The sequence below is a fragment of the Amphiura filiformis genome, chromosome 7 (genome assembly GCF_039555335.1).
Source record: "Amphiura filiformis chromosome 7, Afil_fr2py, whole genome shotgun sequence".
NCBI lineage: Eukaryota > Metazoa > Echinodermata > Ophiuroidea > Amphilepidida > Amphiuridae > Amphiura > Amphiura filiformis.
In genome coordinates this window covers 4,675,062-4,747,150 of record NC_092634.1, presented here as the reverse complement: position 1 = coordinate 4,747,150, position 72,089 = coordinate 4,675,062, and the positions used below count along the sequence as shown (strand labels likewise).

General features: G+C 36.0%; 3 protein-coding genes across 3 annotated transcripts in view; 2 read left to right on the top strand and 1 right to left on the bottom strand.

Moving 5' to 3' along the window:
• Nucleotides 1–991: 991 nt before the first annotated feature.
• On the top strand, nt 992–2,098 carry LOC140156575 (histamine H4 receptor-like). The gene has a single exon (XM_072179514.1). It carries the CDS (start codon nt 992–994, stop codon nt 2,096–2,098), a length of 1,107 nt encoding a protein of 368 aa, XP_072035615.1.
• An 11,816-nt stretch (nt 2,099–13,914) lies between these two features.
• Nucleotides 13,915–46,249, top strand: LOC140156657 (alkaline phosphatase-like). The gene is made up of 9 exons (XM_072179594.1): nt 13,915–14,196; nt 32,682–32,905; nt 33,831–34,005; nt 34,451–34,626; nt 35,550–35,754; nt 37,199–37,339; nt 38,730–38,921; nt 39,359–39,496; nt 43,016–46,249. Exons 1-9 carry the CDS (start codon nt 14,091–14,093, stop codon nt 43,324–43,326), a joined length of 1,668 nt encoding a protein of 555 aa, XP_072035695.1. The 5' UTR covers nt 13,915–14,090; the 3' UTR covers nt 43,327–46,249.
• A 25,420-nt stretch (nt 46,250–71,669) lies between these two features.
• The window catches only part of LOC140156574 (uncharacterized), a 4,008-nt gene continuing 3,588 nt past the window's right edge, over nt 71,670–72,089 (bottom strand). Inside the window, 1 exon segment of the mRNA XM_072179513.1 lies at nt 71,670–72,089. This exon segment is cut by the window's right edge and continues 1,191 nt beyond it. The gene's annotated coding sequence lies outside the window, so the exon portion shown is untranslated.

Below are 72,089 nucleotides of genomic sequence, written 5' to 3'. Positions count from 1 at the left end.
GGTCCCTTTTTCAGGCTCTCCGGCAGTTCCTTAAGCCCCACATTTGGATCTGCTCCAGTTCTTTGAGCCTCAAACTCTGACAATTGTAGCTCTAAAAGCTCAAATTTGGAAATAATTTAGAAATTTTTAGCTCAACAGCCTATAATTTGGCCCTAATTTCAGCTCTTCAAGCCCCTATTTTGCCCGAAAATCAGTTCTTAGTTCCCAAAGTTCGGCGCTCCGCGCCGCACACCCCTACCAAAATTTAAGTTGAGTGCCCCCCCGGGACACAAATACACCAGACGAGATGTCGTAAAATTAGAAGATTGCAACAAACATCGAGACACTGGACGGTGTTGTTGTTGACATAGGAAGCTTTTACGACATTAATTACCTGTTCAATTGCTTGGTCACTATCTAGGTACTAGGAGCCACAACATGCTCATTAATCAGGGCACAGTTCTCCCCCAATACATTTGTATATTCATTGAATGACCTTTGGAAATGTGGGTACAAAAACTCATACTCTGCAACTTGAGGTCAAATTTTGCACTATCATTGTTTAATTGAGCTTAGAGAACTATGTCATTGTGAAGAGGTTATTGTGATCCATAGTGCGTGTCGTCTTAGTAAGATCCTATAGGTCTTCAATAAGTGTTACAAGGCCGTATCTTTATTGCACCTCATATAACAACCTTAGCGGACAATTACTAGTCGCACTTTGAACCTCACAATTGTTATTTGTGTCTTCTTCTTACCAATATATTTCTACGTTTCTGAAATCCTCTGGAGGTTGGTCTAAGTCATATAAATAACATACGATGAATTTATGTATGAGCTACAGTTGTTCTAATGTCTACATGTATTTTATTGAAGCGGAAACAAGGCGAGATACCGAACCGTGTGTTCTACATACAAATAGCCAAACTGGAACATACAATGGATCATGTTCTCGAAATTCATTTTAATGGAATATTATTAATTTTCTAAGTAATTCTAATGTGGCTTCCTGATGTCGACTACTGGGATATTACTAACTGTCGACTCACAGTCTTCAACAACACAACTCGCCACTGACTCCAAAGAATTATTGGGACACCAGCGAGAACCATGGGTTGACATCTTAATCAACGTCATTCTGTGGAGTCTCTGCGCCTTTACCGTAATCGGGAACGCTCTAGTACTTATTGCATTTGCGGTGGACAGTCGTGTGAGATCGAAGGTGTCGAACTTGTATATTCTCAACTTAAGCATAGCTGATTTTATTGTCGGATGTATGTCAATACCACTTTATAACGTGTACATACATCGTGGAATTTGGCCTTTTGGAGAAGTGGTGTGTAAGTTTTGGATAAGTATGGATTTTTCTGCCTGTTCTGTGTCAGTCTATGGCATCGTACTGATCAGTTACGATCGTTTTATGTTAATCACCAAAGGACTCGATTATGATAAGCATCAGACAAAAATAAAATTTCTCATCTTGGCTGGAACATGTTGGGGTGTATCAATATTTAGAAATGCTTTAGCATACTGTGGATATGACGTATGGAACGAATCTGCCGTGGATTATGACATCGTCTGCGATAGTCCTCTTCTCTCTTCTGTGCCTTACATGACGTATGAGTGCGTCATATCATTCTTCATACCCGTCACACTGACCACTTATTTTAACGTAACTCTGTATTTAGACATAAGGCGGAGATCGCGAATTGTTCCAGGTTCACGACGTACAAATACAACAAATACAACAAGACCAGCATCCATATTAGTAGAACCAGCACAAACAAGTACCATAGGATCTGGACCTCATAGCAGCAGTGACAATCTTCAAGACAGCTCGTCTCCACATCACCGAGAAGGCACTAGGGATATCAGAAAACATCGCAAAGCAGCCGTAACTCTTGGTCTAATCGTGGCTGTTTCAACAACATGTTGGGCCATTTATTTCTCAATAACAATAACGAATGCCGTTTTCCAAGCTGATATTGGGAACGCACTAAATGTTGCATCTTATTATGTGTACTATGCTAATTCAGCAATAAATCCATTACTCTATGTGGCTACAAATCCTAATATAAGAAGAGGTATTGCTAGGATATTATTTCTGAAAAGGAAGTAATAATATGGGGGAACAAAACAAGTACAGTACAATTTGTTAACCATAAAATACAGGTTATATAATTTCGATTCTGCACTTTGTTGCGCTTTTCTCAGCCCAATTGCTGTAATTGTTAATATTTAATGAATCATGATAATCATAAACAATTAAACATTCAAAACCATTTGGGATCCACTTTTACGACGGGAGTTCATAACAATTTAAGTTTTTAGCGGGTTCGCCGTCACACAAGTCAAGCTTAGAACTGTCAAGCTTTCGTCAGGACTTCTTCAGGACAAAGTACCTAAGTTCACACGGGGCAGTCTTCAGTGAACGGCACTTTTCAGAGCCACCAGTAGGCAAGGGGCGGCCTACATGTCTCATACTTAGGTGCTTTGTCCTGCAGAAGTCAGAGCTAGACCTGATGAAAGCTTGACAGTTCTAGACTTGTCCGACGGCGAACCAACTACAAACTTACTAATTATTCAAAACCACATGCATTATGCGAAACTGCTTGCAAAGTTATGATAATTTTTATGATCCATTTAGTTATGTTTGTAAAGAGGATTTAGTATTTGAGGCAAATGATCCCGGTTTGGTTAAGCAGTGGTGTCCCGAACAAAATTGAGTGGTGAGTGGTCTTCCAACGATTACGGGATTGAGGAGAGACTGAAAATCTTCAACTGCAATTACAACTATTAACATGTGTACCTTTGCTCTTATTGTCCATGTTTTTCAGTCTCTCAAACTTTATACGGTAGGCCATTATAAACAAATATTCACCTCTTACCACCAACTTACAATACGCTCTCAAGTTCATGTGTTTTCCAAGTATTTGAAATGGCCGTAAAATGAAAATATTAAAATTCTGTCTCCATTTCATGTGCTTTTCTCTAACCATACTTGATATTTATTATCTGGGGCAAAAGCATCCCTATGGAATAATTACCGTAGCGATAGGTGAAAACAATTTTTGAAAATTGCTCCACTGCATTTAGTACGCATTATTATATAATAATATAATTTATGACCGTATGGTGCCATCTATAAATCTAATTTATTGCTGTCGTTGCTACATTTAAAGGCCCATTCAGTGTTTTGCTCAAATTTTGAGCAAAATTCAGATTTTGGTACCTTTATCATTGTCATGGCCGTGTATTTAAGACAAAATATGGCATTTACATGAATCTGTAATTTATATACTGACGGTATATAAATTAGCTACATGTATTTGAATGGGGCTTCAACTTCAACTGCAGTTTTCATTGTTTTTTGCCATATTTTTCATACCAAATGACAATTTGAATGACTTATCCTTCACTTTTAAGCAATTTATAAACAACGAATTTGTTTTACGCTGGGATCACTGAATGGGTCTTTAACTGTTTGGTTTGTTCTTTTTTTCTACTCTGATTTAATAAATGATTCTTTGCTTTAAATCATTGATTTGCTGAATGTCCGTTCAAAGGTCTGGAAATATATGTACAAGGACGTCAAGACGATATATATTGTAAAAAGGTTGCCCTGCTTTCAGTGTCGGTATCGACACAATACAATTATCGTTACCTTTAATATTATTGTAAGTGTTTGCAAATGACCACTTGTTATATTGGTAAAGTAATTGTTCTTATATAAACGGAAGTAATATTAAATTTTAAAGAGGAGTCAACACATGTATCACCAATGCAGTGCTCAATATTGACATATTTTACAGAACTAACTCTCAATATTTACTTAACTCTCTCCACGCGGTGTCGACTGCAGACGACAAATTTTTTTTTTTTAATCAAAATTTCAAAAATTTCAGAATTGTAAATTTTCATTACCATATTTGGAATCAACATGAAAAATACCAGGCTTGTTAAAACAAGTCTAGTATTGTTTCAGTGGTTCTTTAGATAGCTTATGGCTAGCGCGCAGAGCATTAAATACCATGCTTTCTCCTATGCAGCAGTAAAGATATTCCTTGTGTTATTTGTTGTTTGTTTGATGTTTTTAACACATATCCCAAGGTGTTTTAAATTCGAATGCAAGTACATTTCAATTTATGTAAAAGAGTGATAAATTCACTCTCAAAAAGATTGAAAAATTGAAAATCACTTCAAAAGAGTGAAAACCACTCCTAAAGGTATGATATGAAGGACATTGCTCTTTTGAGTAATGTTCCTAATATCATACCTTGATAGAGTGGTTTCCACTCTTTTAGGAGTGATTTTCACACTTCTTACTCTTTTGAAGAGTGAGGTTTTCACTCTTTTACATTAAGAGAGGTAGCATATCCTTTTAAACAAGCGTTTGTTACGAGCCGCAATGACTCAAGGCCAAAATCACCTTTCACACAAACTCACTCCAATGCACAACAATAATACACTGTTCAGTTGATTAAGTTAACAAAATCTAAGTCTTTTGTTAGTGATATCATAATGTTGATTATCCACTTGCAAGAGATCTAACAAGGCTTTGATATCATCTGTCATCAATGGTTTATCTTCTACATGAAGCTTTACTGTCCGTGTAGGAAAGTCGTCGCTGATAGCTGTATTAATTGAAAATAAAACATGCTTGATATGTGATAACAAAATGCACATTTTTTATAATGCTTATTTCTGCGCTGCTCCACTTTATTGACAGATGTGTTTGTTTTATAAACCAGACTCCAGTAAGTCTCTCAAAATCTCCTTCGTTGCTGTATAAAATGGCACATTTATTGGCTAAAAAAACTGGTTCATATGTACCTCCTTTTGAAGTACATTCGTTTTGAGTACCAATCATTTTGATACAGCTTGTATGTCACACAAAAACTGATGAGTACCAATCATTTTGATGCAGCTTGTATGTCACACAAAAACTGATGACTACCAATCATTTTGATACAGCTTGTATGTCACACAAAAACTGATGACTACCAATCATTTTGATACAGCTTGTATGTCACATCAAACACTGATGAGTACCAATCATTTTGATACAGCTTGTATGTCACATCAAAAACTGATGACTACCAATCATTTTGATACAGCTTGTATGTCATATCAAAAACTGATGAGTACCAATCATTTTGATACAGCTTGTATGTCACATCAAAAACTGATGACTACCAATCATTTTGATACAGCTTGTATGTCATATCAAAAACTGATGAGTACCAATCATTTTGATACAGCTTGTATGTCACATCAAAAACTGATGAGTACCAACCATTTTGATAAAGCTTGTATGTCACATCAAAAACTGATGACTACCAATCATTTTGATACAGCTTGTATGTCATATCAAAAACTGATGAGTACCAATCATTTTGATACAGCTTGTATGTCACATCAAAAACTGATGAGTACCAACCATTTTGATACAGCTTGTATGTCACATCAAAACTGATGAGTACCAATCATTTTGATACAGCTTGTATGTCATATCAAAAACTGATGAGTACCAATCATTTTGGTATAGCTTGTATGTCACATCAAACACTGATGAGTACCAATCATTTTGGTATAGCTTGTATGTCACATCAAAAACTGATGAGTACCAATCATTTTGATACAGCTTGTATGTCACATCAAAAACTGATGAGTACCAATCATTTTGGTATAGCTTGTATGTCACATCAAACACTGATGAGTACCAATCATTTTGGTATAGCTTGTATGTCATATCAAAAACTGATGAGTATCAATCATTTTGATACAGCTTGTATGTCACATCAAAAACTGATGAGTACCAATCATTTTAATATAGATTGTATGTCATATCAAAAACTGATGAGTACCAATCATTTTGGTATAGCTTGTATGTCACATCAAACACTGATGAGTACCAATCTTTTTGATACAGCTTGTATGTCACACAAAAACTGATGAGTACCTGTCATTTTGATACAGATTGTATGTCACACAAAAACTGATGAGTACCAATCATTTTGGTATAGCTTGTATGTCACATCAAAAACTGATGAGTACCAATCATTTTGGTATAGCTTGTATGTCATATCAAAAACTGATGAGTATCAATCATTTTGATACAGATTGTATGTCACACAAAAACTGATGAGTACCAATCATTTTGGTATAGCTTGTATGTCACATCAAAAACTGATGAGTACCAATCATTTTGGTATAGCTTGTATGTCATATCAAAAACTGATGAGTATCAATCATTTTGATACAGCTTGTATGTCACATCAAAAACTGATGAGTACCAATCATTTTGATAAAGCTTGTATGTCACATCAAAACTGATGAGTACCAATCATTTTGATACAGCTTGTATGTCACATCAAAAACTGATGAGTACCAATCATTTTGGTATAGCTTGTATGTCACATCAAAAACTGATGAGTACCAATCATTTTGGTATAGCTTGTATGTCACATCAACAATTGATAAGTACCAATCATTTTGATACAGCTTGTATGTCACATCAAAAACTGATGAGTACCAACCATTTTGATACAGCTTGTATGTCACATCAAAAACTGATGAGTACCAATCATTTTGATACAGCTTGTATGTCACATCAAAACTGATGAGTACCAATCATTTTGATACAGCTTGTATGTCACATCAAAAACTGATGAGTACCAATCATTTTGGTATAGCTTGTATGTCACATCAAAAACTGATGAGTACCAATCATTTTGGTATAGCTTGTATGTCACATCAAAAACTGATGAGTACCAATCATTTTGGTATAGCTTGTATGTCATATCAAAAACTGATGAGTATCAATCATTTTAATATAGATTGTTGTATGTCACATCAAAACTGATGAGTACCAATCATTTTGGTATAGCTTGTATGTCATATCAAAAACTGATGAGTATCAATCATTTTGATACAGCTTGTATGTCACATCAAAAACTGATGAGTACCAATCATTTTGATATAGATTGTATGTCACATCAAAAACTGATGAGTACCAATCATTTTGGTATAGCTTGTATGTCACATCAAAAACTGATGAGTACCAATCATTTTGGTATAGCTTGTATGACACATCAAAAACTGATGAGTACCAATCATTTTGGTATAGCTTGTATGTCATATCAAAAACTGATGAGTACCAACCATTTTGATACAGCTTGTATGTCACATCAAAAACTGATGAGTACCAACCATTTTGATACAGCTTGTATGTCACATCAAAAACTGATGAGTACCAATCATTTTGGTATAGCTTGTATGTCACATCAAAAACTGATGAGTACCAATCATTTTGGTATAGCTTGTATGACACATCAAAAACTGATGAGTACCAATCATTTTGATACAGCTTGTATGTCACATCAAAAACTGATGAGTACCAATCATTTTGGTATAGCTTGTATGTCACATCAAAAACTGATGAGTACCAATCATTTTGGTATAGCTTGTATGTCACATCAAAAACTGATGAGTACCAATCATTTTGATACAGCTTGTATGTCACATCAAAAACTGATGAGTACCAATCATTTTGGTATAGCTTGTATGACACATCAAAAACTGATGAGTACCAATCATTTTGATACAGCTTGTATGTCACATCAAAAACTGATGAGTACCAATCATTTTGGTATAGCTTGTATGTCACATCAAAACTGATGAGTACCAATCATTTTGGTATAGCTTGTATGACACATCAAAAACTGATGAGTACCAATCATTTTGGTATAGCTTGTATGTCATATCAAAACTGATGAGTACCAACCATTTTGATACAGCTTGTATGTCACATCAAAAACTGATGAGTACCAATCATTTTGATACAGCTTGTATGACACATCAAAACTGATGAGTACCAATCATTTTGGTATAGCTTGTATGTCACATCAAAAACTGATGAGTACCAATCATTTTGGTATAGCTTGTATGACACATCAAAAACTGATGAGTACCAATCATTTTGGTATAGCTTGTATGTCATATCAAAAACTGATGAGTACCAACCATTTTGATACAGCTTGTATGTCACATCAAAAACTGATGAGTACCAACCATTTTGATACAGCTTGTATGTCACATCAAAAACTGATGAGTACCAATCATTTTGATACAGCTTGTATGACACATCAAAAACTGATGAGTACCAATCATTTTGATACAGCTTGTATGTCACATCAAAAACTGATGAGTACCAATCATTTTGGTATAGCTTGTATGTCACATCAAAAACCGATGAGTACCAATCATTTTGATACAGCTTGTATGTCACATCAAAAACTGATGAGTACCAATCATTTTGGTATAGCTTGTATGTCACATCAAAACTGATGAGTACCAATCATTTTGATACAGCTTGTATGTCACATCAAAAACTGATGAGTACCAATCATTTTGGTATAGCTTGTATGTCACATCAAAAACTGATGAGTACCAATCATTTTGGTATAGCTTGTATGTCATATCAAAAACTGATGAGTACCAATCATTTTGATACAGCTTGTATGTCACATCAAAAAATGATGAGTACCAATCATTTTGGTATAGCTTGTATGTCACATCAACAATTGATGAATATCAATCATTTTGATATAGCTTGTATGTCACATCAAACACTGATGAGTACCAATCATTTTGATATAGATTGTATGTCATATCAAAAACTGATGAGTACCAATCATTTTGGTATAGCTTGTATGTCACATCAAAAACTGATGAGTACCAATCATTTTGGTATAGCTTGTATGTCATATCAAAAACTGATGAGTATCAATCATTTTAATATAGATTGTATGTCACATCAAAACTGATGAGTACCAATCATTTTGATACAGCTTGTATGTCACATCAAAAACTGATGAGTACCAATCATTTTGATACAGCTTGTATGTCACATCAAAAACTGATGAGTACCAATCATTTTGGTATAGCTTGTATGTCACATCAAAAACTGATGAGTACCAATCATTTTGGTATAGATTGTATGTCACATCAACAATTGATGAATATCAATCATTTTGATATAGCTTGTATGTCACATCAAACACTGATGAGTACCAATCATTTTGATATAGATTGTATGTCATATCAAAAACTGATGAGTACCAATCATTTTGATACAGCTTGTATGTCACATCAAAAACTGATGAGTACCAATCATTTTGGTATAGCTTGTATGTCACATCAAAAACTGATGAGTACCAATCATTTTGATACAGCTTGTATGTCACATCAAAAACTGATGAGTACCAATCATTTTGATACAGCTTGTATGTCACACAAAAACTGATGAGTACCAATCATTTTGATACAGCTTGTATGTCACATCAAAAACTGATGAGTACCAATCATTTTGGTATAGCTTGTATGTCACACAAAAACTGATGAGTACCAATCATTTTGATATAGATTGTATGTCACATCAAAAACTGATGAGTACCAATCATTTTGATACAGCTTGTATGTCACATCAAAAACTGATGAGTACCAATCATTTTGATACAGCTTGTATGTCACATCAAAAACTGATGAGTACCAATCATTTTGATACAGCTTGTATGTCACATCAAAACTGATGAGTACCAATCATTTTGGTATAGCTTGTATGTCACATCAAACACTGATGAGTACCAATCATTTTGATACAGCTTGTATGTCACATCAAAAACTGATGAGTACCAATCATTTTGGTATAGCTTGTATGTCACATCAAAAACTGATGAGTACCAATCATTTTGGTATAGCTTGTATGTCACATCAAAAACTGATGAGTACCAACCATTTTGATACAGCTTGTATGTCACATCAAAACTGATGAGTACCAATCATTTTGATACAGCTTGTATGTCATATCAAAAACTGATGAGTACCAATCATTTTGGTATAGCTTGTATGTCATATCAAAAACTGATGAGTACCAATCATTTTGGTATAGCTTGTATGTCACATCAAAAACTGATGAGTACCAATCATTTTGGTATAGCTTGTATGTCATATCAAAAACTGATGAGTACCAATCATTTTGATACAGCTTGTATGTCACATCAAAAACTGATGAGTACCAATCATTTTGATGCAGCTTGTATGTCACATCAAAACTGATGAGTACCAATCATTTTGGTATAGCTTGTATGTCATATCAAAAACTGATGAGTACCAATCATTTTGATACAGCTTGTATGTCACATCAAAAACTGATGAGTACCAATCATTTTGGTATAGCTTGTATGTCACATCAAAAACTGATGAGTACCAATCATTTTGGTATAGCTTGTATGTCATATCAAAAACTGATGAGTATCAATCATTTTGATACAGCTTGTATGTCACATCAAAAACTGATGAGTACCAATCATTTTGATATAGATTGTATGTCACATCAAAACTGATGAGTACCAATCATTTTGATACAGCTTGTATGTCACATCAAAAACTGATGAGTACCAATCATTTTGGTATAGCTTGTATGTCACATCAAAACTGATGAGTACCAATCATTTTGATACAGCTTGTATGTCACACAAAAACTGATGAGTACCAATCATTTTGATACAGCTTGTATGTCACATCAAAAACTGATGAGTACCAATCATTTTGATACAGGTTGTATGTCACACAAAAACTGATGAGTACCAATCATTTTGATACAGCTTGTATGTCACATCAAAAACTGATAAGTACCAATCATTTTGATACAGCTTGTATGTCACATCAAAAACTGATGAGTACCAATCTTTTTGATACAGCTTGTATGTCACATCAAAAACTGATGAGTACCAATCATTTTGATACAGCTTGTATGTCACATCAAAAACTGATGAGTACCAATCTTTTTGATACAGCTTGTATGTCACATCAAAAACTGATGAGTACCAATCTTTTTGATACAGCTTGTATGTCACATCAAAAACTGATGAGTACCAATCATTTTGATACAGCTGGTATGTCACATCAACAATTGATGAGTACCAATCATTTTGATACAGCTTGTATGTCACATCAAAAACTGATGAGTACCAATCATTTTGATACAGCTTGTATGTCACATCAAAAACTGATGAATACCAATCATTTTGATACAGCTTGTATGTCACATCAAAAACTGATGAGTACCAATCATTTTGATACAGCTTGTATGTCACATCAAAAACTGATGAGTACCAATCATTTTGATACAGCTTGTATGTCACATCAAAAACTGATGAGTACCAATCTTTTTGATACAGCTTGTATGTCACATCAACAATTGATAAGTACCAATCATTTTGATACAGCTTGTATGTCACATCATCATTTTGATACAGCTTGTATGTCACATCCCAGTTGTATGACAAAATAAAGCAACATTTTTAGAATAATGTCAAAATGTTGTTGTTTTTCTCGGCAACGTTTAAACAAATATTTTGTCAAATAATGTTAGCATGTTTTGCAGTAACTTTAAGAAATGTTTTACAGACGTTTTATAACCTTTATATATAATCCGAACATTGGGCTACTCCAGTTGAACTCCATACACCCCTTAATATGGAAACCAAGCTTAATCTCCCACACATGGAGATTTCAAATGGAATCACCAATTATTCAGATAACCATATTTGCAATCCACACTCCCTTCTATGGATTTAGCCCATAAAAGGTTCCTGCCAACCTTGTGTAACCTTTTGAGAAAGGTTTCGAAACATGTGTTTACTGGAATTTCTTTTATTTCCCCAATTGAATACCCGAGCACCTTTCAATTAAAAACTATTTCCCAATCTGATTTAGTCAAATTAATGGAAGCGTAACTGTAAATTTAAATAATTATTGGGTTAAACCTGGTCACACACTTAAATAGATTGGTATGACCAAACGGGACTCGTTTGCTTAATTAAAAAACATCTTCATACATTATCTGGTTGTCTAATGAAGATTGAAAAGTATCGTATAAAGACATTTTTATTAAAACATTAATGGTTCAAGGTTCTAATTTGAGATATTTTAAACTGAATTTGTAAGTCATTTTTATTTATTATCAATAAAAGCTTAATAAACCTACGTGAAACTATTATTATTCTCAAATGCCGTACAATGTTCCCAAAATGTCCCTGGAGATGCCTTTACAATGATCTTTAAATGGTCGTCAATTAAAACTAGTTTCTGCATGGTATCAGGAAAATTATGGTGGAAGAAATTGCCAGCCATAAGGTGGTACTACACCCCTTGATAAATTTGTGACTATTTTCTCATTTTTCTCAAAAAATATTAAGACACTGGTAAGGCCAAAAGAAACAAGTTTGTTTCCTGTAGCGCGCGCATTTCGTTTTTGATGGCTTTTTTGCGCATTTAAATTTGTTGACTTTTGATTTTTTTTTAAACGGAAAAATCGCAAAAAATAATATATTCATTACTGGAGTAATACAAATTCATGAAAACCTTGCTTGCTGTTATTGAAACGCTCAATGCTTTATGTAAATCCTTTGGTTGCCAAGTCCTATTGCAGTTGAAATCCATAGATCCTGTGTAAAAAAACATTTCTTAGTTTCCCATTAAGCTAAATCAAATATGACTTTTTGTGTGAGTGTCGGAGAGACCTACTGTAAATAATGCGCTATATTAAGGCAGCTGTGTACTCTGCTTTTTATGATGAACATAATTGCTTACCTATAGATGCTGTATTTATTGAGTTATCGTTATCGTGTACCTAAATCTTCATTTGACCGAAATAATGAAAATTGAAATAAAAGCCGTTGAAGTTTAAAGTGGTCACATTTTACACTTTGATCGAAGCTCACAGGAGAATGCGGCAGTTCTCGTTTTTCTACCTTACATTACTCAAACATCGGGTAAATCCACAGAAGTTTGGGCGAAATCTATTCATATCTTGATGTTTAAATCGGGGGAAAGAACTTGAAAAAAAAAATCACATTTTATCAGCTAAAACGGAGCCATTTGACCGCCGGTATCTCTGCCTTTCCTTGCTGTCCCTATTTTATCCCCGAACAATTTCTGGGGAGGGGGCACTTGCGTAATAGCCTACGCCCTCTCCTCCCCGGTTACGGCTCTGATGATATTAAATTCAATAATCCTTGTGGTTGTCAAAAGAAAAATAGCGCCATCAGTAAATCAAACGACTTTCAATTACATTCTTTGATTCGTACGCCGCTGTTTAATAAATGGTGTAGTAGAGGTGGTGTTTCCAGAGAGATACAATCAAAAAATTAATTTTTAATTAAAATTAAATTTAAATTTAAGCTGCAACAAGCTATAAGGAATAGTAAAATAAAGCAAAACTAAATGTAATCAATTATGATCATCAATCAAAACGAGATAAAGTATTTGATGTTATATAGAATAAATGAATTAATTAATTCCATTCGCAAATAAATAGATAAGTAAAATAAGTAAATAATTAATATAAATAAGTGAGTGAATAAATGAATAAATAGATAAATATTATAAATCAATCTATACATAATTTGTATTTGGTTTGGTTTAGTTGGCGCATCTCTGAGCAAATTAGCAAATGAGTAAAGAAAGAAAGAAGAAAGAAAGAAAGAAAGAAAGAAAGAAAGAAAGAAAGAAAGAAAGAAAGAAAGAAAGAAAGAAAGAAAGAAAGAAAGAAAGAAAGAAAGAAAGAAAGAAAGAAAGAAAGAAAGAAAGAAAGAAAGAAAGAAAGAAAGAAAGAAAGAAAGAAAGAAAGAAAGAAAGAAAGAAAGAAAGAAAGAAAGAAAGATAAGAAAGACAAAACCCGCAACACTTTATATTGAGGACCATGATCCTATAAATAGAGGTCCTCTTGCCTTAAGGTTTAAATATGCTTGAATTACATTATCAAATTAATTTGGGTCATACTATTATTCCCAAGTGTTTCTATTATAATATAAACATGACATTCATGTATGAAAATAATTCCTCTGCATATCTTTCCCTGGATGGCGTATTTTAGATTATCGTAAGAGATAATTAATGCTAGTGGTAGACTGGCAGTGGTAGCGAGGATACAAATATGTTGCTAACTTCACATCGAGCTTAACTGGGGTTTGGTTTAGTTGGCGCATCTCTGAGCAAATTAACAGGACCAGTATCCATCGGCATTTCAAAGAGAATTGATTGAGATGTTCGGCTCAAGAGTGATGACAAGATTAATATATATATGTCGAATTTCATTTATACCGGTACTCATCAGCACAATATTGGCAGGGCAGACGGCAATTGCACAACGTAAGTGAATTATATATTTATTTGTATATGTTTCATTTTCATATACATTATTACTTTGAAGCAATATCCCAGCAAACACAAAATGTTTTCGACATCATTAGCAAAAGGTTAGAAAAGGTTGCCAGAAAACGTTTAAATGTCGGGTTATATAAAAGGTATAAAACGTTTTCATAACATTCAAAAACATTTTTGATAACTTACTGCATTTTAACATCGTTATTTAAGTGTTGACAAAATAGTTGGCAAAAAGTGTTGGCAGAAAAATATTTTTGTAGTGTGTTTTCATACAGAACGTTTTAAAACGGTTTCATGACCTAACGACATTTAATGTCATTAAAACGTTTTTACCAAAACCAAAAACCTGTTTAAAAAGGTTTTAAAAACGTTTTGTGTTTGCTGGGATACCAATGCGATTTCTATCTGCAATAATGGAATACATGGGGTTACATGAATGATGACTCCATTGAAAATCTACACCCCTGTGTTCCATAGGGGGTTTTGGATTTCAACTGAAATAGCCCATTGTTATTGTTATTGTATTTATTGTAATTATTATTATCAACCTTTTAAATTGGAAAACATCCCTTCTTTATTTCTCATCAACACCAATTAAAAGGGCATTTCGTGATCCACAGCCTCATCCCCCACTTTTCTCAAAAAAAAAGTTGAGATTTTTATATCACTGGAATACTCTGGCTACATAATGTTTATGTACAAAATATTTCTTGCAGATTAATTCGTTTAGCAAAGATATCGCGAAATTTGAATTTCGTTCTGGTGCACCAGAACGAAATTACAACGTATTGTCTATGGAGCAGTGTAATACACATAATCATGCATAACTCGCAAACGCAAAGTCGGAATCAACTGAAATTTTGGGAATATGCTTTTTTCGTGGATATGTACTGAAAAATGTCATAAAAAGAGGATGCTAGGATCACGAAATACTCCTTTAAATTAGATCATCGATCATAATTTCAGATTGATTTCACCTTAGCGAAACAAAGTTTTTTCACATTAATAAAGGTCCATTCAAGTGTTCAAAAAGTATTGCTTATAAATTGCCTAAAAGTGTAGGAATAGGATAAGTCGTTAAGATTGTAATTAGGTATTTTTGAAATGATCAATTTGGCAAAAACGAAGAAAACAGCAGTATTGACCAAGTTGAAGCCGCATTCAAATACATGTAGCTAATTTATATACTGTCAGTTGTCACAGCTTTATATGGAATTGTTGCTGAATAGCTGTAAAAGAAATAACAAAATGTATGCACAAGTTATCCTAAGACAAAATAAGGCATTTTACATGAATCTGTGTAGAAATTATTCTACGTAAGTAGAGAAATTACTCTATTTAAGTAGAGATTTACATAAGTAGAGAAATTAATTACAGATTCGTGTAAATGACTTACGGCTTTCAGCTTAACCACTAGCATGCTATCCCACCAAACACAAAAACGTTTTAAAAACGTTTTAAATAAGTTATATTTTGGCTTTTGGTTTAGGTAAAAACGTTTTAATAACATTAAAATGTCGGGTTATATAAAGGTCATGATAACGTTTTAAAACGTTTTGTATGAAAACAAACTACAACAATATTTCAAAATGTTTTCAAAAAATGTTATTGTAAACTATTTTTGCAAACATTTTTGCCAAATATTGTGTCAATACTTAAATAACATTATGTTAAAATATTTGAACCCAGCAAACACAGAAATGTTTTTTCAAAACCTTTTAATAACATTTAAATGCCGGGTTATATAAAGGTCATGAAAACGTTTTTAAAACGTTATTGAAAATATTTTGGGCAAACATTTTTCGAAAAATATTTTTTCAACCCCAAAATAACTGTTCAGAATGTTTTGTATCAAGTTTTCAAGAATGTTTTTGGAATGTTATTAAAACGTTTTTATACCCTTTATATAACCCGACATTTAAACGTTTTCTGTAAAACATTTTTATTTGCTGAGCAGTAGATTATCAAAAAATGTTTTTTTAAGGTTATGAAAACGTTTTATACTCTTAATATGTGATGCGATCAAGCAAAATCAGTCGGAACTCGGCAATAATAAATTTTCAGTTTCTTACAGGATAGTAAAAAACATTTACAAAGCTGGATTTTGCAGAAAACCCCATTGAAATTGAACAACCAGTTCCAAAGATATGAGCAATTAAAGAGTTTCCAAAACAAGAAGAAACAAAAGGAAATATTTCCTTTATTTGGCTATATCTCAAAATCAATATTGCCGAGTTCCGACTGATTTTGCTTGATCGCATCACATATACCCTTTATATAACCCGACATTTAAACGTTTTCTGACAACCTTTTATAACCTTTTGCGAATGATGTCGAAAACGTTTTGTGTTTACTGGGGCTATGTTAGCTTATCTATGGCAGAAACAAAGTTGCCAAAACCTGAAATTTGATGATTTTTACGATCCTCCCGATGAGCAAATCACTGAAATGGGCCCTTTAAGGGGGTACTACACCCCTGACCAATTTTGTGCCTATTTTTGCATTTTTCTCCAAAACTATAGCGCATTGGTGACAGTTAAGATATGCATGTTGTAGGGGCAAGGACTACAACTATTGCTCTGAAAATTCAGCAACTCAAGGCAAGAAGTTATTGATTTATTGACCAAATACTGGTTTTCCCTCATTTTTGACTGGAACTCCACAACTGCTGTCTGTGCCGAAATTTCCAGTGCAGTAGTTGTAGTCCTTGCCCCTATAAAATACACATCTTACTTGTCATCAATGCGCTATAATTTTTGAGAAAAATGCAAAAATGATGTTGAAACCCATATATTTATATCATGATGAATTAACGACATATGAATTTGAAAAGATGGATAATAAAACTCTCGGAACACATCTGTAGTAAACTTCTACTGCCCTTTGGCAAATTTGATGATGTTACCACCACATCAGTCATGTTCCCTTAGAGTATTGCAGCTATGTAGTCTATGTCTGCATAGCTATACAAATTATCAATCAAGAGCGGTGATCAAAATAAAGAAAAATATCACCCCATCAAACGCAAAATACATTGAGTTCAAAAATATATGAAACGGAAAAACGGTTAAAACATTTGTTGATAAACTATTGTTTTTGTATAATGTTCACATTAATAACACCAAAATGAGGTATCTCTTTGTATATTCAGTAAGCCGGCCAATGACTGACCTTGATATGTACATTTGATTGGATACTGTTATAGCATCCAATTTTACGACTGAGTCGTTTAGCACGACATCCTAACAGGGAACACAGTTGTTTGACTACGGAGTGAACGTGTTGAAAGACCCATTATTGATTATTATTATTATCATTATTATTATTATTATTAAGCGAAATATATACCATGGAAGAGACTTTATAATGTTTACGTTTGAAAATGCATTCATAGGCATATGGAACTAAATTCAGTTGCGACCTCTTTAAAAAAAAATATGTAATATATTTTTGCAATGACAATATTTTTATAATCTGAAACTGTTTAATGAAATTGAAACTGACTCACAAAGCAAATACATTTTGTTGCTCACCTGTGAGCTTTCTGAAACTAGTCCTGAATTTATTATTTTATATCTGCCGATGCATATATAAATGTTGACCTTATTTCAATGTTGAACGTTTTTATTACAAATTTAATTAATTGAAACGTTTACGCATGACTAAACTGCAGATGTGTATTCGTATTGTTACGAGTCGTACTGACTCAAGGAGAAAATCACCTTTTACCCAAATTCACTCCAATGCACAACAACAATACACTGTTTGATTATGTTAACAAAATATAAGTCTTTAATTGAAAGTAAAATATGATTGGTACATAACAACAAATACACATACAATATAATCACACAATCACAATTTTAACTTATTAGTACTTAACCAGCAGTCTTGGTGATAATAGAATTCTTGCAATATTCTGGACGGCTGATATATAGATCCTTATTCAGCGAAGTCCATTGTACATTTGCATTTATATATCCTTGCGTATACAATCCTTTGCGTATAGAAATGGTGCCGCTTTCGCCTAATACTTAACTCCTTGCGCAGTTCTCAAAACACTTAACTCCTTGCGCCGTTCTCAAAACACTTTTAAAACTCTTTGCGCAGATGACAATCTCTTAAAAATTGAGTTTCTTTCAATCACTTTCTTTCTCCAGGAAACAGAATTCTTATTCCGCTAAATGCGGTGCGCTTAAACGCGAATAAAATATTTTCATACGCGTACACACAAAAACAACATTCATATGGGAGATGACGCCTTGCCGCAGCAGCTCGGGACTTAGCATGCTTAGTGTTGTGATAATTACAGGATAAAGGCTTATCCTTAGGCCTATCCTTAAGCCTACCTACCAGACCAAGAGAAGGGTTAGATTAACTTACCCAACAAACTCCAAATTGAGAAAAAGCATTCTTAAAAAGCAAAACCTAACCTCTTTCTGTTGAGGTCTTGAACATTTACAGGTCTGTCCTGGCTGAAACGCAAACTTGAAGTGATGACCGCTTTCATCCTTATGAAACGCCTGAATAACCAATAATCAATCAATGCGATATTGTTATACAATCGCTGAACAACCTCTTTGTCCAACAGCTGACAGCTTCGTAAGAAAAAACATTTTCTGCTCTGCTCCACTTTACTGACAGATGTGTAGTTTTATAAACCAGACTCCAGCAAGTCTTTCATACACTCAAAATCTCCTTCGTTGCTGTATTAAAATAGCATATTATTGGCTCTGCAAACTGGTTTAAATGTACCTCCTTTTGAAGCATAACATGACCAACACATATCATAGAGAATTTACCAACTCCCATGATATTCTGCCAAGAACAAACGTAAGCTTTTACATTTTATACTCCTAAAAAACCCATGGTCTATTAATAGACCATTTTGTCATTCACTTCCTGGGGAAATTTCTAAAATGATGTCATATTTACTTTACAGAATCAGGGATTCCCCTAATGGTGCAATACACTGAACTTTCTGTAATAGTAGGGATTTTCTAAGATTATTAAACTCTGATTGAGTGCACTGTACCCAAAGGGATTTCCCCAAAAACATGCAATAACACACAGACTCCCCTTTCTATTATTTCTAATGACATAGCTTTATCTTGTAAACAAATATAAATACCGTAATCAAATTAAATTACTCACATCACAGTATAAAAATTATGTTCTCAAACTAAACGTTCATCTGTACATGGCACATCGCATGATAAAAAATATAAAAAGATAGCAATAAACTGACCACGGTAAATCAATTACAGACGAAGTGACAGGTATTATAAAGAGAGAACAGAAAACGAAAATAAACTCACACCACCAGAGTATTTTCGTCAATGACAGCGAGAGAATCAAGTATCTTGTGTAGCTGTTGTGATGGGAATTTATCGACACATGACAATATTACTAAAACAAATAAAATACAGTTTGTCTCAAAAGAAATACAATTTAGGTTTGGAAAGTATTCAAAAATCTTAAACACTGAACTAAACATTGGTGGTATTTATTAATGGGAATATTGCGTTTTTTATTTTCTTATTTCTTGCAGATTTCCGGTAATAAATACATATAAATGACTTACCAAGGGAAATATATACCGTGGAATTTAATGTTTAAGTTTGAAAATGAAGCCAAATTAAGTTGCAACCTCTTTTACAAATCAACATTATCTGAAACTATTTAATAAAATTGAAACTAATTCACAAAGCAAATTAATTTTGTTGCTCAGCTGTGAGCTTTCTGACTCTAGACGTGAATTTATTATTTTATATCTGCCGATGCATACATTAATGTTGACCGTATTTCAATGTTGAACGTTTTTATTAAAGATTTAATTAATTGAAACCATTACACCTGGCTAGCTGCAGATGTGTATTTAAATTAAACATTCATCTTTAAACCCTTATCATTAAATTTATTCAACCACTTAACATTAAATTTCAATAAAACAATTAAAACGATCGCACACAGTCAAAAAGATAAACATGAAACATACTTTTTATTTTATCTGTAAAGTAATGTAGACGTACCAGTGAGGAGGATGTCAATGTTGATTTAAAGTGCAATATCATTTGTAATGGTAGGACGACCAACAATGAAAAAAACACATCGCCTACCCTCAGTAAACAGGGATTTGAATTTATTTATCATTAAATTTCAATAAAACAACTACAATGATCGCAAACAGTTGAGAAGAAAAACACAAAGCAAACTTTTTTCATGAAAATAACCACGTTTTATTTTTCTGTAAAGTGATTTTAACGTGGTAGGCGTACTGGTGTCAATGTTGATTTTAAAGTGCAATATCATTTGTAATGGTAGGACGAGCATGGTAATAAGATATTAATATTCTTTTTCATTAGCCTTGCGGTGACCCATGGATTTAATTATATTAAATTTACATACAAAGTAAAGACCATGGTCCATTAATTTTGTGAATTTTATTTATTTTTCATGCATGAAGTAGCACTTGGTATACCCAGTTGAGTAAATACAAATAATATAAGAACATTATTGGATCGATCCTTAATGTATTATTTCGTGTAAGCTAATCCTAATCCTAAACTCCTAGCCCTAATCCTAATCCTAAACTTAGTCTAACCCTAATCATAACCCTAATTCTAACCCTAATACATTATGGTCTTAAGATTTTGAGGGCGTTATTTTATGATATTTATGTTATTTAACGGTTTGCTATGCTATCAACAAAAAGCATTTCTATCTGGTGTTAATGTTGCAAGAACCCGCAGCTTTCCAGGTTCTGATCTTGTGATGATGACCTTCAGAGTGAGACTGAAAAAACCAAGAAACCCAAACCACTGATGGTAAAGTTTGACCTCGAGAAACTGAAGGACCCAGACGTGGCAAGAGAATTCGCAGCCAACATTTGGAGGAAAATTTGGTCCGCTGATCTGCATGAATGTTACAGACCTGGATTTGGAGTCCTTAACGGACACCTTTAGTACAGCTCTCACTGAGACCGCCTCTGAGCTCTTAGGCAAACACCGCCATGTGAAGAAGCCATGGATCACAAAAGAAGTGCTGGAGCTCTGCGATAGGAGAAGAGAGTTGAAATGTAAACGGAACAATCCAGATGGAGCAAGAGAATATAGGGAGGCCAACAAGTTGGTTAAGAATGGCATTAAAGAAGCGGAGGAAAACTGGATTGGACAGCAATATGAAGAGGTGAAGTCAAGGCTGAACAAGAGCAACAGTAGAAAGGCATGCCGACTGGTAAAGAATTTAACCACTGTAAAGAACAGCAGATCTGCAACTATACAGGACAATAAGTGTTTATTGGAAGAAAAAGAGATTCTTAGTAGGTGGGCGGAGTACTGCTCTGACTTGTACAACTACGAACTGCAAGGTGATCCATCAGTCCTAGACTGCCCACAGTATTACCCAGATAATGAGGAAGGTCAGCATATTCTGCGAGAAGAGGTAGAAGCCGTTGTGAAAGCACTGAAAAAGGGCACATCACCAGGCATAGATAACGTTCCAGGTGAGCTTGTTCAAGCAGCAGGTGATCGTGCTAAAAGATAAACAACATTTGGAAGACGGGCAAATGACCTACACCTTGGACACAGTCTCCAGTGATTACACTCCCCTCTCTAGCTTTGTCAGAACTACCGCACAATCAGCCTCATCAGCCACCCCAGCAAAATAATGTTAATACTTATCTTGAACAGACTGAAACCTCTGGCGGAGACCATCATCGCTCAAGAACAGGCGGGCTTCAGAGCAGGAAGGACTGAGTACCACAGAACAGATATTCAACCTTAGAAAACTGTGTGAAAAACATCTCCAACACCAGCAGGACCTATACCATGTCTTCATTGACTTTCAGAAGGCGTTCGATAGGGTGTGGCATGCTGCACTTTGGGTCACTATGAGGACGTATAACATCAACCCAACACTAGTGCGTACCATCCAACAGCACAGTAATGCATTGAGTGCAGTGTTGGCAAATGGAAACATAGGAGATTGGTTTCAAACATCAGTCGGGGTGAGACAAGGTTGCCTGCTATCACCAACGCTTTTCAACTTGTTCCTGGAAAGAATTATGGCTGATGCACTAGAGAACCATGAGGGAACTGTTAGCATCGGAGGCAGAGCAGTATCTAATCTTCGCTTCGCTGATGATATAGATGACTTAGCTGGCAGTGAGACAGAACTCAAGTCCCTGATTAATAACCTCCATCAAACATCACAGAGGTATGGAATGGAAATAAGTGCAGAAAAGACCAAGCTGATGACCAACAATCCATCAGGAATCAAATCAAATCCTCAAAGGACAAAACTGAACAAGAAAAGCAATCTGGTGTCGTGTATGGTATCCCTTGCAAAGACTGTGACTCCCTATATTGGTGAGTCTGGACCTGGACGCAAGCTCGAAAAGAGGCTAACAGAACATAAATCCAAAGCGGCCAGTTCCAAGTCAGCGATCAAGGAACACATCCACAGGAGCAAGAGACACCAGATTGACTGGGAGAACGTAAAAGTGTTAAAGAGGGAATCCAAGGACTTTCCTCGCAGGGTCTTGGAAGCAATCCATATTAGAACTAAAAGACCCAGACTGAACCGTAACAAAAGGTTAGACATCGACCCTGTCTGGAACAACCTCCTGACCCCCCGGAAGCAAGGGGGCGGCACAACATTTTCAAGTTTGGCGTCATCAACTCCTGTGACGTCATCGGAGATGTCCTAGTACTACATCACTAGCAACAACAATCTTCAGAGTAATAACATCCGCTGAAGACGCCCGTTGACCCGGTGAAAGCGCTCCCGATGAGTGCACCAAATTTGAGTAGCGTAGAAGTATAATTTTTGTCGGCTGCTGTCGGCTGCTATCAGAGCCAACAAACCTTTAAATGTAGCAGATATGCGAGGTCTGCTTGTTTTCTGTTGACAAGGGGCAGTCTACAGTGAACGGCTCTTTTCAGAGCCACCAAACCTTTAAATTTAGCAGATAGGCGAGGTCTGCTTGTTTTCTGTTGACAAGGGGCAGTCTTCAGTGAACGGCTCTTTTCAAAGCCACCAAACCATTAAATTTAGCAGATAGGCGAGGTCTGCTTGTTTCTGTAGACAAAGGGCAGTCTTCAGTGAACGGCTCTTTTCAGAGCCACAAAACCTTTAAAAATCAGCAGATAGGCGAGGTCTACTTGTTTCTGTAGACAAGGGGCAGTCATCAGTGAACGGCTCTTTTCAGAGCCACCAATACCTTTATATTAGCAGATAGGCTAGATCTTCTTGTTCTCTGTTGACAAGGGGCAGACTTCTTTTCAGAGTCATCAGTAGGCAAGGAGCGGTCTACATGTCTCATTCTTAGGTACTTTGTCCTGAAGAAGTCAGAGTTATTCCTGACGAAAGCTTGACAGTTTTGAACTTGTCCGACGGCGAACCCGCTAAAAACCAACTAATTGTTATGAATTCCCGTGGTAAAAGCCTATCCCACAATTTATATGATGTAGGCGTGCAAGAACAAGATAATAACCTTTCTGGTCGTTCCAGAATGCTTACACATTTTCAAAAGTTTCAAAAAAGTGAGCCGGGGTGTAGGCTTTTTAAACTTGCTGCTTTCTTTACGTTATCAACGTTTTTTTGGTAGTTAAAATAATCACGGTGATCGAGATTACAGAGAATTCAGACCAGCAGAAGGCCACAAATACATTTTAAAGACTTCCGTTACTGTCAATAATTATTGTTTTCTGATTAATTCATCCCCAAAAGTTGATGGTAAATTAATTAGCAAAATAATAGATCCAGTTGATGGGTTATATCGATCAAATGCATCGGCGCTCTGAAACGGTGCGTGCGTGAGAATCGCATTTCTGCAAAAGAACGCATAACATACACACATGACATAACATAACATAATTTTTTTTAAATAAATGTTAGTTTATGTAGCGCCTTTCACATGTGTGTACATGTACCAAGGCGCTTTACATTTATTCCGCTGTCGTTAGAATATGTCAGCTGCCATACAATGCCTAAAGCATGCTCATACCTTTGGGCAGCGCTCAATGGACACTATTCATAAAAGCTTCCCATTTCACCCCTGGGTAGAGCGAGGCAAGTAAGGTAAAGCGCCTTGCCCAAGAGCACAACACGATGGCACCGCTGGGGCTCGAACTCGCAATCCACCGATTACAAGGTAGAGCACGTACCGCTGCGCCAACGTGCCCCTAAACATAGAATAACATAGCATAGCATAGCATAGCATAGCATAGTATAACATAGCATAGCTCTATGTTTGTTTGTTTGTTTGTTTGTTTGTTTATTTCTTCTTTATACTGGGTCCATATTAAGGGGAAAATTTAAGTATTCCCTGTTCTTCCATATGGCCCATGTTATTTGTTTTAACCTCAACAGAGAGGTTATCAAGAAATGGTTACACCAAGTGCTACTTCGTGTATGCTGAAACAGAATTCACAAATGGACCCATGATCTTTACTTTGTATGTACATTTAATATAATTAAATCCATGGGTCACCGCAAGGCTAATGAAAAAGACCTCAATGAAGTTTCGTGCTGTAACACAGCACTTTCTCAAGTTGAATCAATTCAATTTGAGAAAGTGTTGTGTTACAGCACGAAACGTCATTGAGGTATGTCAACATCAACTATTTTATATTGGATTTGTATTAGAACTATGTAAATAAAATTGTTACCTTTTTGACCTCAGCACATGTGTATGTATGATGTACCTTACCTTACCTTGTAGTATTATTTTCGTAGGGTGATTGAGGTTAAATGTTTGAGTGAATGAAACATTCATGTAATATGAAGGTATATGCTGAAATGTATCATTTTTATTGTTTTTTGTTCTTTTTTATTTGTTCTTTTTGTAATAAATAATGATAAGACACCCAAAATATCCACGATAGTGTCAGTAAGTTATGGGTTACAGGTCGATAGTCTTAAGGTCATTAGTCCAAAAACCCAGTAATTTTATTCTATACCCTAAACCTAACCCCAACCATAACCCTAAACTTCGCCCTAACCTATAACCTAAGCTTTAATCCTAAACCTAAATCTAGCCCTATAACCCCAAACCATACCTAACCCTGACTCTCTGAATCCTGACCTATAACTCATGCACATCACCCATGCATACATTCCACTCCGCAGCCCTTAAGGGTACTTGCCCATCAATTTCATTCAGGGGCGTGTTTGAAAAACGGCACAGCGCATTAAAAAGAATAAAAAATACTAAAATTTTCACCAGGGTTCGAACCACTGCCAATTGCACTATGAATGCAAAAGATGCCTACTGTACCACGGTGACGTGCGCAATCGATACTCAATGATCCAGACAATACCGTTTGAATATACCGCCCTTATGTATGCACCTGCTTGACACATCTTGTCACTTGCGGGGAGATATACTATAGGTCTACCCTAATAGCTTACAATAGATACCCCACCGTAAATAGCTCTCTTCATTATATGCCAGTATATACGCATAGTGTACGGACCTTTGAACCATAAAATGTTGGTTATCAGCAGATGCTTAAGGGTACTTGCCCATCAATTTCATTCAGGGGCGTGTTTGAAAAACGGCACAGCGCATTGGTAAAATGAATAAAAAATACTAAAATTTTCACCAGGGTTCGAACCACTGCCAATTGCACTATGAATGCTAAAGGTGCCTACTGTGCCACGGTGACTGTGGTTAACACTATTCGGCGATTTTCAAAGATATGCATATCAACACGTTTCTAGTGTATTGAAAATCCGATTTTGTTAGGAATACACTCATAGAAAGACATATGACTCTACTTGTCTGTTTGTTTTTCATTTAATACAAATTAATTTTGATGAATTGAACTGGTACAACTCTTAGGACTCGTGATAAACGACGATTAATTTTGAAATAATAAAATGAAAACGCTGGGTCACTCACGACGTCATTTGTAATTCATGTCAAAACCTGGGGAGGACCACACACATCCGTGTTACTTTATACGTGCGCAATCGATACTCAATGATCCAGACAATACCGTTTGAATATACCGCCCTTATGCACCTGCTTGACACAGCTTGTCACTTGCGGGAAGATATACTATAGGCCTACCCTAATAGCTTACAATAGATACCCCACCGTAAATAGCTCTCTCCATTACCTCGCTGTGCCATTATATACGCGTAGTGTACGAACTTTTGAACCATATTTTGTTCAAAAATGATAGGAAGGGACTGTTTTCAGCTAAAATGTTGGTTATCAGCAGATGCTTAATGATACCGGGAAGTGTTGCAGAAAGGTAAGCGTACTCTTTATTTATTCAAAATATCACATATCAATGAATTTAAATTGGAAATCCAAAAAGGAAATGTCAGGTCAAAATTCTCACCTTAGAATTATTGTGAAATAAAATCGAACAAAATTTAGGCTCCGTGCATATAAAATTATTATGATTTGGGGCTAATTTGAGAAGAGTTAATGCCTCGAGTTTCAAAATACACCGAGTGATGTTTTTTGATCAAAAACATCGACAATTCAAGACTCTGTAAAAACAAATCAAGAATTTTCTGGGATAATTGCAACTAAGTATAATGACAGTTATGATATGAGCTACCAGATGCATCATTAATTTCCTGACTATGATATTTAGTTGTGGGAAAAGATTACTATAATGTTTTGGCGGGATTATTTCCCGCCAAAAATTTCAACCAAAAAAGAGCATGTAGCCTTAATGATACCGGGAAGTGTTGCAGAAAGGTAAGCGTACTCTTTATTTATTCAAAATATCACATATCAATGCATTTAAATTGGAAATCCAAAAAGGAAATGTCAGGTCAAAATTCTCACCTTAGAATTATTGTGAAATAAAATCAAACCAAATTTAGGCTCCGCAAACAACGTCCAATTATTCCCATTGGTGTTTGCTACACGTGCATATAATAAATTATGATTTGGGTCTAATTTGAGAAGAGTTAATGCCTCGAGTTTCAAAATACACCGAGTGATGTTTTTTGATCAAAAACATCGACACGACAATTCAAGACTCTGTAAAAACAAATCAAGAATTATCTGGGATAATTGCAACTAAGTATAATGAAAGTTATGATCTAAGCTACCAGATGCATCATTAATTTCCTGACTATGATATTTAGTTGTGGGAAAAGATTACTTTTCAACCAAAAAGAGCATGTAGCCTTAATTCTACGTCACATACCCCGAAGCATACACATCAACAAATCACAACTCCATCGACTTCAAACACACCCCTATCCCCAAATACCCCCACCTCTGCTCTAACTCGTCACTAAAAACGCACAAAATAATTATACATGATGAAAATACGGAATTTTACTGTCGTTTTAAACGACATCTTTGTCGTTCCCACTCACTGATTTTGATCGGGCGATTTATAGTTCAATAGATCTTCAAAGCGATATTTAAAAAAAACGCTTTCCCATTGTTCCTTGCCCCATATCACAATAAGTGTATAGAATAAGCCGGTCCCTGCGTGATGAATCGCAATGCGAAGCGACTATTTCTGATCACTTTGCAAAGAATTTTTTAGTATCACCAGCAGATTAGATACTAAGTTCAGTCACATTAAGCGTACATCGACAACCTACAATGAGAACCCTTGAAATGATGAAATCTAGGTTAGATAACGCGTCCAGTCAGTATCAACACTGACACTTGGTGCCAATTACGAAGTATTGCGAGGAACTTTTACCAGCAAAATATGGAATATATCTAACAGAAGATATCAATCGCAAATATGAATATAACCACAGTGCAAGGCTTGTGTTGGGCTTCTTACGTATCCAATTTTGTGGGGAGAAGTTGAAAAGGTAAGCTTGTATTCAAGGAATTCATGCCCAAATTTTCCGTAAAATGAATTCTGTAGATATGACATATATGAGCAGAACTCGCCACTAAACTGAAGATTTGAACAGGCAGTAGGCACTGATTGCACGCAAATTTGTTTTTCCTCGCTGCCACCATTACTATAGAAGTCTTTTTCGTTTTAAAAGTGGGGAAAATCGTGGATTTTGATTGACAAAATAGCATGTAGACATTATCGTTTCCGGGCCTGCAAAATCACATCAAATTGTCTGCCTAGACGAAATATATTAAGGAAGGCATATGTTGAGTTCCGAAGTCCCAAGTAAGTATCATAATTCTTTCTTGGGAGTGTTCAACATATTATAGCCAATTGATGGGGAGATCGCCCTAATGGAAAGTTATGAAATCTCGGCTGAGTGAAAAAGGTGCGTGAGCCGAAATGCAACATTATAAACATATCAAAAAAAGTAACTAACCCCCCTTAAATAATGGCCATTATTCAAAAAGGGACTATTGTATTACAAATCTGTAAAATGCGTTGGGAGCGGAATTTATTTCTGCGCATTTTGACACCTCATTTGATACAATAGCCCAGAAAACAATAAAACACCGGTCAATTTAATGTAGTGAGGTCCAGATTTGAAAGTTGCACTTACATACAAATGTTTACAATACAAAAACACTCAGATATCATCACACAAATTTCCTTCCATTACACTGAATACAAAATCAATAGAATTTACTGCAACTTTCAAATCTTGGGCTACATTGATTTAAATGTACGCTGTGACGTCAATATTTAGTCAATTGCTACAAATGAGGTGTCAAAATGTGCAGAAATAAATTCTGCTTCTAACGCATTTTACAGATTTGTAATACAATTACCCGTTTTTGAATAATGGTCATTATTTAAGGGGGGTCAGTTACTTTTTTTGATATGTTTATATACAGGCCTATTTACATACTGTCCTATGACCTTACACAAAGCGACCATGCTCAAATATAAAACTAGAGAGTTTGGTCATTGATGTACACCATCAATATTGAACCTGTGATCAATATTGCTAGGCAAAAATTCACAGCAAACATGGCAAATTCCTCTCATTTCTGGGCAATTTAAAACAAATTCCATCAACCCTTAATTTCTTATTACCATACTCGTCCTACCATTACAAAGTTAATGATATTGCACTTTGAATCAACATTGACATCCTCCTCACTTGTACACCTACTACGTTTAAAAAATCACTACAGATAAAATAAAAACGTGGATATTTTCATAAAAAATACGTTTCCTGATTATCTTTTTTGACTGTTTGTGATCATTTTAATTGTTTTATTGAAATTTAATGATAAGTGGGTGAATAAATTCAAATCCTTGTTGTCTGAGTTTAATGATAAGCGTTTAAAGATGAGTGTTTAATTTGAGAACATTATAATGTACGAATACACACCTGCAGTTAGTCATGCGTAATTGTTTCAATTAATTAAATCTTTAATAAAAACGTTCAACATTGAAATAAGGTCAACATTGATATATGCATCGGCAGATATAAAATAATACATTCACAGCTGAGCAATACAATTAATTTGCTTTGTGAGTCAGTTTCAATTTCATTAAATAGTTTCAGATATGTTAATAAAATCGTTATGTTAATAAATTAATCGCTCTATTGCTTTTAATCACCGAGATCGAGATCAAAATATTCAAAAGGTCACAAATACATTTTAGTTCTGCCATTGCTGTCAATAATTATTGCTTTGAATTGATCCATCCCCAAATGTTGATGATCAAGATAGGTTAAATTAATTAGCAAAATAATAGATCCAGTTGGAAGAAAATGATTAGTTGATGCATTCACTTTGTTTTATAATTGTTTGTTTTGTTTTGTTTGTTTGTTTGTTTGTTCGTATGTTTTTTGTTTTTGTTTTGTTTTTGTTTGTTTTTTGTTTTGATAGGTTTCCTTTCTTTTTATAAATGTAGCCAAGCAGCTCCAAGCTTAGGAAAGGCATCAGGTTACGAAGTACTCCATAAAACAAATACATGTAAAACGAAAAAGATATGTTTGAAATATAGTTTCGCGATTTGTGGTTCTTTGCAGCCCTGAGGGGCAATATAGCTGGATATCCGTGTTGAGCGGCGGTTGTTGGCGGTCGTTCGCGGTTTGTGGTTTGAATTTGTTGGAAGTACAAATTTCGCGGTTTGTGGTTCGTTTGCGGGCCAATTTAGTTGGTTATTCCTATTGAGCATCGGTTGATGGCGTTCATTCACGGTTTGAGGTTTCAATTTCCCTCATTCTTCATGTCTCTATCGGGGGCTACAACTTGTTGGATATGCATATTACGCGGTTTGTGGTTCTTTGTAGCTCTGCGTTGGCAATTTAGTTGGATATACAAATTTCAGTGCTTGTGGTTCTTTGTAGAATGGAGTATTTAGTAATATGAATGCTGTGTTCCAGAAAGAATAAAAGAATAATTTTTTGACCAACGGGGCTCAGAATTCGTATGTAGGGTATCAATAAAAATGCTAGGGTATATTTTAAAGTGAATCTTAGAATGTAGTGCGAAGGTGATTAGCAGCTATAGGGCTGCAACCGTCGAAAAAAATCTGGATATCAGTATTATTTTCCAATACTTTTAGCTATAAAATACCGCGTGAAATGAAGCAAGAATATTTGTTTATTATCAAACAATGATTGGCTGTAGGAGTGGTGGCACTTTTTGAATTAATGAGTTGTTAAGGCGATATAATACCCTGATTTTCATCAGTACCCATCTTCTTTTTTTTCTTGCAAATTAATGACGTATATAAATATGCTCATCATCTCATGTCCTGAACTTATAAAATATCTCTACATATAAAGTAGTTTTAAACCATTTTAGAAAATCATTTTAGCCCTATATATTTTTTTGTTTACTGTATTATGGTAACTGAGATGTGTGTTTCATAACAATCCATAATTTATTCTATTGAACATGTCCAAGTAGAACACATGAATAGAATACATTAAATCCTTTGTTATACTATCTATAGAAATGTACTCACTGATTATAACACTGAATAAATTAAATAGGCCTAATCTCTTCCACATAGACAATTTAATACTACACCATGTATGTATCTTCTATAATGTAGCTTAATGTGTTGTTAGGAAAAGAGATTAAAAAAGGCTATAAGGTCATCAAAGGTCAGGTTATAGGTCAATTGGTTCAGGTCAAATTCAGGCATCAATTTGGAATACATGTGATAGTCTGTCATACATGTCATAATGAGGCATCAATTTTGATATTTTGTCTGTTACTGGATATATAATGGAAATGTGTGAGGTGGATATACTAAAATACCTTGGGATGTAAATGGTGAGTACAATTTAGATTGCCTAGTTGAGACGGATTGGGCAAATAAATATAAAATAGTTACCAAAATCACAAAAATGAAGCTTACGGAAAACTACCTAATATGGTGGTGTAGGTGACAAAAATACAATCTTTTTCAACATTGCTGTAGTGTGGTTGTGGTAACCTGTTACCCATGGCTTAATTAAGTTTCAGTGACATAGTGTCGCAAGTTCAAAATACAAAATATAGCTCGACATTGAAAATAGAAGCATTTTAACCGGTTCGTTTTTTGATAGTTGTGGAGCACCAAGTTCATGAAGTCATAAAAGAAATCAGGGACCACTTATTCCCATTTTACATATCAACATTATTTCCCTAATGTGTTAGCAACACATATCCAAAATGTTAACGAAATCCGTTGATAGTAAGCTTTCCAAAATGACGTGAATTTAAATCATCAGTGATGTACCTCCTTTTGGCTTCTATCTTCAAAAGCATGTAAGCTACATTGATACCGATGCCACCAATAAAACGAGAAGATTTGCCCCTTCATTTTGCATACCACTTTGCCCAATTTTTTGTTGTAATTTCTTCACAAAATGCAAAAAAATGCAAAAAAAAAAATCAATGGGTGTAGTACCCCCTTAAAATATTACATTTGGGACATTAACCAGCGAAAAATATCATAGAACAATAGACCAATTATAGTCTTGCGGGAGCATCTGTTTAGTCTTCTTTTTACAGGAGTCTTTTTTTAACTTGCTGGTCACGGCCCACCGAGTGATTCTAATATTAAATGCATAAGCAACAAGCGATGCATTACAAAATTCGGCGATTGCCCATTGTTTTTTAAAAACCACGCATTGCTTTAATAAATTCAGCTTTAGAATTAACTCTTGTGTACAGTGCCGCCGACAAGGGGGTTAAGGGGGTGCGTTACCCCTGGGCCGGGGTCCTAGGGGGCCGTAAAAAATAAAGATAACTCACCTTAATGGGCCCACAAATGCAAGGAAAAGAGACCTCACGGGCCCGTAAAAAAGTTGGTCGATACGTTCATTTTAACCCCGGGCCCGTAATGGCTCTCGGCGGCACTGCTTGTGTAGCCCCGTTTTGTGTGCGATCGTTTCATGTTGTTGTTTCAAATGTGTACCAGAGAATGTGTACTGTTTCAATTGAAACGAGATTGTTAATGCTAGTCTTATCGGTCTTTACCCCTCCGTGATTTATATAAAGCTTATAATTCAATTCAATTTTCCGATGTATAATTCCAATATATTGCCGCCTACTTCTAAATTAATTCACTGTGCCAATTATTTTTTCCCAGCGGCTGAATTTTGGAATGCTCAAGCAAAGGACACATTGGAAAATGCCCTCAAAGCTCAGCGACTGAATCTCAATGTAGCAAAGAATGTGATCCTGTTCATTGGGGATGGAATGGATATAAGTACATCAACGGCCGCCAGGATACGCAAGGGTCAACTAGCTGGTCAGCCTGGGGAGGAGGCTAGCTTACAATGGGAACACTTTCCACACGTTGCTCTTTCTAAGGTATAATTATTGAGCATAATTATTTCGATACGAACATATGGTATTAATGTAGTTTTACCACATGTACAGATGCCTTTGGCTTCTAGTCTTCTCCAGAACGAATCTTATATGTGACACACAGTAATTTTTTTAAACATCATGGTCTTGATGGGCAGGATTTATAAACTTATAAAAATTAAATTAAGGACATAGTATATACTTGAGTCAGCAATTCTTATGATGGTCCCTCAAAACTGTTTGAAGTCAAATCAATAGGCCAACTTATACCAAAATAGATCAAACATTAGAATAAATCATTACATATAATGCAGGTTTCTTTCAAAACACGCTATTTCATGTTGTGATATTATAAAGCAGGGACAAAAAGTTTGTCTTTGATAAAGATCCTGCTACGATCAAAAGCTCAGCCCCTGAAACGTTTCTTTAGACAGGCTATTTTTTATGAATAAACAGTTTCCAATAGCTCGCTTTTTAACTAGACAAAAAGTTTTGTCTCTTTTGTTTCAAAAGTAATGAATCTGACATTGTCTTTTCTTCTGGAAACAGATTCATCAGGATCGTTCATTGTTCATGATATATAATTATTAAGAAAGGTTCTGTTTTCAGATCCAATATTGATAGGCCCTACTCACTCAGAAACATTTCAATTCCTGTTAGGAATCTTGTTCACTCTGGAGCTGGTGTTTCTAAATGTCATGAACAAGGACGAGGGGCTTATAGACTGGACAAAATTTATGACCACGTCATAAATACTCGGCAACAAGTTTGGTGACGTCATCAAAACCAAACAGAAGTATTGCCGGTTCTAAAAGCATCTAGAAACACCGTGATTCCTGACAGGAATTAAAATATTTCTGAATGAGTATCATTATTGGATCTGAAAACAGAGCCTTTCGCAATTTATCAATGTCTTTTCTTTCAAAAGACGTACAACACAGACTTACAGGTAGGCGATTCAGCAGGGACGGCTACCGCATTCTTGTGTGGTGTGAAATCTAAATCAGGTACTCTAGGCCTAGACGATAGGGTGCAATATGGTAACTGCTCATCTGGTATTGGTGGTGAGGTTGATTCCATCCTCAAAGTAGCCCAAAAAGCAGGTAAGCAGAGAAGATATATTATCCTTCCCAGAATCCTTTGCAGCATGACGCATCACCTCATTACATGACACGCTTATACTTTGTACAGGTTCCCTTTGTTTTTATGGGTCGTTAGTTAAGAAATAAACATATTTTGCAAGATTTGGATGTGTTCTGTTCTTTTTTTTACGATTACAATAACAGAGTGATACAATGAAATGAAATAAATTGTATTCTTTTAATATAATGAAAGACAGAGATAAAAAAAAGACTAGTTCGCGTTTAAATTTCTGACAGCTAGACAGAAAATGTCGTACTGCGCAGGTCGGCAACCCATCACGGGGCGCCTTTGCCCTGATGTCAGACGCGATTTAGTCTTTTTTATCTCTGTCTTTCATTATAATAGTCCTCTTCCAGAAAAATCTCTTCAAGAAAAAACGTTAATTTTGCCTCTTAAATTTCTCAGGTAAATCGACAGGATTTGTCAGCACTACACGAGTAACACACGCGACTCCAGCCGGTTTATATGCCCATACACCTCACAGAGCTTGGGAATATAAAAATAGAATACCTACAGAATCTCAGCTAGAAGGGTGTAAGGACATCGCTGTACAATTGATTGAAAATGGAAAGGATATAAATGTAAGGTTATTACAATAAATACACGATTTAGATAATATCAAAACAAAGCAGGTAACTCACCAAAAGCTGTGCAAATTTGTGTCGCTATAAAAAATCTATTAGATTAAACCAATGTGAGAATTTTAAATCAAGAATTATGAAATTCCTATTTTGGGATTGCTTTCCCACCTTCCCTTTCCAACACAGAATACCTTTTGCATTTTAAAGGTCACCCTATCAAGTTTACTGGAGTGCATTACGATACCGCAGAGTTTTAGCGCCACAAATGACATGGCCAGTTAAATCATCATTACATTATGCTGGTTTTATATTGTCATACCGCTTGTCGCTGATCGGCGCAACGCATGTGTACTGCAGACAAGCGGACACAATCAAGGCTTGTGATAGGCTTATACGTCACGGCGCGGCGGAAATACGTTACCTCTGCCTTAAACAAAGGTTGCAGTTTAACTTCCCACCTTGAGTTCCCCTTGAGGGTTCAATGAGATGAGCACTGAAACAGGTTGTCATATAACCTGTGCTTGAGGCATTTTGTTGTAAAATGGGCTATTCCATTAGAAATCCATACATCCGCTATCTAAGACATGACCTTAATCTCACACAGGAGGTGTAGATCTCAAATGGAGTCACCATTTCAGGGTCGTGTCTTCCATGGGGGTATATGGATGTCAACTGCAGCCCAATACATTCTACGATCTACGATTCTGCGCTCTTTGGCGATTTGCCTGGAAATGCGGTGGAATGTTATAATATATTTAAGGCACTTGTGCCCTGGTGGAAATTGTCTTTCTGAAGCTATGTATTCAATAATTGTACTCTTGCGTTCATTTAATTGACATTTTTCGTTTAAAAATTAAATCATCGTTGTTGACAACTTGTTAATTATTCCCCATTTTTTCCAACTATTGCATCCTTCGTGTCAGGTTATAATGGGAGGAGGAAGAGGCAACTTTATGACAAATTATACCAAAGATCCAGAAGAGACAAAATACCATGGAAGACGAAGAGATAACCGTGATCTTATAGAAGAATGGATCGCACTGAGACCTGATAAGGACAGAAGTCGTTATGTGTGGAATCTTACTGAGTTCAACAAAGTTGATGAGAGAAAAGTCGACTATCTATTAGGTAGAATTGTGTAGTATTTATACTAAATTTACATCTCCGCGCGATATGGATTGGTTTTTAGCCAATGAGATACAGCGCTTTTTGTTGCGTTAGAAAGAGCGCGCTATACCTTATTGGTAAAATACCAATCGCTCGTCGCTCAGCGATGGAGTATAAATTCAGCTTAATTGTGTAGTATTTCTGGGTTATTCTACACTAGAGGCAGGATCCGCATTAAAGTCATAATGTACGATCTTATCATATGATTTTTTTTTGCGTCCATATTATTAGATCGCTCAGACTGTTGGCATTTTCAAGAATCTGCTAAAATGCCATAAGTTCCAACAAACCAATTTCTTAGGCCTGCCTATTGTACCTTTGAACAATTGACTTTTTTTAAAAAATTTTGGCGATATATACATTTTTGTTATTGTTATTGCTAGCTGTTGTTGTTGAAGTCACTGTCCACAACATAGTTTTCATGATGTAACTTTTAATATAGTAGAGTTGTTTTTGTTACACATCAATATACCAATTTTTGACAATAAGCACCCAAATTTGCCCTAATTGGGCGCTTTTAAGGTGCCCCCAAAACGGTAGACATACCCGCATACCTTCAACCGTGGAGACCCCCCCCCCCTGCCGGGTTCTTGTGTGATCATTCGGCTATCGCTACATCGGCAATCGTTAAGTATAGTTTTATGGATTCATCACACTAATTAAAGCGGTATCTGTATCATACAATAAAGTGCAATGACATTTAGTGAGCATCTGAACCATTGAAGTATGTGATAATTAATTGAATCAAATAATTAGCTGATGAGAAAATGTCATTAGTGCAATTCAGCTCGATAAACCGTGCAGTAATTATATAGGTATTTGCATGTGTGTATGTTTTTTGTTGTGGTTTTTTTTGTTGTTGTTGTTGTTTTGTTTTTTCTTCTGGAATGTAATGTTAAACAAGAACCACTCTGTCACTTACAAGAGTGTTTCGTGGTCATATCATCCTCTTTTATGTCTTTTTCAATAGATATCCACAAAATAGGCTTATTCCCAAAATTTCAGTTGATTCCGAATGTGCGTTTGCGCATGATTTATATGCATATTACACTGCTCCATCATGTCCATAGGCCACTGTGTTGAATTACGTTCTGGTACACTACACCATAACGTAATTCAAATGAGTTCTTTTGAACAAAACCAAATATCATCACCCAATGTCATGAACAGAGACGAGGGGCCCACTTCCTTAGTCATGTGTATGATCCTCTCCTAGCTGATAATACACCCTCTTCAGTCGGGAAACGGATCGGAAGTATAGGATAAACAACCAACATTCTGATGATACCTACCCACCATGATAGGCGAAACCGTCAAAATTGAGTCAAATTTTGGTTTTGTTCCAAAGAAATCGTTTATAATGTTTACCAACAAACCTGATGAATCTATTTACTTATGTTTACAGGTCTTTTTGAGTACAGTCATATGCAATACGAAAGCGCCCGTGAGAATGATAAAGCGGGAGAACCGTCCTTATCAGAGATGACGGAGAAAGCAATCAAAATTTTGCAGAAGAACAAGAACGGATTTTTTCTTTTGGCAGAAGGTAACAACGTTATTCTTGTTCATTATTATTATTATTATTATTATTATTATTATTATTATTATTATTATTATTATTATTATTATTATTATTATTATAATTATAATTATAATTATTATTAATTTTATTTTCCATCTTTTAGAGAGTAACGTAACATATTCGGTATTTAAGCTTCAAACACGGGTTTTTAACACAAAGATTGAAAGAACGACAACCCATTTAACACAGGCGGTGATGGAAGCGATATCGCCAATTTTGTGGTCGCCATTGGATTAACACATAATCATGAAATCTTCACAAACAATTTTAAATTTGTTATGTGGTGTCAAAGCAAAATTATCTTACTCTAAAACCGCCGGGGTTCTACAAAGTACCCCACTGCAAGTATGTTAATTTTCCATTTGTAATTGCTAACCGTGTATTTTGAATGGGGCTGTCAGCCCTGTATCTTCGCCAGCCTCGTACGTCACGTGTTGCGCTGCCTATGCCGCCTGATTTAACAGAAATTCTAGCGACACAGCGCCATCTAAATTCGATGGCAATGGAATTTTAACAAATTAACGAAACAGAAAATAAATTAAATGTTATCATTTTTGTTTGGTTAACTAGTTGTTCAGTGGGGCACGATTAGATCTTGTAATAATCAACCAAAGTAAGTCAGCCTTAAGAAAAGGGCATCCTATAAATAGGGGAAGAAATAAATGTTAATAGATTTAACAAAAGGAGGAAAGGAGGAGGGCACTAACTCGTGTCAAGTCAATTCTCAGGCGGCATAGGAAGCGCAGTACGAGGCTGGCGAAGATACAGGGCTGACAACCCCATTCAATATACACGGTTAACAATTACAAATGGAAAATTAACATACTTGCAGTGGGGTACTTTGTAGAACCCCGACGGTTTTAGCGTAAGATAATTTTGCTTTGACACCACATAACAAATTTAGAATTGTTTGTGAAGATTTCATGATTATGTGTTAATCCAATGGCGACCTCCAAATTGGCGATATCGCTTCCACCGCCTGAATATTCTCTGCATTTCTGTCATCGACGTCCAATGGTTTGAATTGAATTTGAACAATTTCTCATTTGGCAATCGCTCGTATAAGTCTCCAGTAAGACTCCAACTGGCTTCTATCATCGGCTTCTATTATTAGGCACTGTGCCTTTCCCGCACTTGAATTGGCATGACTGTAGAACATTAGGCATGAGTGGAGGACCATTGGTCACCACAAGGGCGTCCCATGCATGATTGTTTAACTTACACATTTTATTCTACATACAGGAGGACGTAAGGGCATATATTGCCCCCCCCCCCCGACTGCTCTATAGATCCGCCACTGATGACACCAAGTGTATTGTCTAAGTTAGATATGTGTGTTTTATTTTCACTGCAGGAGGACGTATAGATCACGGTCACCACAAGGGCGTCGCATATGATGCCTTACACGACACCTTAGCACTAGATAAAGCCGTTAGTAAAGCAATGGAATTATGCCAAGAAGACGATACACTCATCATAGTGACTGCTGATCATGGACATGTTATGACCATAGCAGGTTATCCGTCAAGAGGCAATCCTATATTAGGTTGGTTGAAATATTGGGTTATTCCAGTTGAAGTCCACACTCCCCTGTGGAAGATTTTGGGAATATCTTTAACAGGGGGAGTATGTTTTTCAAATGTAATTGGTCAGAGTTAAGCATTTTGAAACCCATACCCCCCCTGTATTATGGTTTTACCTATATCTTCCACAAATGGAGTGAGTATTTCAAATTGAAGTTTTTTGCAAAAATGAGATGTTGTACCAAATTTTAAAAAAATGTATGGCTTTCCCGTGCCAACAAAGACTTAGGGCCTATGCACATTCATTTCCAGCCCCAACAAAGCCAGACAGTGAAATACAGCCAATTGCAAACTTCTTTGAACACGATTTTTTTAAATGCCCAATGGAAATGATTAATTGTTGCACTGGTTACTCTTTATTAAAGCATTCTCTTTATCAACTTTATATGAACATTTCCAGGCTTGCATGATAGTTATATCGCCAAAGATGATATGCCTTACACCACTCTATCCTACGCTAATGGACCCGGTGGATTGGAGCTAACCGACAGCTTCAATGAGGATGGCACAAGAAGGAACCTAACAGAAGTAGACACAGGTAAGATTCATCAGAAAGAAGAATCTTGGATAACTATGCAGTTAATACGATAGCTGCATAAATACACTCTGATGTGTTATCGCCACTAGATAGCAGTATGTACACACTTATGCTAGCAATATAAATATGTCAGATCCAATACAAGCTATAAATTATGAACGCTTTGACATGTGGTATCTTCAGTAGATAGCAACATAATTACGCGTTGATATGTGGTATCTTCAGTAGATAGCAACATAATTACGCTCTGGTATGTGCTATCTTCAGTAGATAGCAACATAAATACGCTTTGATATTTCCTATCTTCAGTAGATAGCAACATAATTACGCGTTGATATGTGGTATCTTCAGTAGATAGCAACATAATTACGCGTTGATATGTGCCATCTTCAGTAGATAGCAACATAAATACGCTTTGACATGTGCTATCTTCAGTAGATAGCAACATAATTACGCGTTGGTATGTGCTATCTTCAGTAGATAGCAACATAATTACGCTCTGGTATGTGCTATCTTCAGTAGAGAGCAACATTAATACGCTTTGATATTTGCTATCTTCAGTAGATAGCAACATAATTACGCGTTGATATGTGGTATCTTCAGTAGATAGCAACATAATTACGCGTTGATATGTGGTATCTTCAGTAGATAGCAACATAATTACGCGTTGATATGTGGTATCTTCAGTAGATAGCAACATAATTACGCGTTGATATGTGCCATCTTCAGTAGATAGCAACATAAATACGCTTTGATATTTGCTATCTTCAGTAGATAGCAACAAAATTACGCGTTGATATGTGGTATCTTCAGTAGATAGAAACATAATTACGCGTTTATATGTGCCATCTTCAGTAGATAGCAACATAAATACGCTTTGACATGTGCTATCTTCAGTAGATAGCAACATAATTACGCGTTGGTATGTGCTATCTTCAGTAAATAGCAACATAAATACTTTTTGATATGTGCTATCTTAAGTAGATAGCAACATAAATACGCTTTGATATTTGCAATCTTCAGTAGATAGCAACATAAGTACGCTTTGATATGTGGTATCTTCAGTAGATAGCAACATAATTACGCGTTGATATTTGGTATCTTCAGTAGATAGCAACATAAGTACGCTTTGATATGTGCCATCTTCAGTAGATAGCAACATAAATACGCTTTGATATTTGCTATCTTCAGTAGATAGCAACAAAATTACGCGTTGATATGTGGTATCTTCAGTAGATAGCAACATAATTACGCGTTGATATGTGCCATCTTCAGTAGATAGCAACATAAATACGCTTTGACATGTGCTATCTTCAGTAGATAGCAACATAGGTACGCTTTGATATGTGGTATCTTCAGTAGATAGCAACATAATTACGCGTTGATATTTGGTATCTTCAGTAGATAGCAACATAATTACGCGTTGATATTTGGTATCTTCAGTAGATAGCAACATAAATACGCTTTGACATGTGCTATCTTCAGTAGATAGCAACATAATTACGCATTGGTATGTGCTATCTTCAGTAAATAGCAACATAAATACTTTTTGATATGTGCTATCTTCAGTAGATAGCAACAGACTTACGCTTTGATATGTGCTGAAAATACACAGAACAATGTTCTGAGTTCAAAGTGAAATACCACAAACAAGTTGCGTGTGGTGGCTCTTCTTGTTTTAAAAGTGAATCTCTAATGCTTCTTATTGTTATGTTTATCATGTTTATAGTGACAACATTATCAATTAATTCTGACTAGCATCACATCGATTTATGACTTTATCTGTAGGCCTATGCTTCGACTATTTATAAATACGTTTTTATGAATACAAAAGTAACCCATGGGGTACGACATATCAAGACCAGCAAGCGTGACCAAATCCTCATGCATAGCATCATAAATACGCTTTGATATTTGCTATCTTCAGTAGATAGCAACAAAATTACGCGTTGATATGTGGTATCTTCAGTAGATAGCAACATAATTACGCGTTGATATGTGCCATCTTCAGTAGATAGCAACATAAATACGCTTTGACATGTGCTATCTTCAGTAGATAGCAACATAATTACGCGTTGGTATGTGCTATCTTCAGTAAATAGCAACATAAATACTTTTCGATATGTGCTATCTTCAGTAGATAGCAACAGACTTACGCTTTGATATGTGCTATCTTCAGTAGATAGCAACATAAATACGCTTTGATATGTGCTATCTTCAGTAGATAGCAACATAAGTACGCTTTGTTATGTGTTATCTTCAGTAGATAGCAACAGAATTACGCTTTGATATGTGCTATCTTCAGTAGATAGCAACATAGGTACGCTTTGATATGTGGTATCTTCAGTAGATAGCAACATAATTACGCGTTGATATTTGGTATCTTCAGTAGATAGCAACATAATTACGCGTTGATATTTGGTATCTTCAGTAGATAGCAACATAAATACGCTTTGACATGTGCTATCTTCAGTAGATAGCAACATAATTACGCGTTGGTATGTGCTATCTTCAGTAAATAGCAACATAAATACTTTTTGATATGTGCTATCTTCAGTAGATAGCAACAGACTTACGCTTTGATATGTGCTATCTTCAGTAGATAGCAACATAAGTACGCTTTGTTATGTGTTATCTTCAGTAGATAGCAACAGAATTACGCTTTGATATATGCTATCTTCAGTAGATAGCAACATAGGTACGCTTTGATATTTGCTATCTTCAGTAGATAGCAACATAAATACAACTTTGATATTTGCTATCTTCAGTAGATAGCAACATAAGTACGCTTTGATATGTGCTATCTTCAGTAGATAGCAACATAATTACGCGTTGGTATGTGCTATCTTCAGTAAATAGCAACATAAATACTTTTTGATATGGGGTATCTTCAGTAGATAGCAACAGACTTACGCTTTGATATGTGCTATCTTCAGTAGATAGCAACAGACTTACGCTTTGATATGTGCTATCTTCAGTAGATAGCAACATAAGTACGCTTTGTTATGTGTTATCTTCAGTAGATAGCAACAGAATTACGCTTTGATGTGTGCTATCTTCAGTAGATAGCAACATAGGTACGCTTTGATATTTGCTATCTTCCGTAGATAGCAACATAATTACGCTCTGGTATGTGCTATCTTCAGTAGAGAGCAACATAAATACGCTTTGATATTTGCTATCTTCAGTAGATAGCAACATAAGTACGCTTTGATATGTGCTATCTTCAGTAGATAGAACATAGCAACATAAATACGCTTTGATATTTGCTATCTTCAGTAGATAGCAACATAAGTACCCATTGATATGTGCTATCTTCAGTAGATAGCAACATAAATACGCGTTGATATAATGATATATCTTCAGTAGATAGCAACATAAATACGCTTTGATATTTGCTATCTTCAGTAGATAGCAACATAAGTACGCTTTAATATGTGCTCTTTATTGTATCCCCTTTTTTATTATTATAAGCTTTACTTATACTAATATCAACCTAAATTGTATTGTGTTTTACAGAGGATGAAGATTTTATCCAATCTGCAGCGGTTCCATTAAGTGATGAAACTCACGGAGGACAAGATGTAGCTATCTATGCCTATGGACCAATGGCGCACCTGTTTCACGGTGTTCATGAACAGCACTATATAGCCCATGTAATGATGTATGCGGCTTGTTTAGGAAAATACACAGAAAAGTGTGAAGTGAAATACCAAGAACAGCAAGTGATGTGTGGTGGCTCTTCTTGTTTTAAAAGCGAATCTCTAATGCTTCTTATTGTTATGTTTATCATGTTTATAGTGACAACATTATCAATTAATTCTGACTAGCATCACATCGATTTATGACTTTATCTGTAGGCCTATGCTTCGACTATTTATAAATACGTTTTTATGAATACAAAAGTAACCCATGGGGTACGACATATCAAGACCAGCAAGCGTGACCAAATCCTCATGCATTGACCACTATACAGAAAAGGATAGGACCTCTGTAGATAAATATCATCAAATTTAAATATTAATTGAATTGCAAAATTAGAGTCACGCGGTAGCATGACCAGCAAGTTTTTAAAAAAACGACTGATAAAGAAGAATAAACAGATGCGCCGCGAGACTATATTTACACGGAACAAAACGCCATTGTTCTATGATATTTTTCGCTTGGTACAAAATATATCTAAAACCATGCTAAATCGTATTCACTGTCCAAAGTGTCATATTTTAACAACTCTTTATTTCAAAAAGTTACACCAATCTTACAGTCAATCCGATTGTTTGATAATAAACAAACATTCTTGCTTTATTTCACGCGGTATTTCATAGCCAAAATTAGTGGCAAATCATAGCTAATCATACTGATATCCACAATCTTTCGTCACATTCAAGAAAATATTGTTTGACTATGTTCAAGACCACATTCATCCTCTGCAGTTTGCCTACAGAAGTAATCGTAGTTGTTCTGATGCTATTTTGTTCTTGTTGGAGAAAATGTATCATCATTGCGAAGGTACTGCTAGGTTTTGGCAACACAGTCAGGACAATGTTTTTTGACTTTTCGTCCGCTTTAATACAATTCAACTGCACTTGCTGTTTCAAACATTAATGGACAGTAGTAGCGTGCCTAGTTCTTTCATGGCCTGGATTTTAAATTACTTAACCAATCGCTCTCAATATGTCAGACTTACGTCCAACAGTACATTGTCTCAGATGCTTACATCTATACTGGTGCCCCATCCCCAGGGTACAGTTTTAGCACCATTCTTATTCACTATTTACACGTCCGATTTCAGATCGAATGACCCGGCATGTCCTGTTATTAAATTTGCGGACGATAGTGCCATGATTGGGCTAATTGCCGATGATGATGATACTGTTTACCAACAACAGCTTGTTCGGTCAACTACTGTGATGCCAACTACTTAGAGCTAAATGTCTCCAAAACAAAGGAAATGGTTATTGACTTTAGAACCTCTAAAAGTCGTTCTCCAGGTCCCGTTGTCTTAAAGGGAGGTAACGTAGAGCGTGTGTCATCATACAAGTACCTTGGCATCATGATAGATGACAAGCTGAACTGGCATATACAGTCATGTTGATCACATGGTTAAAAAACTCAACTCTCGCATGTATTGTTTCAGGAAACTGATTTTTTTTTTCATGTCAATTCTCGTATCCTCGCTTTGTTTTATGATTCAGTTTCAGTTGTAGCAAGTGTTTGGCCTTATTATTTACTTTGTTGGGGAGGGAACGTTAGCATAGGGGACAGACAGAGGGTGGAAAGGGTAATTAAAGAAGCTAGTAGAATCATAAGCTCACCACGACAGGATTTCGAGACAGTGTACACTGATCTTTTGTTGAAGAAGCTCACCGATGTGATCGAGGATCCCCAACATCCACTCCACCATCGCTTGTCATATCATCATAACTAAAAAACTCATTTGTCCCTCAAGCTATTTTTTATCATAACTCAAAGTACCGTCGTTAATTTATGTTTTCATTCCATTTCTAGGGAGTGCCTTGGAATTTCATTTTGCTTATAATACCTGTTTTTGTATAATGCTTGTTTTTTTTTTGTATAATGCTTGTTCTCTAATGTAGTTTATTTATGATCTCATGTGCATGTAATTTCCAGAAATGGATTAATAAAGTTTAACTTGACTTGACTTGACTAGAAGGCCACTTCGAGACTTACTGTCTGCAAACTGTTATGACAGCGCGGAGGTCGTCACGTCCGTACGTCGTATTTATAAAAGCGTATTTATAAATATAGTCGAAGCATACTGTTTATGAAACGGTTTTATTAAGTGTGAACTTAAATGATTTAAGTGTGAACTTAAATGATTTAAGTGTGAACTTAAAGGATTTAAGTGTGAACTTAAAGGATTTATGTGTGAACTTAAAGGATTTATGTGTGAACTTAAAGGATTTATGTGTGAACTTAAAGGATTTAAGTGTGAACTTAAAGGATTTAAGTGTGAACTTAAAGGATTTAAGTGTGAACTTAAAGGATTTAAGTGTGAACTTAAAGGATTTATGTGTGAACTTAAAGGATTTATGTGTGAACTTAAAGGTTTTAAGTGTGAACTTAAAGGTTTTAAGTGAGAACTTAAAGGTTTTAAGTGAGAACTTAAAGGTTTTAAGTGAGAACTTAAAGGTTTTAAGTGAGAACTTAAAGGTTTTAAGTGAGAACTTAAAGGTTTACCTGATATATCACTATGCGATAATGCAATATTTTATTAACTATATTAATATTCATAAGACAATGAGCCAATAGCAGCTGACCTTTGATAAGTCAGTGCGTTTTGTGCATTGATTTTTTTCAATGCGAGAACGCCAATACGCGTTCGGGTATCTACGAAAGATGGCTTGGTCTATATTACGTATGAGCAATTCCGGGCCACCAATATTAAAGGGATTTTTAATGCTTTTGTTTTTGGTAATTTTTGTATATCTATGTAGTGTATTTTTAGTATATGAAGAGCTTATTTCCAAACCGTGTTAAGTCCACAAACACATTTATACATGTTTCTGATTAACCTGTGCGATATTGCAATGAGTTGCGATGCTATAGATATTATAATTTCAGTTGGAAGCACCATTACAAAGCAAACAGTGGATGGATGCACAGTAACAATACTCGGTGAGGCCTTTGATTCCCAAATGAGAACAATAGTCAGCATAATTGTTAACCAGCATTGTTGTGGTAAATAATGGCTTGGTGATGGTACAACTCATTGTTGATGAGTAAATGAGAAACATGACGGTTGCACGGTTTGGAAATAAGCTCTTCATATTTTGACATGATTTTGATGACGTATATACAAATGACAATAATCAACGCATTTGCTCCATCAGAATAGTCGTGCATTGTTCCGGTGAAAAAAATTAAAGGGTGCATGCATTTATTTTTGTGCACTACAAATCGTATTCAGCCATTAATCTCTAATTGACCTTTTCGGTAAATCCCATAACCCTTTGCGAGTACACCTGAGAACTCGTCATACTGCGTCGCGCCGATGCGCACATCGTTTATCGAACATCGTTACTGCGCATTACAAGTCGGCGTGACGTCAAATGACGAGTTCTCAGGTGTACTCGCAAAGGGTTATGGGATTTACCGAAAAGGTCAATTAACATACAAAATACCTCTTCATTGTGCCTTTGATATGTAAGTCCTATACAGGCGGCGGATGACATGATCGAGCCGGCAACTTTTGAAACCGCCCGGCCGTATGGCATTTTCCAATGTAGTCGGTTAGTTTTGTGGGGTTCATTATCGAACCCCAACGGTTTTAGCTTGTATTTATATTATTTATCAACATAGGCCTATTTGTTTGTGATATTTCAAGCGTTTTAAAATTTCAAAATAATCCCATTCAATTACACGGTTAACGATGAAAATTTACTGAATTTAGAGAATGCAATGCGGCCACCACCTGGTCCTATACACATCGTAAATTCCAAACCATGCATAACTTTTCTATAGGATTTGTAATGTCGGAGTTTAGGTTTTAACTTACGATGTGTTAAAGAACTTAACTTCATGCGAGTCGAAGCGGTGGATATTTATTGTGATCGTAAGAAATTATCTGCTTCAAAAGCAGGAGGTCCAAATCATAATGTTCCACCAAGAGTTCTGAAAGAATTTGCTATGAACTCAGCAAGCCTGTTGCAGATGCTTAGCTATGCTTCTCTCGGTCAAGGTAAAGTACCCTCTCAATGGAAGGAAGCAAATGTTGTGCCAAACATGCCAAAGCAAACTCAGCTTTCCACTGACAAGCTCAGGCTACTATCTCTAACACGTACAGCAGGTGATACCAAGCTCGTGTAACCAAATTATGCTATTCAGCCTCACATTGATCACAGAAAGAAAATGTCAACCACACACTGCCTCATTGATGTTTGAAATCATTATGGTGTCTTACTTCAAGTCAATACAATCTTCGCTACTCACCTTCTGTCAAACGTACCTCTTAAGGGTAGACGAGGTATTGTTGGGCGAAGCAACCTAAAAATCGATTTTCATTATCTAGATCAATATATTATTGAAAATTAACACCTTGATGTTTTGCAAAAGTTCATTTTACAAATTGTATACTTTGCAAACTTGCTTAATTTATTGTTGTTAATGAGTTATGTACGTTTTACAAAAGTGTTGTTGTTTCTGTGCTCTTTACAACGTAACTCAAGAACCGCAGCACCTATAAAAGTATCTCTGTGATATTTTAATTCTTCTACACGCTCGCTATGAATTGAGCAATGCAGTTTTTGCCAAAACTCACTACCATTCGTAAGATGCTGTGAACTACCAAATCACAACAGTTTAAAATAATTAATAACCTTAATAGTGGTTTTTGCTTCATTTTCCAAGGTATCAGGAATTATTGATTTCTTGACACACTTCAGTAGTACTTTGGTTTTTGCATGTGTATATTCATAATTATGATCTTTTAATATGTTATTTATCATGTGTTTTCCTTAATAGTTATAGTTTGATGTATGTTCTTGTATTGGCATTTTTGAATAAGATAATAATAGGGGAGACCGGGGATGGAAGTTACACGGGGGAGTTGTTACACCTCTCAGTGTGCCAAGCTGGAATAAGAGAGGGCAGGCTAACTGACATCCATATGTTGCCTACGCATCACTGGGGTATACTGCCAATTCACCTTTTCGGTAAATCCCATAACCCTTTGCGAGTACACCTGAGAACTCGTCATACTGCGTCGCGCCGATGCGCACATCGTTTATCGAACATCGTTACTGCGCATTACAAGTCGGCGTGACGTCAAATGACGAGTTCTCAGGTGTACTCGCAAAGGGTTATGGGATTTACCGAAAAGGTGAATTGCGAACTTTCTCCATTGTTAAAATGTTAAGGGGGACTCGATCTTTTGTGCGTAATTATAGAGGGCCAGGGGATTCACTCTATCAGTAAAAAAATTATTTGAAGAAGTCAAAGAGCCCTAAGAATAAAAACTGTAGTGTGATTCACGCCAGAAACAATTTCTTTATATGACAAAAATTAATATTTTGTAATCGATCAAAAAACAAACGTTTTATATCAATTTTAAATTTAGCCTGAATCCATAAATATGGTACCTCTCGCCCTTTTTTAGGTCGAGGCTGTTTTTACCATTATGCAGCGAACCATTGTTGAAGCTATTTCACATAATATGTGCAAAACATTCTAGAGAAAGAATGGGGACATATACTGTTGCAATTTTTTTTTTTGATTTCGAATGATAATGTCATGAAGTTGTAAATTTTAAGGTCAAATTCCTAAAACCAAAAAAACAACAACATTGCGACGCAGATATTTCTCGACTTACCCCCGTACGCAATTTCATCATCACATCAGTGTCTTTATTATTTGTTTGAAACCTTTCCCAAACGTTCGTGCTATTTATGCATAAAACGGCTAATCTATCTTTACAAAACGCGTCTTTTTTTAGTAAACAAAAGGCTAAAGATGGCATTATGAGATTTATCTTTTATCATTACACTCCTCCGCTCAACTGTCACTGCGGGCGACCGGTAAAGCACTAGACCCGTAATCAAAGGAAATTTCGAATCGCTGGTTCGAATCCCAACGAAGCCTGTGGAAACTTTTTTTTTCTTCAAAATTTATGATCGCATTCCGAAATGAGTCACTTGTCGGTAAATCATGTATCGTATCCTTAAAAAAAACCCCTTTTTTGTCCTTACCTAGTAACCAGAACAAAACTGTAATATTGTAATAGCTCTAACAACTGGAGGTGCATTATGCTAGCTTGTTATGGTAAATATAGTATGTGTAGGTCACTAATATATCCCCGAGTCATGACCTGTAATTCTGCCTCAGGGTTGTATTATAATGGCTTATGTGTGCAAAACTCCCTATGGGGATAGTTGTTACACTGTAACAACCTATACCCCATGTAACAACCTACCCCAATTACATTTTACATGTGTTGAACTAAATTTTGTTTCAATTTTCAGGTTTAAATATTTCATGTGTCTACTGTATATTTTGCTTTACCTAGAGTTGTAATTGTTCTACTGTTAATGATGCCAAGAACCTGGAAAAGAAAGATAGAGAGGGGGGACACCTGTTAATGTAATTGAAGCTGCTGCCCAACGTGTGTTGGAATATGGTGATTCTTTGCGAGTTGCAACGGCTGACCATAATATAAGAGCATCATAGTTTAATATAAATGAACTTATTACAGAATAAAAATGATCTAAATACTTAGAAAGGCCTATAAAAGGTCCATAAAATTTTGTAACATTGTAACAACTTACCCCGCATGGTGTAACAACTTACCCGGTATGTGGGGTAAGTTGTTACAAAAAATTAAATTCATTAGTTAATTATTAGTTATTAGTTGTTTGATGTTTTCATGTTTTGTATGCCCCAAGTTTTAGTCAACATAATGTGCTAGCCACAGACCCAAGATGGAGTGTTTGGGTTCATTCATTGGAATTATATGGGGCAAAATGTCAATTTTGTAACGTCCATCCCCGGTCTCCCCTACGCCCTGTTTTGAAATATCCCGCCCACTTTGAAATTGAGGATCTTACTAGCAGCCAGGTGGACCAGCTTGAGAAATCCAGACGATCTGTTATGCTAATTGGATTCCTTCATTGCATTTAGAGATGCAATAAAAAACTAGATATATTGCATCCTTAGTAAGGCTGCGAAGTCTAGCCGTGACCTTGAAATGACATCTGATGACCTTGAAATGACCTTCACCACATTTTGCATCATATCCACATAACATATACTAATTTTCATTCAAATTGAATAAACTTTGTTATTTGACCCCTTTTGACCTTTAGTTGACTTCTGGTGACCTTGAAATGACCTCCAATATATTTTGAATCATATCAAGATCCCATATACTAATTTTCATCTAAATTGGACAAATATTAGAATTTGACCCCTTTTGACCTTTCGTTGACCTCTGGTGACCTTGAAATGACCTCCAATATATTTTGAATCATATCAAGATCACATATACTAATTTTCATTTAAATTGGACAAACTTTAGAATTTTACCCCTTTTGACCCCAAAACAGACCCCTCCTCCATGTTTAAGCCAAATCTGATTACAATCGTATATGAACATAATGCTAGAGCCCTTCTGGCATTATTCTGATGATCACAGCACGTAATATGCAGAAAATATTGAATTTTAAAGTGATTTTCAGTAATCAACCATTTTGTCCCCTGTTTGACCTTGAACTCAAAATCTGTGAGGACCCCATAGACACCAACTAATGTCAATGCATATGTGTCAGTCGCATCTCTGTACCATAGAATCCAGAGGATGTTTAAAGACATTCCCACAACACAATGGGGTTTCTGACCTTGTATGTCTGGCTTTTGTACACACGTTGTACAGTTGATCATACCTTGCATTGGGATTGTGTGAAAATATCTGGTGTTTTCATCCTATTATTTAACATTCAAAACATCGAGACTTAGGAATAAAATTAATGCAGTGGGACAATATAAATGTTTCCTGTAAGAAAATCAAATATCAGTCCTAAGTCTCAACTATTAGCTCGTTGGCTGCAGTTTTAAAATTACCATTTTGTGTGTGTGTGGCAATGGGGACTTTGCCTTTAAAATTAGGTTATATTGATCAAATTTCCCAATCATAGTGCATTGTAGGAATGCCTTTAAGCCTCCTCTGCATAGAATCTGTAGGAAAAAGAAGCATTTTGAAGGTATTTGGTTATGTGCCGGAAATACCCTTTAATGACCTTTGACCCCAAATCTGTGAGGACCCCATAGGCCCCGGCTATAGCCAAGGTCAATGTATAAATCTCATTACTGTACCATGTAATCTGTAGGAGAAGAAGCATTTTTGTTTTTTTTCACATTTTAGCCAAAATTACTCATGCATGACGTTTGACCCCAAATGGGTCATGTCAAATGTAAAGGCTGGGGTAGTGGAGCTTGTGCCCAAGTTTGGTCATAATCGGTCAAATAATAAAGGAGCTAGAGCAAATTATGTTAAATGTTGACAGAAAGAAGAAGAAGAAGAAGAAGAAGAAGAAGAAGAAGAAGAAGAAGAAGAAGAAGAAGAAGAAAGAAACTACTGGGAAACAGGAGTCTAGCCGCCGCTCGGCTAGACTAACAATATCTAAATTTCTGCGTGGAGGAAGGCATACGGATAGTCCCCACCCTTACTCTCTCCTTAAAGCAACTTAGTATTCCTGACAGTCATTTTTAATATTGTTTCAAGTTCAGTGTTTAATTGTGTTTATATACTTAATTCATGTTTTTAACATCTCAGTGTTTTTAAATATAATGTATGCAACTCTATTTCAGTCCTTTGGGCTGCCATGTGATTTTGAATAAATATACGGTGACTTATTAATGCACCTATGTTAGATTCTTGATGCTAGTCATTTGATTAAGGAATCGGATATTAACGTTTGCACAGTATGTTTTGTGGGAGCCGAGAATACACCAGATACCGTATATCAAATTGCATTCTGAATACGAGGAATGTCCTTTTGATATCAAATAATTTAGATTTTTTTTTTAATTCGCGATATAATCCAAATTTTATAACAAATTATTAAAAAGTAATATTTTTTAAATCTTTGATATTTAACAGTCCTCGAAGTAAAGTTTATGAAGCTAATAATAAACTGGGCTCAAAAAGAAACTAATGATTTTTCACAAGGTCATATCTTAAAACCCTGTCCATAAAATTGAACCAAAATTACACACAGGATTACTTCAATACTCTACTCTAAACACATGTCAGTAACCAAGCAGTTGTCCAACTGACACAACAGTAATACTGACACCGAAGAGCTTCCTGGGCCACATTCACAGGCGAGAAATTGGCATCCAGCAAAAGAAATCTGTGAGAATGCGTACAAGATGCGTACACAGGTGATAGTTTCCAAAGAGTAAGTGGAATAGTGTGGAACGGGCTGCTTCTGCTTTTCACACACTTTTTTCAAGAAACAGGTCTTGTTCCACACTATACCACGTACTCACAGATTTCTTGTATTGGGTGCTAATTATTGGGCTGTGAATGTGGTCCAGGAAGCTGTTCCATGTCAGTGCATATTGCTGTTGTGTCAGCTGGACAACTGGTTGGTTAACGACCAGTGTTTAGAGTAAAGTATTGAAGTAATCCTGTGTGCAATTTTGGTTCATTTTTATGGACAGGATTTAAAATAAGACCTTGTGAAAAATTATATGTTTTATTTTGAGTCTAGTTTATGTACTTAAAGTGTATGTAGATGGGATGACAAGCCGACGATGAATTGACAAATTTTGATCTTTCATATTGAAGATATACATTTTTTTCTCAAAAACAACAAAAATATTTATATAGGTCTTTTTGGAGAAAGAATCCATATCTCCAATACGAAAGGTCAAAATTTTCAATTGATCGTCGGCTTTTCATCCCAGCTACATACACTTTAGTGCAACATGTGTCAATAGGCTTAACAAAAAGTACCTCAATGTACGGTTTACATGTTAACATCCCCATCAACACCCAGTTCTTGCAAAATATTCGACTATCCGACCATAATTTAGCCAGTCTATTCTCAACATTAAAGCAAAGAGAACAAATATTTTATCATCATTAACATTCCTTCTCTAAGGAAATACTATTTTGCTTTAAGGGAATTCTACAACCAATCCGACACCGCTGAGGTCAATAACGTGATATATCTTATCTGTACGACAATCAACTTAGTACTTGTAATAACAACTAACTTGACGTTTTCCTGGTTTTAAATTGCCTCATAACGGAAAAATAAGGCCAGATACTCTTAGTAGTTCAATTCTTATTCAAGTATAAAAGTTCTTTTGCTGCCATCACATTTCCGCCATTATTTGGTTCATCACGAGTGTACTGGTATTGCTTTCTGTATATTCACATTCTCACCATTAATCAGTTGGTGTTTATGTGATCACATCACAATCTATAGTGTAGTGTTTGAGGGAGGCAGACTGCACTGAACATCATTTTCCGGAGCGTTATATTTTGCCGCAAAAATATTTTTAAAGTAACGTAGCGACGCGCCGAGAGAGTATACCTTAAAGTGCCTTTTTGGATAGATACAGACCTGGATTAGCTATGGCCCGACATTTGTTTGTGTTTGCATTGTTTTTAACTCTCATGGCTATAGGATTTGGTCAGAGTACGACGAAAATGGTAAGTCTATTTCGATATGAAGAATAATTATTTTTATGACATTTTTACGTCAATTAATATTAAAACCCGGGAATTATTAAAGAGATTGTGACGTATATTCAATCCCCAGTTGGGTTCTCTGTGCCTCAAGGAAGAACAGATGATTAATTGTGTTTTCAACTGATTGGGTGTCCCAGGTTAAAGAAGAAACAAACAAAAATCCCCGTATTCTGGGTGAGGGTGAATCATTTAATGACAGACCCTTGACGGACAGATACTGTTCTCCTATGATGCACATGCATGGTAGGCAGCTAGGAGTTATCGGGAGGGGGCACTCAACTATCTAGGCCTGCCCCAAAATTCAAATGAAGTAATGGAGAGTGTGGATAATACATCAATATCAGTGGCGTAGCGTGGGTCATCCGATGGAGGGGGGGGGGGCAGTGGCGTAGCTGCCGGGGGGGCAGGGGAATTGCCCTGGCAAAATTGCCTATTTGGTCCCCGCCCCTAGTGCAAGGAAAAAAGAGGAAAAAGGAGGGAAAAAGAGAAAAAAAGAGAGGAGAGAGAGGGAGAGGAGGGGCAGAGAGATGGGGAAGCCATACGATATGCAATATTTTACGATTATTATCAATATGCCTGGCAAAATTGTCTATTTGGGCCCCTGCCCCCACCCCCCCTGCCCCCCAGTGCAGGGAAATTGGGTAGATTTGAGCCCCCGCCCCATACAGGTTTGCCCCCCCTAGAAAAAATCCCAGCTACGCCGCTGGGGGTGGGGCACCGAGCTTGATGGGGTGGTTATCGGGTCTGATTGGGGTGCACAAGCCGTTTTTTTGGCAATTTTCCTGTGAGATTTTCTAAATTTTGCAATTGATTGGGGGCATGTACCCCCGTACCCCTATGACACTACGCCACTGATCAATATACGCTGCTCTCTCTCCCTTAAAAGACGTTATATGTCTCTCCAATCCGTCAATCGTGAGAGTGTTTTCTTTAATTTGAACTTAACCAATACGGATATATGAAATATTAACTTACCAAAGTTAATTTACAAATGAATTTGCAAAAAGATGCCACTTATTCAAAATGTCATCAATCATGTCAATAAGGATCGTATTAATATAATAGGTGCATAAATTCATGGAACATGTATTTTCTAACCCCTTTTTGGTAAAATAAAACAACAGTATTTGCAGTGATATAAAAAAAAAGGATTAGGTCTTAGGGATTTTAATGATTTAAAATTGCTTTAAAAATAAAAACACGTCTGTGCTACATGTAATACAAGCAGGGTGATGGGCATCGTGATGGGGCAAACATGAGATTGGGTTATTCCATTTAAAACCCGGCATCATGATGAGGCAAGTATGAGATTGGGTTATTCCATTTAAAATCCGGCATCGTGATGAGGCAAGCATGAGATTGGGTTATTCCATTTAAAATCCGTGGGAATCGTGATGAGGCACGCATGAGATTGGGTTATTCCATTTAAAACCCGACATCATGATGAGGCAAGTATGAGATTGGGTTATTCCATTTAAAATCCGGCATCGTGATGAGGCAAGCATGAGATTGGGTTATTCCATTTAAAATCCGGCATCGTGATGAGGCAAGCACACAGAGGTCGGTATACACAAGAGTCGCATAAGTTTACATGTTCACGTAACCTCCTTCAACTCATTTGCATAGAACTGGATACCAGAATAGTATTCTGATTCGTCGTGCCTTCTAACCTGTTCTAATTAGCATACTTTTGGATACCTCCATATTTGGTATTACCTAATTAATTATTTATACCTCTATGTTGTTTACATAGTGACGTCATTAGAGCTGGTCACTTCGTCAAACATCCGACGAACGAACGTTTGCAGTTTTCTTTTAATTACTGTTATATCGTGAAATACCATATAGCTGAGGTGTTAGTCCAATATGCATAGGAAAATATTTCTTGCGATGACCCATGTTCACATTGGCTAAATAAGCTGTATTTTCGCTGGAAAGGGGCCGGGACGAGTCGGCCATTTTGTTTGCAAAAGGCATGTTCTTCTCCCGCGTTACCCGGAAGTGGCAGCACCAGAACAAATGACGTCATTTCTGGATTTCAGCTGGAACGGTTACGTTCACTGCCGTGCATCAGTATAGGCATCAGCGTATCTAGGTTTTACTAAAGTAAAACATCTTTGGGCAAGCATGAGACTTTGGGTTATTCCATTGCGAATCGTGATGAGGCACGCATGAGATTGGGTTATTTCATTTAAAATCCATGGGCATCGTGATGAGGCAAGCATGAGATTGGGTTATTCCATTTAAAATCCGGCATCGTGATGAGGCAAGCATGAGATTGGGTTATTCCATTGCGAATCGTGATGAGGCACGCATGAGATTGGGTTAGTTCATTTAAAATCCATGGGCATTGTGATAAGGCAAGCATGAAATTGGGTTATTTCATTTAATATATGTGGAGACTTTTGTAGAATTTTTAGCCTAAAATCAATTTTGCATATAATTTTGTACATAGCCAGAATTTCCCAAATTTGCATGGGCGCCCTCACATTATGACGTCATAGCAACATTATATAGACAATGTTTTTACTTGTTTTGGTATCACTAGATAGAGGAGACCCATAGATATACATTGGTACCACATATAACTGTATGTGATGTTTATAATTGAAAATTAGGGGTGGTGCAACAACCCCTCCACCATAGTCCGTGTTACGAAATATGGCTCAGTAGTTCTAGGGTTAAATTGAAAAGCACTGCGACACCATTTACAAAAAGTTGTCAAAATGTTATTGTAAAATATTTCAGCAAACATTTTTTGCAAAATATTTCGTCAACACTTTTAAATAACATTTTATACCTTTAGGGAGTGTTCATAAATACTTTGGTGAGGTAGAAAAGTTGGATTTTTTTTAAATATCCCCTGACTGTGGTTAATGTTTTTGATTCCCCTTCATGTCCTAAAAAGCAAACAAAAATATATGTTATTGGAGTTGTGACCGTTTGGAGTTATTAGGACCTATTCATCGGAGTCATAGTGTTACACTCTGTAAAGTGCTCTAATTTTCGTATTTTTTGCAAATTGGAATTTGGAATGTACATGCCTTGTCGTACATTTTACCCCAGACTTTTGCCCTCAAAATGTTTTAATCCCCTCTATTAAGGACTGACATTTTTTGATCCCCCTTCTTATGCCCCAGTATCTTTTTATCCCCCTATATTTTTCACCCCCATCAAAGTATTTATGAACACTCCGTTATATAACCCGACATTTAAACGTTTTCAGTCAAACGTTTTGTGTATGGGTTTAGAGAGTGGCCAACAAACCACACACAATAATTGATTAAAATAATGTGCCAATGTCGCCATTTTATTTAGTTTATAACCTTGCATGTTGAATGTACTGAATCTATAAAACAATTACTAACAACAACATTATGCAATTATTATCACTTGACATTTTTCATTTCCTTTGTCTTTTGCAGTCAACCAAATCAACACCCGAACCTAGTTCTAAACCAGAACTTAGCTCTGAGCCAGAACCTAGTTCTGAACCAGAACCTAGCGGCTCCCCCGAACCAGAACCTGAACCGACCACGGCCACGCCCGGCATGGCGACGGTTGCTGCAACAGTTAGTGTATCTGTCATATTTCTTAATGCAATTTGGGCGTTGGTTGCTTTATAAAAATGAAGATACATACATCTCTACATCCAGGGTATCAATGTCATCCTTAATAAGATATATGTGCAACTTAAAGAGTTACCATGGTTACTAGTAATCATAGTAATGGACACTTCGTCGATCTTGGTTTTCAACATGTTCAATATAACTGGTATTGTTGGCGTCAGTTCAATCCAAAACCGTCAAATAATAGTATGATACACATGCAGAATAGAATCTCTACACGATCCTATATGTACAAATAGAACTCATAAAGAATCATGTAAAATTTACAAATAAACCCATGAGTAAAATATTTTCTCTAAATCTTGATCAGGTTCTGTTTACACATGCTGTGCAATGTTACACATATTTTTTTCTGTGTACTTTTTGGTAAAAGTTCTTCTAAATAATAATAAATAAATTTTGGATTTATAAAGCACCTTTCTCCAGATCTTAGAGGACTCAAAGCGCTGTAATTTCGCTGCAATGGTGAATCATCACAATCAGATCGCATCAACTACCACATGTATTAAATATATTGACTGCTCAGTGCCAGAAGTGGGTAAGTGCAATAGCTGATATGTAGATGAATACAATATACTGTATGTAAATTGCCAAATGTTCACAGCGTATAGCTATTGCACTTACTCACTTCTGGTATCAAAATAGTATTATTTGCAAAATAATGTAGCATTGATAAAAGTATATGCACATAATATAAACATCTCAAAAAAAGTAACTAACCCCTTTGTAATATAAATCTATGAAATGCGTTGGAAGCAGAATTTATTTCTGCACATTTTGACACCTCGTTTGTAGCAACTGACTAAATATTGACGTCACAGCGTACATTTAAATAAAATCAATGTAACCCAAGATTTGAAAGTTGCAGTAAATTCTATTGATTTGTATTCAGTATAATGGAAGGAAATATGTGTAAGTGTTTTGTATTGTTGTAAGTGCAACTTTCAAATCTGGACCTCACTATATTAAATTGGCCGGTGTTTTATTGTTTTCTGGACTATCGTATCAAATGAGGTGTCAAAATGCGCAGAAATAAATTCTGCTTCCAACGCATTTTACAGATTTGTAATACAATAGCCCTTTTTTTGAATAATGGCCATTATTTAAGAGGGGTTTATGTTATATTACTCAGTATTATTTTCTGATCACTTCCTGGTCCGAATTAACATGATTAAATGATATATAAATATAAATTGGTTTCGTTTATTTACCTGTATTGTGTGAATATTGATATTGTACCTTTTCGTGCCTCATTAGGGAAAGTCTAAAAGCGCAATAATGTTTTTATCATAAAATAAAATAAAGATATCTAGATTAATGCTATATATATAGCGAGCGAGTGAATTAGTGCAGTGAGGTCCGTGATGGCTGAATGATTAATTGTACTGTATGAACGTAGAGGGAAAGAAAAGGGGACATGAGGCAAAGGATGAAGAGAGAAAGGGAGTGGGGCAAAGAGAGAGGGAAACAGAAATGATAGAGAAAAACATTTATTCATATTTTAAGATTTGAAGAATATGGGAAATGCCATCAAAGAAACAAAGCAAAACAAATTACAGCTTTTGAATAACTATAGCCTATAATGCGTACACACGCTAATTTAATATCCAATATCTCCTTCAATCTATCCATCAAGTTGACATTAACAATACGATTAATTGCATTTTTGTCACATTTTCCCGCCGCCTCCTCTCTCGCTCTTTCTCTCTCTCAACAGCTAATTTATTTACATCATGTCAATTCACCTCTTCGATAATTCCCATAAGCCTTTGCGGGTAGACCTCTGATATCGTCACGCCATCGTTACCATGGTAACGAACGATGCGCTAAACGATGCGGTCGGCATGGCATCCAATGACGACATCTCAGGTCTACCCGCATAGGCTTATGGGATTTATCGACAAGGTGAATTGCTCGTTTCAATAACATCATGAACATAGAAACTGATCTGTCATTTTTGTTAGAGATTAAAAAACACCTTTTTACATCAAGTTGACTACAGACAGACAAATCACTCGTATCGTACTACATATAAATGTCATATTAATAAAGTAATTCAATTCATTCTTTTGATGTAAATTACATTGTATGTTTCGTTTCAAATAATTTCCATGTTATATGTTCGCACACAGCACACCACCATATAACATCAAATGTAGTTTAACATGTTTAATTCGTTTTTCGTAATATTCGTAGGGTATTAAATTATGTTTTTGTAGACATTTGGGTTTAATCTAATATTTGCTGTGGACGTTTGTAAGCCCAACTCGCTGGGTGTTGGTAAACCGAGGACCTCGAAAATGAGGACCCCATTCATTTTGAATGCTTTTCTATGCATATCAGACCAGATTTTGGGGTCCTCGGTTTACTTACAACCTAACTCGCTGAATGTATTTATATTCAAACTTATTTTACACATGTTTATGGATGTTTGCAAAATGTGCTGTTTATTTGTATTAATTCATTGCGTATTTACATCATTTATAATGACGCTTATGACTGGCACCATAGCCATGATAGCCGAATAAGTTATTGTATCTAAATAATTGTGTTGTTATTTTTGTAGTGGGGAAGTGCTGAAATATCAGATTCGGTCGTCAACATTTTGGACTGCTCAGTGCCAGAAGTGGGGAAGTGCAATAGCTGCGATGTGTAGATTCCATGTGTAGATAAGTACAATAATTATACCCTGCTGTGTGTAAATTGCTAAATGTTCACAGGACAGCTACTGCACTTACCCCCAGCATGCCGGAGTTGTAACGATAGTCATAGTGCAGTTATGCTGCACAGAAAACATGATTCGACCTTTGCAGTAGGCCTACTTAAACCTGGTTAACAGGAAATAACTCCAGCAAAATCAATCGATAAAGTCAAGCCATTCTCCACATTGAATGGTGGACTGCACTTATGCCCAAATATGGCACTTGCCAATCAATAATCACCCACTTGAAATCCCCTGACTTGCTCCATTGACCAAAGTTATGGACAAATATGGGAGTTGTTTTTGCTGTTATCTGTTATGTACATATCAGGGAGGTACGAACATTTGCAGATGCCCCACTTAGCCTACATGTAATGTATACATTATTCTTGATTGACAGCAAGTAAAAAATATATCCGTCAAGTGGTTTAGCTTTAATGCCCTTCGGAATTAAGAGAGCGGCCCACAAGTGAGTTATAGTCACTAAAAGTTGCATTCGATTTATACAGGGAATTTTGCAGACCATGCCGTGCCCTTCCTTACTAAAGCACCAAAGTGCGAATATTTCCAAACATCTAAATTAGCTAAAAATTTAAGACATGTTACAAAACTATATTTTCTAGAATTTCAGAGAGTAGGCCCTGCAAAAAATATTTGCCGGTTATTTATCAAACACTGACGTTAACTAATCAATGCCCTGTACCTCTAACATAGCTGTTTGTATAGAGGCCACACGTCAATGGTGAGAGAACTGTGTATTGTGTAGGCCTATAGGAAAACGAACAGTAACTGCAGTATGTTCTGTTCACCAAAATTTCAGACCAAGTCAAGTCATTTGGCCTAATTTGTAGCGCGCCGCTAGTCAAGTCAAGCCACTGTACAGATTCAATTGGGTCAATTCACTGAATAGGGTAGGACGGGTTAGTGTAGTGGGCCTCTCACTTGCTTCTGCGGCCCGGGTTCAATTCCCCGCGTTGCCACATGTGAGTTTGGTTGCCGATATATGCTCGTCCTCGCTGGTTTTTCTCCGTGTGCTCCGGTTTTTCGCCTGCTTCGCACCTCTTCCCATATCCCTTTCCCGTTGTATTCGGTTGACATCGCTTTAATTTATAGCCTCTGAATGGGCTTTGGCTTTGCATGGCTAGACTTAGGCCGAATGTTATAAAAAATATCGGTCGTGTCAATCATCTCATAACCTCGAGCCACAAGTCCTGTCTCTTTACAACTTTGGCATGTGAAGCTTTTAATTTTGTATGTTTTTTTAGCATTAGCTGTAGTATTTGCAAAAAATATGGCAATTTGAAAGGAGGCGACAAAATTATATATGTCCGAATCTAATATTTCAACCAAATGTAATTGACCATTTCGGTAAATCCCATAAGCCTTTGCGAGTACATCTGAGAACTCGTCATTTTACTTCACGTCGACTTGCAATGCGCAGTAACTTGTTCGATAAACGATTTGCGCATCGGCACAGATCGCCGTGACGTAAAATAACGAGTTTAGGTGTACTCGCAAAGGCTTATGGGATTTACTGAAAAGGTCAATTAATTTGACTAAGAGTATTTTTCTTGCAGTGCACTATGATGTGAGATTCTACTCGCCCTATCACTCAGTGCCGAAGTAAAAAATCTCAAATTTTGCGAATATTTGTAATAATTTTGCAAAAAATCGTACAATTTTTCGAATATTCGTAATGATTTTGCGAATATTTGTAATAATTTTGCGAATATATGTAATATTTGTTTTACACTTGGTAAGATTCCAATATTTCAAGATATTATAATAATATTGTTGTTATTTCGACAGAATTGTTAAATTGACCAAAAAAAGTAAAATAAAATATTTATATTTAATACCAGAAAATAAATAGGCCTATTTCAACAAGTGCATTATTAATAAGCCCAATCGTCGTTATAACTTCCGGTTTTCGATGAGCACTTTTGGGACAGTTTTAACTCGTAAGGGGCTGTGCAATAATTATGAGCCCCCCAGGGGTAAAATTTCCAAACGGCTCGCCAAAAATCGCTTGCCTCCCCCCCTCGGCCCACCAAAAATCGCTTGCCCCCCCCTCTCGGCCACCAAAAAATCTTTGCCCCCCCCCTTGCACATGCCAAATTTTTGGCATCCCAATTTGCAAACTTTAAATGGTCTATATACAAAAATTTGCATATTTAAGCGTTTCCGTTTGGTTTGCCTAAGCCTTTATAGAGCGTTTTATTTAAAAGGCGCCCCCATGAATGTGTGCCAAAATCTCTTGCCCCCCCTCTCGGCTTGCCAAAATGGCTTCCCCCACTTTCGGCTCGCCAAAAATGTCTTGCCCCCAAAGCATAATACTCCGTTGGTGATTAATATTCTATTGATGACACAGATAAAGAAAGTTTGCATATGCATTGTGATATACACGTGGGATCAAATTTTCTATTATACACGCACCTGGATCATCAATGTGTTCCTTTATACAATTGTAATTCTCAAAATTAAATATATCACAATTTTAACTTTCGATTTAAAAATCGTTACGCCAAAAATGCAGTAAAAATGTATCCAGAGCAAACAGTGATGGCCGCTAATTAGTGTATTTAATTTCAAGTTAGTGTATTTAAAACAAAACCTTGGTTTTACCTCAAAACAAATCGAATTTCCTTGTAATAGCAACACCATATGGGATACTAGAGCATGCGCAAATCGTAATAATGTGTAGAATAGAACTTGATGGTATCTCATATGATAGTCGTACTATGCTTAGCCTGAGTCGCTCGGCCTATCTCGAACAAAATCGCCATGCGTAGCTATTGAAAAACGAGAGGATTCGCCGTACTATCACGGCAATTTTTGACACGAAGGTATAGGGATGATGACGGTGTGTAACATCCACACCTACACACCAACCAGTGAGTACACCCCATCACCCCCCCATGACTGAAACGAACGTTTTTCTTTTGCCATTGGCTAACAAAAATGGCTAAGGTATGTTTCTTTATTGAATGACAAGGTCATCGTTTCTGCCGTATGTGGATACAAATAAATGTACAAAAGAGTAACAGCTCCCGTCTTATGATCTTAGTAATCATGATTATGGTTCATAAAGCCTCTCAACAACACTCCCAGCACCATTTCAATGTACCAAATCTTGGTTTCACTTTTTTATTTCAGCTTTAAAAAATAAATATTCAATATTCAACTTGAACAACTCATGGAAAACAACGGTAAACCTGCCATTTAACAAAGCAGGGATACTACGGAAGGAAAGCAAAACCTTGTATATCTTCATAGATTCATAAATAAACATCTCAAAGTAAGTAATTATCCCCCTTAAATAATGGCCATTATTCAAAACACGGGCTATTATATTACAAATCTGTCAAATGCGTAGAAAGCAGAATTTATTTCTGCGCATATTGACACCTCATTTGATACGATAGCCCAGAAAACAATAAAACACCGGTCAGTTTAATGTAGTGAGGTCCAGATTTGAAAGTTGCACTTACAACGATACAAAAACACTAAAATATCATTACACAGATTTCCTTCCATTATACTGAATGCAAAATCAATACAATTTACTGCAACTTTCAAATCTTGGGTTACATTGATTTAAATGTACGCTGTGACGTCAATATTTAGACAATTGCTTCAAATGAGATGTCAAAATGTGCAGAAATAAATTTAGCTTCCAACGCATTTTACAGATTTGTAATACAATACCCCGTTTTTGAATAATGGCCTTTATTTAAAGGGGGTAATTACTTTTTTTGAGATGTTTATGAAATGTTAAAGAAAATAAATCATGGATAGATGGATATTGTTGACACTTGCCATTTACAAACCAGGGATGAAGTCAGAAGATTATATTTATCACACTGAAACATGATAGGTCTGGTTTACTAAGTAACCCGCGTATGGCTATCTATTTATGTCTTTATTCCTTACAATGATAAATCACCACAACAGGAACATAAATGAAAACGGGATCAGTAGCGTAGCCAGTGTGTGTGTGTGTGTGTGTGTTGGGGGATGGGGGGGGGGTCAGGTGGGGCAGAGTGCCCCCCCCCCGACAAAAAATGAAAGAAAAAAGTGCCCCTCTGACAAAAAATGAAAGAGAAAATCAGGAGGGCAAAGGAAAAGAAAAAGGGCAAGGACCCCCTTTTCTAACAAATTTCAGGGCCAAAATAGTGTAAAATACAAAAAATTGTCCGCGCTTCGCGCGCACATTGTAACAATAACATCCTTTTCAGCCGGATAATGGGCGAAAATAGTGTAAAATCCAAATAAGGCCTTTTTCGGGAAGCTCGAAGACACGTATTATATGATGCAACTGCAATTTTTTTCGTCTGTGCCCCTGAAATTTTATTTTGCCCCCCCACCAAGAAAGCTGGCTACGCCCCTGAACGGGATTTATTGATTGAAGGGGACGATAATACTGTTTGTCTAAGTTCAGGCCATTTTTGTCATTCAACTTGTAGAAGCTAATTATATATTTGGGCAGAGCGTTGTCTTGGAACTGGCGTTCTTGCTTCAATTTTTTGAGACTTTCTAGATTTTTTCTTTTTAGCATGCTAGAAACAGAAACATGCATAATTAAATCAAAATCATGGGATGTTTCTAGATTTAACAATTAGTGAGTTTTAGCGGGTTTACCTTCGGAGAAGTTTGGATTTTTATTTTTATACATATAGTGCACAGTGTCATCGCCCCGATATCTTCATGGCAGAAATCGCCATGGTAGGTTGAATCCACCGCCACGCATGGCCATTTTGTATCGACCTGTTTAATAGTTTTGAGTCGCATAATGGGCCGAAGGACATCTGACTAAGGCTACTGACAATAGCCCCGATTAGGCCGGTGACTGACCTCGCCGAGTCGAGCATGGTACATGTACGCCATAGGTCATATGCTTTCAGACTACCTTCACGATTGGCCTATACACAGCGCTATATAATTCGGCACATATAAATCAGAATTATTGTCAGTTTTTGACTCAAGACGCAAGCTTCTATCTCAAGACGCAAGCTAACGACTATCATATCTGTTCAAAATATATATTCAAGTGCAAGGAATGCAAGGAACCATATCTGGTTTCTTTATACGAAATCATTTACGGGAGATATTCATCATTTTCTACCCCGGTATCCAAAGATTTTCGTCTCATATCAAACTCGTGCATAGGACATTCACGTGTATCGATCCCAGGTATTGATTTTAGTATCTCTGCAGAGAAAGTAATTATTAGCCAGGCGATGTCGGTGTGTAGTAGCGAATATTGAGAAACTCATACTAAATGCGCCGTTCTTGATTATAACGAACATCGCTCGCAAATAGTAGAGATGATGCTGAGGATGATGATACGAACAGAACAGATACGATCGGACACGGAAATCGTTTTTCTGTGCAACGGAACATTTTTTGAAGCAAAAGGTTCAGTGATATTTTATTGAAAAGTTGAAGGAAATTAAAAGAAAAATAAATCCGGTCTGTCGGATGATGACAAGCAAATATATTTTTGTTTGGCCTTACATGTAATTTCTTGTTGTTTTCTTTCGATAAAGTTCGCGTAAATGGAATATAGGCCTATAGGAAATATAGAGAAAGGTGTGTTGTCTCTAAAACCTGCATGAACTATAAAACTGTAAATTGAAAGAAATCACGTGTAAGTTGCAAAATATATGTAATTTAGAGAAACCTATCAGCGTAAATATTGCAAAGAAACCTATGCAACGTTGCCTTGATTCATATTACACACTCAGAACGCTACTGACCATCTTTTATTGTTTTGCATAGTCGTGCTAAAAGTCGATCGATACATGTTGAAAGTCACAAAATTCAGAGATACACTACACCTTTTTCTTTGAAAATAATTTTCTTGGTCAAAATCGAACATCTAAAGCGGGCTTCAGACTCCGAGTATTGTACGTACAATATTGTATGTACAATATGTACGTTATTTAATCTATTGCCATTCTATTTCCAGTAATGTTTAAGTTCTAACGAATGTTTGATGACGAAAAATCGATAATATGTTACATACAATATCTAGCAGAAATATATTATCGATTTTACGTCATCAAACATTCGTTAGAACTTAAACATTACTGAAATAGAATGGCAATAGATTAAATAACGTACATATTGTACATACAATATTGTACGTACAATAAAAAAATCTGTATACTGCTTTACACTAGCAGCCTACATTTCACACCATAGTGCACTTATGCTGCACAACAAACATGATTCGACCTTTGCAGTACTTAATCCTGGTTAACAGGAAATTACTCCAGCCAAATCAATCGATAAAGTCTAGTCTATCTCCACATTGAATGGTGGACTACACTTATGCCCAAATATGGCGTTTGCCAATCAATAATCACCCACTTGAAATCCTCTGGCTCGCTGCACTGACCAAAGTTATGGACAGATATAGGAGCTGTTTTTGCTGTTAAGTGTCATTTACATATCTGAGAGGTACGAATATTTGCAGATACTCCACCTACTCAGTTTTTAGCCTACATGTAATGTATACATTATTCTTGATTGACGTCAAGTACAAAAAATATCCGTCAAGTGGTTTAGCTTTAATGCCCTTTGGAAGAGAGCGGTCTACAAGTGAGTGATAGTTACTAAAAGTTGAATTCGATTTACACAGGGAATTTTAAGGGCATGCCGTGCCCTTCTTTACTAAAACACCAAAGTGCGAATATTTCCAAATATCTAAATTAGCTAAAACTTTAACACTATGTTACAAAACTATATTTTGTAGAATTTTAGAGAGTACAAATAATACTGGCCGGTTATTTTTCGCACAGTGACGTTAACTAGGCAATGGCCTATACCTCTAACATACACTGTTTGTAGAGGTCACGCGTCAATGGTGAGAGCACTGTGTATTGTTGTGTATAGGAAAATGAAAAGTAACTGCAGTACCTAAGTTTAACACCCAGGGTTTGAAAAAAGTATACCATACCAAGCATTATTGTTTTATCTGACATTTACCGAAAAAATGAAAATTATTGCTTTTCATTTGACCGAGAAAATTAATTATGAAGCGAAAAGATGTAACTATTTTTTTGCTAATTTCAACACCGAATTTGATAGTCTCCATCCATCAGTGCCTAATTAAGTGACTGAGTACGTCTTGTATAATAACCATAGACTGACTAGCGTTCTGAGTGCACAGAGAAACCCTATCGTATACAAAACCTTTGCAATGTAGGGTTCTTTGTACTACAGAGAAACTCTATGAATGTATCATTGTAACGAAACCATGGCAATGTTGAGTTCCTTGAAATTCACACGAATAGATTCTTACTAAAGAGAAACCTTATCAAGGTATTTTGTAATGAAACAGTTGAAATGTTGAGTTCCTTGAAAGTAATAGTAAGAACTTCACAAACCTTACAGCCGTGAATACCTCCCCAAATTATAACTTCCATTTTACAATGATATTCCCTATTGTCTTTTACAATGATATTCCCTATTGCATTTTACAATGACATACCATATCGTCAGCCTGCTGCGCCACAGATGAGAATCTGTGGCTGCGCCAATTGCTTTTTACATGTTTCTCATTTGCAATTTTGATTTTCTGAGTAATAAACCCATAATTAATCAAATTTACAGCCGCGTTCTTCATTAACTTGTGGAATACATCAAAAACGTAAGAATGTTTTGCATCAAGTTTTCAAAAATGTTTTCTGTCTGTTTATACCCTTTATATAATCCAACATTTAAACGTTTACTGTAAAATGTTTTGTGTTTGCTGGGAAGGTGATTAAGACATTTTGATCAACAAAAAAAATAGCACATTGATGACGCACTTAAAAAGTTCTAAAAAAGCTCTAGTAAACAGTATGGAATCATTCAAATATGCAAAATTTTCTGATTAAATTTCATTATTTAAAAAAAAACATTTCCTATCCATAATATATGTGCCATTTCTTCGTCAAATGGATAGCTTATGCATATAAAACCATCCTACCAAACTGAAGCTACCTGATATGCCAACTGCCCCAAGCTGGCATATCTTTGCACATACATGACTGACCTTAGACATCCCCTACTGACAAACATACATACAAACATAAACAAACTCACAGACACACTATCTTCTCATTACATTTGGATTTTAGTTTCGAATCAGGAGTTCAGGGTTCATTAATGTTGTACATGGGGTTAAGTTTTTAAAAAGAAGCAATACTTAAAGACACTAAATAACCTAAATTGGCAAATAAAGTAGTCAATACATGGATAATTTTGTTCTGCATATTTTGATACCTCATTGGGCATGATGTGACTTTATTTTCCCAACTTTGAATTAAACACAAGAGCATTTGAAAAGTGACAAAGGTTTAACATTATTAACTTTTCTCTCTAAACACGCTAATTATGAGCACAGTGAGTGTGATCTGTCACACAACTAATGGGTCATTACAAAAGCGGGTGTAAATCGCCCTGGATGAAGAAATATCCCAATGTGTCACTTTAGAAACGCTCTCTTTTACCATTCAAATTGATAACTTAAAGTTGCACTGTGCCAGATGCGTGGTCAAAATACGTAGAACAAAATTGTCCATCTATTGATAACTTTATGATATTGCTTTCGGAAATCTATTTTGCGCACAATATATTATTTTAAAATTGTAGGTAAGGAATATTAAAGCCATAATAATTGATTTGCATGCAATTTTAATTTTGTTAGACAGTCTGGTATAAAACTGATCAGTTTCAATTACTCTCTTGACATGCATGCTGTTAAATCACTTTAGTTGATGTTGTCATGGCAACCGACAGATGTCATGGTACTGGTAGACATGGTAGAGTAAAAGATGGAGAGTAGTAGCAGGCGGCGAGTGGCATGATAGAGCCGGCAACTTTTGAAACCGCCCGGCCGTCCCGGGCGCGTTATTTCTTTCTGCAACCATAATGGGCCGCAATGCGATAACACATAGTACATACATGTAAATATAGGCCTATGAGGCTAGATATAACACGAGTTTATTACCATTATTATTTCTTCTTACTTAATAAAATAAAAAGAAATCGATAGAATTAAAATTCTACACCGGTTTACCTGGGGTTCGAACCCACAATCTATGTATCCATAGTCTAATGCCTACACGACTGTGCTATGATTCGTTGTGCCAGAAAGGTGTTTGTTTATCATACTTATTGATTACGGAATAAAGTGCATACACACAATATACTATTACTAGTATATTAGTACTAATAAATACGAATATAATCCTAACCCTAACCCTAAACCCTAACCCCTAACTCTAACCCTTACCCTAACCCTAAGACCTTAACCCTGATAATAATGAACCTTGCCTCGGACTATGCGGTTAGTGATATATTGCGGCCCATTATGGTTGCAGAAAGAAATTAAGCGTCCCGCGTCGGTCGTATGGCATTTTCCATATATTCGGTTAGTTTTGTGGGGTTCATTATCGAACCCCAATGGTTTTAGCTTGTATTCATATTATTTATTAACATAGGGCTATTTGTTTGTGATATTTCAAGCGTTTTAAAATTTCAAAATAATCCCATTCAATTACACGGTTGACGATGGAAATTTACTGAATTTAGAGAATGCACTGCGACCACCACCTGAGTAGTAGTGCAGCAAAAGATGGAATAGTATTATGTTTTGCTTGACAGAGTTATGAATTACACAACCTTTGCTATGACAGTAGGCACTACTGTATATTGTTTGAAATTTTTAAAAAAGTTGATTTCTCCATTAAGAATATTGTAGGGATTATCTACTAAACTCCTTTACTAACACACTTTTGAAAAAGTAACTACCTCTTTCAAAAGGACAAGCGGCTAGGGGACGCAGGGGTAACCTTGTCAATCAAATACTTCATCTATTGTGTTCAATACTTAATCCGATAAGTGATCGATGTATATCGATAAAAGTAGGATCAAGATCATGGAAATAAGATACGGCGGCGCACTTTAATACTTTACGAGGTGATTCAGCCAGGTACCTGGATTCAGCACTCAACGACAAGTTGTCATGACTTAATTTATTCTTTATGATTACGATTTAAACCCGGGATTTAAAAAAAAACAATAATAAAAATATTTCTGTCGGTGTAATAAGGCATTCTTTGCAGACCAACATGGGATATGGCAAGCAGCGACAGCACCAGGAGAAGGGGGCAAAGTGAAAACAAAATTGGGTGTGGGGAGGGTCTGGAAATTGTCCTAAAATTGGGTAATTATCCAGGTAATATGTGACCATCCAGCACAACTGAGCCCGGATGTCGCCAGTGCCACTATTGAGATATGCTCCATTGAACTTAACAGTAAACAATAGGAAAGAAAGGATTTCTTGACTGTTGTATTGATTTTTCACTACTTAAATGTCAAGTACTATAGACATGATATACATCATTTTAAAGCTAATTTCAAGCAGAATATTTTGGTTGAATATCTCAAAAATGAGGATTGGCGACTTCAGGGCTCAGTTGTGCTGGATGGTCACATATTGGCCTAAAATTCTGAGGTAGATAGAGTATAGAGCGGGACGCATTATTTCATACAAGAATTAATTTTAGATTGGGGGATCATTTTATCTTTCATGTTTCTCGTTTTTAAAAAAATAGTGGATTTTTTATCAAAAAATATGTGTAAAATACCCATTTGGGGGCTCTGTATTTAATAGGCCTATTGAATAATGCTTTAAAAAAAGAGGCCTATTTTATTTTTGTTTTGATAGGTGAGCACAAACCTTCCAGAAGTGTTTTCTTGTATGATAGCAAGACTGTAGAAAGAATCTCTACTTCCAAGACATCATTCTTCAAAAGTTATAACCTACTCGGCCTTATATGGGCACAAAATTTATTATTGTGAATAATCGCAAAATTATTGTGAATAATCGCAAAGTTATTGCGAATATTCGCGAATAACTTTGTGAATATTTGCAATGTTATTGCGAATATTCACGATAATCACACCACTAGTTCGAGTATGCACTTGGTGTTTCATGCGTCGCCGTCACAAGCATTTCAAGAACTGTGTAGTTTTATACTCGCACTTTATTATCTACTGAAGATAGTTTTATCCTTGCATGTTTCAATCTACTGAAGATACTTTTATTCTCAAACTCTGATATCTACTATTAATACTTCTTACTCACACCCGATTTTTACTTGTTGGTAGTTTTTATTCACCCTTTGAAATCTACTTTAGAAAGTTTTATATTCACACCCTGCTATCTACTATACATATTTTATACTCGCGCTTAGCTATCTACCGTAGATATATTTATAGCGACACCTAATACCATCTACTTTTTATGCGCACACCCTGCCATCTAGTTTAGCATGCACGTTTTACTCTCACATCCTGCTATCTACTGAAGATTCTCAAACCCTGATATCTACTCTAACTATTTCATACTCACACCCCGATATCTACTATTGCTACCCTGTTGCCATCTGTTTTAGTAATTGGCACTTTTGGTAAAAAAAGGGCAAAATCACAAAACTGCATTTTTCAACCCAAATATCTCACGTCACTTTTCAGAAATGCCAGCCGGGTAAATCAGAAAGATGAGACTCTTATGGTTAATTTTTACCCGGCTGGGCCCTTTGTCTAAAAATGTTGCACGAAAATTAAACAGTTAACCGAGACTTACCTGTAAGTTGAAGGGTGACTGTGGTTCTCTGGTGGTCCTGACGACAGCATGGAAATTACATGAGATAGCATGACGTAATTCGCTGAATATTCATCAGTCTTCAAAGCAGCAAGGTTAGACCCAGATATCAAGGGAACCATAACTGCCAGACTTCACTATTATGTGTTGTATACAAACAAACATGTATACTCCAGGGAGGGAGGAGGGCATGTAATTTCCATGCTGTCGTCAGGACCACCAGAGAACCACAGTCACCCTTCAACTTACAGGTAAGTCTCGGTTAACTGTTTAATTCTCTGGTGCTCCTGACTCCAGCGGAAATTCCATGAGACTTCGAAGCAACTGGGGCTAACCTATGCCTGTCCTCCCTGACCCCTTATCAAATTAATAAGATACTAGTA

Bases quoted from the DNA above. Each gene is read 5' to 3' on its own strand.
- LOC140156575 (XM_072179514.1), top strand. From the start codon at position 992: ATGTCGACTACTGGGATATTACTAACTGTCGACTCACAGTCTTCAACA.
- LOC140156657 (XM_072179594.1), top strand. From the start codon at position 14,091: ATGTTCGGCTCAAGAGTGATGACAAGATTAATATATATATGTCGAATT. The intron at 37,340-38,729 runs GTAACAACGTTA...TTTTCACTGCAG, and splicing joins ATTTTTTCTTTTGGCAGAAG to GAGGACGTATAGATCACGGT. The intron at 38,922-39,358 runs GTTGGTTGAAAT...GAACATTTCCAG, and splicing joins AAGAGGCAATCCTATATTAG to GCTTGCATGATAGTTATATC.